Consider the following 72089-nt stretch of genomic DNA (forward strand, 5'->3'; position numbering starts at 1 on the left):
AACTCTTTAAAGACTGTCTTAAATAAATCCCACAACGTTTCTTTTCTTCATAACACTGACTTTTCTGATAACTTCTTTGTTTAGGGAAAATATACCTGCTACAATTGTGATATGTTGTTGTCTCACCTAGTTATTTTAAGATGAATGTGCTAATACAGTGTAAATCCCTCTGGATCAGAGCGTCTGCGAGATTACTAAAATGTCAATGTAAAATGTAACTGCATTGCCACTCATAACAATGACGCTGAGTTGAGATATCAGCTAATTGAATTGAACTGAACAACATCTGTTGAAGCCTCCAGTATATGGCTCAGCTGGAGAAGAGGTATTGAACTAGATTAAACTTTTGTTTGACCTCTTAACCCCAATAACAAGCCAATAAGAAAACATGAAAGGCCATGAACCTTTGAACTGACATAAAACATGTCAAAAACGATGCTGGATTGTCCATAGCTTCACTGAAATGCAACTGCATGACAAACAAAATGCAAGTGTGAATGTGTTGAGGCTGACTACAATAGTAACTAAATGACATTTAATGTTGTGAAAGCCCTTCACTAACTGCTATAGAGCATCTTGAGCACTAACACCTTTATTGACATCCTCCGAGGACTCACTAACATCTCACTAATAAACAGGGGCGAGAAGAGTACCTTTGAGGAGTCATGTTGACGTATATGTGTTCGACAATGTGGAAAACAAGCTAATTAAGAGCTATTAACAGACAAGCTGGCGTTGGTTAAAGCAACTGTTTCCTCAGCAGTGCTGTCAGTCAGTGTGTTCAGTAGAAGTTGATGTGCCAAGGTGGGTGTTAATGATGTGAAGGCCGAGACACTGTGAGAGGCTCTGTGTTAAGGCTCATTATAGACTGCTCTGGTCTGGTCTGGTCTGTCCTGGTCTGGCACACAGGAGACCTCTCAGGAGACTGGAGATAGCATGGAATCAACATGATATAGAGACATTTGAATTGCAATCAAGTCATTTTGAAACAGGTCAAGAAACCACATGGTGTTTGAATGTTATTATGCAATATGTACATATTAGGTTGGGAAAATGTGGGTCTCTTGAAAAGGGATATGCATCAAAATAACTATGTGACATGAAAAAAGATTAGCAGGTTTTACACACCTTGTCCAGAACTCTAGCTACTGACATTTCAGCTCTGTGTCACCTGAGATTTTAACCTCCAACATTCAGTAATTTATTTATTTCCCTTACACTGCCACTTAAGTTCCTTTCAAAGGGCTCAGTCCGTTTGTTTGTTTGATCATCCTGAACTCTGATCTGAAGAGAGCGTGTGGGCATCAGAGAGCACTAAACGGCTGTGTGAGATCATGACTGCTGTTGTCAAGAGTCCAACACTACCCATCCACTGTACGGAAGCCTTAGAAACCTTATCCGCTTAACTAGCTACAATTATCACATGGATGTGGTGAATGAAAACCATGGATCAAAATCAAATCAAATCAAATTTTATTTGTCACATACACATGGTTAGCAGATGATAATGCGAGTGTAATGAAATGCTTGTGCTTCTAGTTCCGACAATGCACTAATATCCAACGAGTAATCTAACCTAACAATTTCACAACAATTACCTTATAAACACAAGTGTAAAGGAATGAAAAATCATATGTACATAAAAAAATATATGAATGAGTGATGGTATAGAACGACATAGGCAAGATGCAGTGGATGGTGTAGAGTACAGTATATACATATGATATGAGTAATGTAGGGTATGTAAACATATATAAAAGTGGCATTCAAAGAGATGTGGTGTGAATGTATAAGTGAGAATAAAAAAGGTCTGTTTCTATCTCTTTGAGGGATGAGAAACATGAGAAACATCAGACCCATTATCTGGCTAGCATGTCTATGACTCCTGTTCTGACAGTTAGCACAAAGACAGGCTCTCCCTCTGCCACTTGTCAATTTACTTTAGTATTCCCACTGGATTAAAGGACAGGATCAGTAAGCCTGTTAACTAGCAATGTCTACCACAGAGAGTCTACCATCATAGTCATACCTTTTGATTGAGTATGAGGCGAATGTATTTTATTCTGATCAGTGCATTCTATTGTATCATTTAAACTATATACTCCTACCTCCATAGAGATCCAAACAAATAATTATTTATTCTTTCACTCAACAAGACAGGATAAAATGCTGCCTAGAGACAAAATCAGAGGTCAGTATGTATTTTTAATAGAATATAAAGGAAATAAACCAATTGAATCAAGACTTCAGCAGAAAATTGCAGTACATTTTCTCTGTGACACTATGACACTGTCTGGGTGTATTGGCTTGATGGACAACTACTCACTCAATATTTCCTGTCTGTCAGGCTGGTTGACTTGGTGGCTGAGTGACAATATAAGCCTGGTTGCGTTGTAGTGTCTCATTGTTTTCATCTTGTGTTTACGCCGAATTGACTGTGGTGAATTGAGACCAGAGAGGCATGAGTCGCCTGAGTGAGCTGTGCTGTGCTGCTGGTCCTGTGTGTGTGTGTGTGTGTGTGTGTGTGTGTGTGTGTGTGTGTGTGTGTGTGTGTGTGTGTGTGTGTGTGTGTGTGTGTGTGTGTGTGTGTGTGTGTGTGTGTGTGTGTGTGTGTGTGTGTGTGTGTGTGTGTGTGTGTGTGTGTGTGTGTGTGTGTGTGAGATCATTCGTTGAGCTGCAGAGTGGGATAATGTGACCACATTTGACAAGTATTCCAGCAGTCCATTCTCACATCACTGAGCTCCAGTCACAGATTGTATGAGTACTTTTGCACTTAAGGAAAAACATTTTGTTTGAATGTTAATTCATTCTCAATTCTACTGTGAGAAACAGACTATTGACATGGTTTAAAGCTCTCCCAATAGAATAGGACAGATGCTAACGCTTAAGCATGTCAGGATCAATAAAGGTTTCAAGTGTGGCCAGCTGTATTGTAAACATTTATTGAGGGGCGGCATACCATCCCAAAAACGCTTACATTAAGGTTTGTTTAAGTTTTTTTGTGGTTTTCTCTTCGCTTAATGACTATCTGGAGCTTTGCTGCTCTCTGACAAGAAATCAAATGATCAATTTGGCAGCTTTTTGGGCTTTTAAAGTCTAATAGAAAGTCAACAAATAAAACCAACTTAAACAACTGTAGTCTCCAAACGTCATGTCTATGGCCTTATGAATATTTGAGTTGTACAATAGTACATGTTAACGTCACACGGAGAACAGAGCCTTCCCTCAAAGCATCCCTATCTGCCTTCCAGAGAGCCTCTACCCCACAGGTAATAACTTTCCTCTGTCTCCACTCCGACGCCAGCAACACATTGTCTTTACGCTGCCTGCCGTTGGACTGTGCTGTAAGAGCGTTCGACAGTGAGACACCTGTCTCTGAGGCTCCCTGCGGGTGTCTCGACATCCGACGCCTTTGTGAGCTAGACCACCTGCTGTACCACCACCCTCGCCCACGCACACGGCCCCTTGATCAGGAAATGCAATCTGGTGCAATTTGTGACATCCAGCATCAGTGGTGTTCTACACAGTAATCTAAACAGTAATCAAAGCCTCATGTCATAGAGAAAATTGTGTCCAAATCGTATGTCCCTTCCATGTGTGAGAACTTTTGAAGTTGTCATTGCAGTGGCTGAGCACTTCCTCTATAAGTGAAGGTCTAGCCCTACACAGCTCAATCAGATTTCTATTGTGGATATAGACTGTGAATCGTGCCTGTAATTAACCTTGCCTGCGACCTGAAGACATCTGCAGGCGTTACTTCCCTGAGCCAATGCCTAGCCTTGTGACATTCATTTCCACAAGCTGCTTCAGGTGACAAAGTCAGGTGTTGAAGGTATTTCACAAGAAAAGCTGAACGCATTGCCAAAAAACTATATTTTTGTCTCATATCACCATAGCACCTGCTGCCAATGTCGTTTAGCAAGCTCTAGGCAATAACATTTGCTGGTTACTCTCAATAAATCCTTTTTTCTGGCAACCCTTCCAAAGAACCTATTGGCATGGAGGTGTCGTCTAATTGTAGATTAACAGACTTGGTGACCCGAAGATATGACCAAGTTCTGTAATCCTCTGTGGCCCTTGGACTTTTCTTTGCCTCCAGAACCATCTTCCTAGCTGTGTGTCGGGACAAGATACACATGCGTCCTCTACCAGACATGTTTACCACTGTTCCAGTCATTAAACTTCTTATTTTTTTCCCTAAAAATGGTAAGTGGTATATTTCATTTTTTAACTATTGTTGTGTGCCAATTGCCTGATTTACGAAGGTCAACAACTATTTGTCTCTTTTCGTTTGTGAGTTCTTTGCCTTTCTTCATGGTGATGGATGGCAAATGGATTTTACATATGTCTTATACCTCATTGGCACAGAAAGCCGTGGAAGGCCACAATAAAGTTTCTTAAACTGAGATGAACTTCAAAAAGTTGATGCAGATTTAATTTTATATGAGAATGTTTAGGGGTTCCAAAAATGTTGATATCTATATTTATGAAAAAAATGTTTTAATTTGTTCAACAAAATCTATTTATCTGAGCAATTGTGTTAGTATAAAATAACATAATTTTTCAATTTTTTGTTCCATACAATATAACTCCGTTTTTGTATTATTTATTTTATATTCTTTTTTGCTCATCTTTATCAAGGGTGCCAATAATTTTGGAGGTGACTGTATCTGTCATTCTGTCATTCTAAACTACAAACTACTCAGGTAGTATATTTCTAGGTGCTGTCTATCCTGAGAACAAAAAAATTGAAAAATTATATTTTAAAGGAGTGTTTTCAGTCTCAGATGATACTGAATGTGTTGACAACATTACTTAAAAGGGCTACAAACATCCCCTCACAGCGGGCGTTCTCATTTCATGTGACATCATCCCAACACCTCGCCTCATTTGTGGCGTTGCTGTTGTCGTTGGAGCGCTGCTAACCTGAACGCTGCACAACCTGAATGATGAAAAGAGCTGAGGTAAACACATTAGAGTTGTATAAGTAGCTAAACCAAAAACAGAGTAATAGTGAGGACTTGTTGAGTGGTGTGTAATGGCCCCCTGGCTGAGAGAAAGAGAGACAGAGAGTGAGTGGTAAGAGAAGTGCACTGTCGGTTCAGGACCGTGTACAGAGCATCAATTGTTTATTACCATATAGGTACATATGAGTGAGCGAGAACTGTCCCATCCGGAGACCATGACTTATTTCACCTCTTACTGACTGCACTATTTTATTCACAGAAGTCTGAAAGTCACACTTAATACCTCTTGACCAAAAAGGACAGTGTCAACACATTTCAGAAATCTGAAGGGAACAGAGAACAACAGGGAGTGGGATATGGAAGGGAGGCGAGGGAGGAGAGTGAGATAGAGATGTACGCCCATGTGTCATCGTGATCTCTGTGGGAATCATCAATCCGTCTGCTGGAGAGTTAATCCGAGTCTCTCTCTCTCTTTCTGTTTCCCTGAAGATCAAATGCTTTCGTGGTTAGAATGGATACATCAGAGTACCATTCAGAAATGTTCTCATAGAATAGATGTTTAGGCGGTTGTCGGTCTTTGCATGCCAGGTTTACATAATTTCTAGTTGCAGACTAGTCATTAGCATGTAAGATTTGCTCTTATTCTGCAGGGATCAATAGTCTCAAGAGTTTAACCATTTCCAGCCGTATAGCCAATGCTCCACGTTGTATGGTTAGGAATTCAATAACTATTCAATAACTATTCGCAATCACAGCATGCTGTGGGTTTGCTTAGTTTGGTACTCAAACCTGTGCCACCTCAGTTTACACCGAGGTACGCGTGGTCTGAAGAGGATTTCTTCAGGAGGAGGTTTTATTCGTAACAGTAGAAAAGGCGGTTCTATGACGCCTGATCATGTCTGTGCTTATGGGGGCAGGCCAATGACTTAGTTAAACTTTAAAACCTCTCTGGGCTAGGTGGGATGTTAGCGTCCCACTCTATTCAAAAGCCAGTGGAATCGCGTGGCGCGAAATACAAATACCTAAAAAATGCTGTAACTTCAATTTCAAACATATGACTATTTTACAACATTTGAAATATAAGACTCTTGTTAACCTGTAGGGGCTAAGGGGCAGTATTTGCACGGCCGGATAAAAAACATACCCGATTTAATCTGGTTACTACTCCTGCGCAGTAACTAGAATATGCATATAATTATTGGCTTTGGATAGAAAACACCCTAAAGTTTCTAAAACTGTTTGAATGGTGTCTGTGAGTATAACAGAACTCATTTGGCAGGCCAAAACCTGAGAAGATTCCTTACAGGAAGTGGCCTGTCTGACCATTTCTTGCCCTCCTTGATCATCTCTAACAAATACAGGGGATCTTTGGCATGACGTGACACTTCCTACGGCTCCCATGGGCTCTCAGAAGGCAGGAAAAAGCTGAACGATGTAATTCCATCCCCAGGCTGAAACACATTAGCGCGTTTGGCAAGTGCTCTATCAGAGGGCCATTAGACTGAGGCTCGTGCATGAGGGGATAGCATGCTTTTACTTTCACTCTCTTCATAATAAAAAACGATTTCCCGGTCGGAATATTATCGCTTTTTACAAGAGAAATGGCATAAAAATTGATTTTAAACAGCGGTTGACATGCTTCGAAGTACGGTAATGGAATATTTAGATTTTTTTGTCACGAAATGCGCCATGCTCGTCACCCTTATTTACCCTTTCGGATAGTGTCTTGAACGCATTCGAACAAAACGCCGCTATTTGGATATAACAATGGATTATTTGGGACCAAACCAACATTTGTTATTGAAGTAGAAGTCCTGGGAGTGCATTCTGACGAAGAACAGCAAAGGTAATAACATTTTTCTTATAGTAAATCTGACTTTGGTGAGTGCTAAACTTGCTGGGTGTCTAAATAGCTAGCCCTGTGATGCCGGGCTATCTACTTAGAATATTGCAAAATGTGCTTTCACCGAAAAGCTATTTTAGAATCGGACATATCGAGTGCATAGAGGAGTTCTGTATCTATAATTCTTAAAATAATTGTTATGTTTTTTGTGAACGTTTATCGTGAGTAATTTAGTAAATTCACCGGCAGTGTTCGGTCGGAATGCTAGTCATATGCTAGTCACATGCTAATGTAAAAATCTGGTTTTTGATATAAATATGAACTTGATTGAACAAAACATGCATGTATTGTATAACATAATGTCCTAGGGTTGTCATCTGATGAAGATCATCAAAGGTTAGTGCTGCATTTAGCTGTGGTTTGGGTTTATGTGACATTATATGCTAGCTTGAAAAATGGGTGTCTGATTATTTCTGGCTGGTTACTCTGCTGACATAATCTAATGTTGTGCTTTCGTTGTAAAGCCTTTTTGAAATCGGACAGTGTGGTTAGATTAACGAGAGTCTTGTCTTTAAAATGGTGTAAAATAGTCATATGTTTGAAAAATTGAAGTTTTTGCATTTTTGAGGTATTTGAATATCACGCCACGGGATTACACTGGCTGTTGAGTAGGTGGGACGCAAGCGTCCCACCTAGCCCAGAGAGGTTAATCCAACCACGTTGTCCGATTTCAAAAAGGCTTTACAGCGAAAGCAAAACATTAGATTATGTCAGGAGAGTACATAGCCAAAAATAATCACACAGCCATTTTCAAAGCAAGCATATATGTCACAAAAACCCAAACCACAGCTAAATGCAGCACTAACCTTTGATGATCTTTATCAGATGACACTCCTAGGACATTCATTTATACAATATATGCATGTTTTGTTCAATCAAGTTCATATTTATATCAAAAACCAGCTTTTACATTAGCATGTGATGTTCAGAACTTGCATACCCACCGAAAACTTCCGGTGAATTTACAAAATTACTCATGATCAACGTTGACAAAATACATAACAATTATTTAAAGAATTATAGATACAGAACTCCTTTACGCAAACGCTATGTCAGATTTTAAAATGTGCTTTTCGGCGAAAGCACATTTTGCAATATTCTGAGTACATAGCTCAGCCATCACGGCTAGCTAATTTGACACCCTCCAAGTTTGGGGCAACCTAAACTCAGAATTACTATTAGAAAAATTGGATTACCTTTGCTGTTCTTCGTCAGTATGCACTCCCAGGACTTCTACTTCAACAACAAATGTTGTTTTGGTTCCAAATAATCCGTAGTTATATTCAAATACCTCCGTTTTGTTCGTGCGTTCAGGTCACTATCCGAAGGGTAACGCGCGAGCGCATTTCATGACCAAAAAATTCAAAATAATCCTTTACCGTACTTAGAAGCATGTCAAACGCTGTTTAAAATCAATTTTTATGCAATTTTTCTTGTAAAATAGCGATAATATTCCAACCGGACAACGTTGTATTCATTCAAAGAGTGAACGAAAAAAATGGTGAGGTCTCGTGAACGCGCATTTCCAGTCTCACTGTCCCCAGGCAGACCACTTACAAACTCTGCTACTGTACTTTGCCCAGAGACAGGAGACGCGTCATTCCGCTTTCTGAATGCTTTAGAGAGCCAATGGAAGCCTTACAAAGTGTCACGTAACAGCACAGATGCTGTAATTTCGATAGAGATGCAACAGAAGGACTACAAATTGTCAGACAGGCCACTTCCTGCATGGAATCTTCTCAGGTTTTTGCCTGCCATATGAGTTCTGTTATACTCACAGACACCATTCAAACAGTTTTAGAAACTTTAGAGTGTTTTCTATCCAAATCAATTCTCGTTTCTGGGCAAGAGTAGTAACCAGTTTAAATCGGGTACGTTTTTTATCCGGCCATGAAAATACTGCCCCCTAGCCCAGACAGGTCAAAGGGAATAAAATTCTCTCACGTTAAAAGTTTATCATCACATTACATCATTTCACAAATAGTTTCATCTTTACTCATTCATTTTATACAATAATTAGATGCAAACCTCATAATGGAGGCACCTGTATAAACATAGTTATGGTAATGTGGCTGTATTGTTTTTCATGAGGTCACAAATATGAAACAAAATGGACCGGGTCGTAGCTGGCTTCTCCACCGACCGTTTACACATTCTCCAAAATATGGATATTGTTCCATTTTCAAATTCTGGAATGTAGTAGAATTTGGCGGGAGTTCCTTTGTTGTGCTGTGAAACTCGCTCTCTCTATACTGCATGGCCAGGGGGGAAGAGTGTCCGCCAGGAATTTATGACCTGAGATAACAGAACCTGGGAGTAGGAGAGAAAGAGCGAGAGAGAGAGGGGGAAGCCACGATCTATACCCAGAAAGGGCCATGTCATGACAACAGCTACATCAAGATAATCACTCCATGATTGTTCCACCTACAGGTTTATCAATAGAGGATCTAGAATTTATCCCCTTTCCTATTATAATCATGGAGTGGAAATCTTATAGATTTAGACTGCTGAAGACTTCTTCACAGTATGAAACATGTTTCTGCCACCTGTTTCAATCTTCTGCTCTACAAACCATCAATAGTAAGAGCGCTCACTCTCCCAAAAACATTTTCTGTGAATGAGTCACATTCCTCTTCCTCAGGCTAGGGTATTTATTGACCGACTCGAGTTTCACAGAGAAAGGAAAAGAGAGAGAAAAACGAGAGGGAGGGAGAAAAATGCAGGTTGTTGTTTGTTCTGCTCCAGCGCCCCGCCGACTTGAGAGAGTCTGTCCCAGGGGGCCGTGGGGCATTGACTGTGTGTGGTCCCTCTCAGGTCCTCATCACAGGCTTCACTGGCTACCTCATTATACACAGGCTGCTGTGGCCTTAATTTCCTTGTTTTACTGTGTCCTCTCCTTTTCTCTCTCTTGCCCTCTCTCTCTCCCCCCCCCCCCTCTCTCTCCCTCCCTCTGACTTTCACTCTCTCCCTGCCTGTTCTTCAGATGTCAGCCGACTTGGCTGCTAAGCTCTACTGTCCTGGTTTCCTTTTCTCTGCCACTGTTTAATTTGTGTTCATCCTCATCGTTGTGCTCCATAGTAACCCTGCCCTGCTTTACAGACCGACATTATCGTTGAGTAGCAGTGAGTGACACGGTAGGCTGTCGATCGGAGAGATGTGTGCGATGTGTGACGGCAGTAACAAGCATCGGGAGATCTGTTGATGCCTGCCTTTTGTGAGTTAATGAACCACCATACAGAACTCCTGTTGCACACTGTGACATTGTTAGACTGTTGGTGTTTTGATCTTGTCTCTTCTTCATCTCAAAACAGTGCCTGGGGCTAGGGGCTTTCTATTAAACACCTCTCACATCTAAACTTCCTTTAACAGTCACTTCACTGGGACAGGTACAGTAAAGGTAAAGTTTGAGTACTGTAACATAGGATCAGAGAATTCAATAAGGAAATGCTGTAGCCTATATGAAACAACTGAAGCACAAGGCTAGAGGCACTGTATATCATTAGTAAAAAACACTACATAATTAGAATAACATTCCATCTATTATGTCAAACCTGAACAGAGTCATGTTAGATAGGTATTAACCACTAAACCGAGATGGCACCATCCAAACTTGTCGAGTACGAGTGTTCCTATTCGATTTCACTTGAACAGCATTTGCCCCCATTTGAGCGTACTGAATATAACTATATAACTTAATATATAGTGTTGTTAGCATAGCAACAAGTAAGCGACAATCTCGTCTCTGGCCCACATTAAAGGGCATTTGCCATGGATAGGGTCCACTAATTCACACTAATCCCTCCCCAACACAATGACCCAAATCCCTTAAATCTGTCAATAGGGAAGCTGAAGCTCCAGATTAAAGGGTCACTGTAATGATAGTGGAAGCAGGGAGATTGTCCATCCTCCCTGCTGTTCACTAATGACAAACAAGAAACGCAAAGGGCTTCAGAGAATGCACGTCAATACAAAATATGTTTTATCTTGAAAAATGTCTTCACTACCGAGCCTTTATTACATTGTTGTACATTTGAAATAGACCCCTTTTTAAAAATAAAATGTCAACTGTGAAGTATATTCTGTGATTTTTGCCTTTATATATTAATACCAGTTAATGTAATCTCTTATTACAGATATTTTGTGGTCAGAGACACTACAGAAACCATTTTGATTCAGGGGAACTCTGAGGTAAAAGTGTATTTACCTCTCCAGCTCGTATAAGAAAGATAAACCAACTGGAGGGAAGAGAGTTTACCCACATAGCAAACATGCTGGACGTGTAGTGGGAAATCATTTTGGGGGAAAGTTATTAAAAGTGCCTTTATCAACATTTCAAATCCAACCCCCACTACAGCAGGAGGGAATGACGCATGCTGTCAAATCCACCGCTGCCAGTTTTTGATGCTCAGCGCATCAGATTATCTGGGCTAGTGTAAGCCGCGCACCTGGTTTTTATACATCTGCTGCTGAAATGTAATTTAGAGATGTGTCACCACGGTTACACATTAGAGAGGGAGAGAGTTATCGCTTGTGTACTCCGACAGCAGATAGAAAACAGCATTTCCTCAGGTGTGTGGTGGCACTATCGCAAGAAATCAAGAGGGAGATCTCTCTCGCACGCTTCCTCTCTCTCTCTCTCTCTCTCTCTCTCTCATTCACTCCTAGCAGTCAAAATGGACCTCATTCAGTGGGTGACTTCAGGTCACAGACAGCATACAGGTAGGGACCTCTGAGGCCCCCTGAAACATACTGTACTGTATGCCACACCACATAGATGGACAAACCAATATTCAGGCACTCTCTCAATTTTCAATGACATTTAAAGTAATAAAAAAAAAAATATTCAGACAATTTCAGCAATTACAATGTGTTTTGAATATAAATATAATCACATTGTTTTAAATAAAAAATGAATAATGGTAGAAGAAAATACTGATTAAATTCTGCTCCCAATGCATCCACTTTGTCCTTAGTCATTTATTGGTTAAAGTGGAACTGACAGCATTTGAACAGAAAAGTAAAATCATAACATCAAAATATAAAATTCCCAGTTTAGGCTACAAAGAGGATTTAAAAATAAGTTATCCTGTTATGGCTAGGGGGCAGTATTTTCACGGCCGGATAAAAAATGTACCCGATTTAATCTGATTATTACTCCTGCCCAGAAACTAGAATATGCATATAATTATTAGGTTTGGATAGAAAACACTCCAAAGTTTCTAAAACTGTTTGAATGGTGTCTGTGAGTATAACAGAACTCATTTGGCAGGCCAAAACCTGAGAAGATTCCATGCAGGAAGTGGCCTGTCTGACAATTTCTTGGCCTTCTTGATTATCTCTATCCATTACAGGGGATCTCTGCTGTTACATGACACTTCCTACGGCTCCCATGGGCTCTCAGAAGGCGGCAAAAAGCTGAATCGTGGCTTTGCAGGCTCTGGCTGAAAAACATTAGCACGTTTGGATAGTGGCTGGTCACAGTACTGTGAGACTCAGGCTCGTGCACGAGTTGACTCCATGTTTTATCTTTGAACGAAAACCACCACTCCCGGTCGGAATATTATCGCTTTTTTACGAGAAAAATGGCATCAAAATTTATTTTAAACAGCGGTTGACATGCTTCGAAGTACGGTAATGGAATATTTATAATTTTTTTGTCACGAAATGCGTCGTGCGCGTGACCCTTCGTCACCCTTGGATAGTGTCTTGAACGCACGAACAAAACGCCGCTATTTGGATATAACAATGGATTATTTTGAACCAAACCAACATTTGTTATTGAAGTAGCAGTCCTGGGAGTGCATTCTGACGAAGAACACCAAAGGTAATCAAACTTTTCTAATAGTAAATCGGAGTTTGGTGAAGGCTAAACTTGCTGGGTGTCTAAATAGCTAGCCCTGTGATGACATAATCTAATGTTGTGCTTTCGTTGTAAAGCCTTTTTGAAATCGGACAGTGTGGTTAGATTAACGAGAGTCTTGTCTTTAAAATGGTGTAAAATAGTCATATGTTTGAAAAATGGAAGTTTTTGTATTTTTGAGGAATTTGTAATTCGCGCCACGCATATCATTGGATATTGGAGCAGGTGTTCCGCTAGCGGAACGTCTAGATGTAAGAGGTTATATTTGACTCAACATTCCATGATTTACAGTAAGGTATTGTCGGCAGATGCAGTTCAATACATGTATTGATTAATGTAATTCACCAATGCATTTCTTGGTAGTCCAAAAAATATTGCTATCAGATGTATATCACAGCCGGCCAGGTACATTACTGGCTGCCTCCATTCGGGATGCACTTTCAGTTTTAACGATTCAATGTTTTGGACAAAAACGGACGAATGTGTCACGGGTGTTTGAAGGAGCGGACCAAAATGCAGCGTGTTCCTAGTTCCACATATTTATTAAACGTGAAACTGAATGCAATACACTTAAATACTTGAAACCACAAAACAACAACCCGTGACGCAGAGAGGACAACACACTACTCAAAAGATAATAACCCACAAACAGGAAGAGAAAACCCCCTACTTAAATATGATCTCTAATCAGAGGCAATGAGGATCAGCTGCCTCCAATTAGAGATCAATCCCAACATAGAAATAGACAAACTAGAACTTAAACATAGAAATAGAAAACATAACAACCCAAAAGACCCCCTGTCACGCCCTGACCTACTCTGCTATAGAAAATTACATCTTACTAGGGTCAGGACGTGACAGTACCCCCCCCCAAAGGTGCAGACTCCGAATGCGACAAATCAAAACAACCACAAAACATAAAGGGAGGGTAGGGAGGGTGACAAAAGTCTATGGCGGCTCAAATGCAGTCCACAAAACCTCCAGGTTCTGGGCGTACTCCCCACTCCACCCGTTGATGCATCGCTGGAGGCTCCGGACTGGGGATGCGCGCTGGAGGCTCCGGACTGGGGATGCGCGCTGGAGGTCTGATGCGTGGGACTGGCATAGGTGACACGCACCTCAGGTCAAGTGCGGGGAGAAGGCACAGGACGTACTGGGCTGTGGAAGCGCACTGGAGGGAGAGTGCGAGGAGCAGGCACAGGACGTACTGGGCTGTGGAGGCGCACCGGAGGTCTGATGCGTGGGACCGGTACAGTTGGCACTGGGCTGATGACACGCACCTCAGGTCGAGTGCGGGGAGGAGGCACAGGACGTACTGGGCTGTGGAAAAGCACTGGAGGGAGAGTGTGAGGAGCAGGCACAGGACATACCGGGCTGTTGAGACTTACTGGAGACCTGGTGTATATCGCCGGTATCACTTGTTCCGGAACTTCCACACACTTCTCAGGATGAGTACGGGGAGCTGACTCAGGTGGCATCAAACTGACGACACGTTCCTTTGGGAAAAACACGTGCGTCCTCCACCAACTTAATAACTCTCCCTTCTCCAATATTCTCTTTCTTCTCCCGGATAGTCTCTGGTTTACTCCTCGGCTCCGCCGACTGCTCCATGTGCCTCCCTGGCAGGCTTCTATATCTGTCTATTACTTGGCCCCAAGTCCAGTTTACCCTCTCTAGCCTCTCCTTCAGAGACCAGGTATCGATTTCTTCCCGAGCACGCTGCTTGATCCAGTTGTGGTGGGTTATTCTGTCATGACTGTTTGAAGGAGTGGTCCAAAATGCATCGTGTTCGTAGTTCCACATATTTATTAAACGTGAAACTGAATGCAATTCACTTAAATACTTGAAACCACAAAACAACAAACCGTGATGCAGAGAGGACAACACACTACACAAAAGATAATAACCCACAAACAGGAAGAGAAAAACCCCTACTTAAATATGATCTTTAATCAGAGGCAATGAGGATCAGCTGCCTCCAATTAGAGATCAACCCCAAACAATCCCAACATAGAAATAGACAAACTAGAACTTAAACATAGAAATAGAAAACATAGAACAACCCAAAACACCCCCTGTCATGCTCTGCCATACTCTACTATAGAAAATTACATCTTACTAGGGTCAGGACGTGACAGAATGTAACTAGCAAGTGTAACAAAGTGAAAATGTAGAGTTTCCACTAACCTCGTGCGCAATATAGATATCAAAGAACGGCGCAGTTCGGTGGTAGAGTAGTGGGTGAAAACATTCACTTAAGGAAAAGGGGTGATATAAATAAAGTTTCCTTTCATTTTGTGTTGTAGTAAGGTTGGTAATAGGAGAGGTCTTCGGATTTACCATTTTTGTATTATTTTCTTTGAAAGAACAACAAGTGGGTTTTGAGTGCTTTTCCCCTATTTGGGAAGTTGGTCTGCCTGCTCCTCAGTCTGAAAGAGATATACTGAGAGCAGGTTCTTGTCCCTTTCCTCTGTATATAAAAACTGTGTCACGAATCCCACCCAAGGTGGCTCCCCTGCCTGTTCGAGCGGCGCTCAGCGGTCGTCGTCGCTGGCCTACTAGCCACCGCTGATCCCTTTTTCCTTTTTGGTTTGTATGGTCATATTGGTTGCACCTGTTCCCTGTTGTGTTTCTTGATTTGTGTGTATTTAAGCCTGTTTAGCCTGCCCAGGTTTGTGCGGGATTATTTTCGCTGTCGTGTTATTTTGGATGTGCTGGCTGACGCCTTATTTCTCTTTCCGGACTGTTTGCCCTGTGTTTTGGGTTGGTCATTTATTTTACACGCCCGTCTGTTTTGGCGTGACCAGTTTGTGCCGGAGAAAATAAAGACGTTGTACTTCACCTCTGCTCTCTCTACACCTCTGCATCCTGATCTATTCCGCCACACGCGCCGCGCATGTATCCCTGGTGCGCAAGGTGCTTGGGCGACTGCTGGAGCATGACCTGTACGTTAAGGCTGAGAAATGTGTGTTTTCCAAACGAGCCGGGTTATCGCATTTCCACCTCGGGGTGGTGATGGAGTGTGACCGCGTTAAGGCCGTGCGTAATTGGCCGACTCCGACCACGGTAAAGGAGGTGCAGCGGTTCTTAGGGTTAACCAATTACTACCGGAGGTTTATCCGGGGCTTTGGTCAGGTGGCTGCTCCCATTACCTCACTGCTGAAGGGGGGGCCAGTGCGCTTGCGCTGGTCAGCAGAGGCAAACAGAGCTTTCAGTCGTCTGAAGGAGCTGTTTACCGATGCTCCCGTGCTGGCTCATCCGGACCCCTCTTTGCCATTCATAGTGGAGATGGACGCGTCCGAGACTGGGGTGGGGGCCGTGACGTCACCCCGCTCCTCCGCTCTCTCCACTGGCTTCCAGTTGAAGCTCGCATCCGCTACAAGACCATGGTGATTGCCTACGGAGCTGTGAAGGGAACGGCACCTCCATACCTTCAGGCTCTGATCAGGCCCTACACCCAAACAAGGGCACTGCGTTCATCCACCACTGGCCTGCTGGCCCCCTACCTCTGAGGAAGCACAGTTCCCGCTCAGCCCAGTCAAAACTGTTCGCTGCTCTGGCACCCCAATGGTGGAACAAGCTCCCTCACGACGCCAGGACAGCGGAGTCAATCACCACCTTCCGGAGACACCTGAAACCCCACCTCTTTAAGGAATACCTAGGATAGGATAAAGTAATCCTTCTAACCCCCCCCCCCCTTTAAAAGATTTAGATGCACTATTGTAAAGTGGTTGTTCCACTGGATATCATAAGGTGAATGCACCATTTTGTAAGTCGCTCTGGATAAGAGCGTCTGCTAAATGACTTAAATGTAATGTAAATATAAATGTGTTATCACAGTGCTCGGGCACGCCACCAAAACTCTGCCCTTGCGCTTTCTTTTCAAGGAAGCTCAGTCCGGAGGAGCAGAACTATGACGTGGGGGACCGGGAGTTGTTAGCTGTAGTTAAAGCTCTGAAAGTGTGGAGACACTGGCTTGAGGGGGCTAAGCACCCTTTCCTCATCTGGACTGACCACCGTAAACTCGAGTACATCCGGGCCGCTAGGAGACTGAATCCGCATCAGGCCATGTGGGCCATGTTCTTTACCCAATTTCATTTCACGATCTCCTATCGGCCAGGCTCCCTAAACACGAAGGCCGACACGCTGTCCCGCCTATATGACACCGAGGAGCGGGCCATCGATCCAACTCTCATCCTCCCAGCGTCATGCTTGGTAGCACCGGTGGTGTGGGAGGTGGACGCGGAGATCGAGCGGGCGTTACGGTTGGAACCTGCACCCTCTCAGTGTCCAGCAGGTGCTCAGTACGTGCCGCTTGGTGTCCGTGATCGATTGATTCGATGGGCCCATAATCTTCCCTCTTCGGGTCACCCTGGGATCGAGAGGACAATGCGGAGTCTTAGGGGAAATTACTGGTGGCCCACATTGGCTAAGGATGTGAGGTTTTATGTCTCCTCCTGCTCAGTGTGCACTCAGAGCAAGGCTCCTCGACACCTGCCTAGAGGGAAATTACAGCCCCTCCCCGTTCCACAGCGGCCGTGGTCACACTTGTCTGTGGACTTTCTCACCGACCTTCCCACATCTCAGGTGAACACCACGATCCTGGTCATTGTGGATCGGTTTTTCGAAGTCCTGCCATCTCATCCCATTGCCTGGTCTCCCTACGGCTCTACAGACTGCGGAGGCCCTGTTTACCCATGTCTTCCGGCACTACGGGGTGCCCGAGGACATCGTTTCTGATCGGGGTCCCCAGTTCACGTCCAGAGTTTGGAGGGTGTTCATGGAACGGTTGGGGGTCTCGGTCAGCCTGACCTCGGGTTTCCACCCTGAGAGTAATGGGCAGGTGGAGAGAGTGAACCAAGATGTGGGTAGGTTTCTGAGGTCGTATTGCCGGGACCGGCCCAGAGAATGGGCGAGGTACGTCCCATGGGCAGAGGTAGCCCAAAATTCCCTCCGTCACTCATCTACTAACATGTCACCGTTCCAGTGCGTGTTGGACTACCAGCCGGTCCTGGCTCTATGGCACCAGAGCCAGACTGAGGCTCCTGCGGTGGAGGAGTGGGTACAGCTCTCGAAGGACACTTGGAGAGCCGTCCAGGAAGCATTAACGAAAGCGAGTGGACGGCAGAAGAAGAGCGCTGACCAGCACCGCAGTGAGGCCCCTGTGTTTGCACCAGGGGACCGGGTCTGGCTCTCGGCCCTGAAACCTGGCCCTCCGCCTGCCCTGCCGGAAGCTGGAGCCGCAGTGTGTAGGGCCGTTTAAAGTCCTGAGGATGATAAACGAGGTGTGTTACCGGTTACAACTTCCTTCTTACTACCGTATTAACCCCTCGTTTCATGCGTCTCTCCTCAGGCTGGTGGTGGCTGGTCCCCTGCAGGAAGGTGAGGTGCCGGAGGTCCCTTCACTCCCTCTGGACATTGGGGGTTCCCCGGCGTATACTATACGCGCCATTCTGGACTCCAGACGCCGGCTGGGGGGCCTACAGTACCTCGTGGACTGGGAGGGGTACGGCCCGGAGGAGAGGTGCTGGGTACCGGTGAAGGACATTTTGGACCCCTCACTTCTGAGGGACTTCCACCGCCTTCATAGGGATCGACCTGCGCCTCGTCCTCCGGGTCGCCCTCAAGGCCGGTGGTGGCGTGCGGCAGGAGCCGCGCGTCAGGGGGGGTACTGTCACGAATCCCACCGAAGGTGGCTCCCCTGCCTGTTCGAGCGGCGCTCGGCGGTCGTTGTCGCCGGCCTACTAGCCACCGCTGATCTCTTTTTCCTTTTCGGTTTGTATGGTCTTATTGGTTGCACCTGTTCCCTGTTGTGTTTCTTGATTTGTGTGTATTTAAGCCTGTTTACCCCGCCCAGGTTTGTGCGGGATTATTTTCACTGTCGTGTTATTTTGGATGTGCTGGCTGACACCTTATTTCTCTTTCCAGACTGTTTGCCCTGTGTTTTGGGTTGGTCATTTATTTTACGCGCCCGTCTGTTTTGGCGTGACCGGTTTGTGCCGGAGAAAATAAAGATGTTGTACTTTACCTCTGCTCTCTGCGCCTGACTCCAACCACCACTCCTAGTACGCCGTGACAAACTGCTTAAAACTGTATAACACAATAGTGTTTTTGGAAAACTGGTTCATATATCCTAAAGTCAATAGCGAATGTGGCTATGTATATATATTTTTTGCCTTTAATGTATTGAAGACCTATTTCAGCATCTAGACGTTCCGCTAGCGGAACACCTGCTCCAATATCCAATGATGGGCGTGGCGCGAAATACAAATTCCTCTAAAATCCGAAAACTTCAATTTTTCAAACATATGACTATTTTACACCATTTTAAAGACAAGACTCTCGTTAATCTAACCACACTGTCCGATTTCAAAAAGGCTTTACAATGAAAGCAAAACATTAGATTATGTCAGCAGACTACCCAGAAATAATCAGACACCCATTTTTCAAGCTAGCATATAATGTCACAAAAAACAAAACCACAGCTAAATGCAGAACTAACCTTTGATGATCTTCATCAGATGACAACCCTAGGACATTATGTTATACAATGCATGCATGTTTTGTTCAATCAAGTTCATATTTATATCAAAAACCAGCTTTTTTACATTAGCATGTGACGTTCAGAACTAGCAAACATCCGGTGAATTTACTAAATTACTCACGATAAACGTTCACAAAAAACATAACAATTATTTTAAGAATTATAGATACAGAACTCCTCTATGCACTTCGATATGTCCGATTTTAAAATAGCTTTTCGGTGAAAGCACATTTTGCAATATTCTCAGTAGATAGCCCAGCCATCACGGCTAGCCATTTAGACACCCGACCAAGTTTAGCCCTGATCAAACTCCGATTTACTATTACAAAAGTTTCATTACCTTTGTTGTCTTCGTCAGAATGCACTCCCAGGACTGCTACTTCAATAACAAATGTTGGTTTGGTCCAAAATAATCCATCGTTATATCCAAATTGCGGCGTTTTGTTCGTATGCGTTCCAAGACACTATCCGAAATGGTAAATCAGGGTCGCGAGCATGGCGCAATTCGTGACAAAAGATTTCTAAATATTCCATTACCGTACTTCGAAGCATGTCAACCGCTGTTTAAAATCCATTTTTTATGCCATTTTTCTCGTAAAAAAGCGATAATATTCCGACCGGGAATCTCCGTTTAGCTAAACAGAGGAAAGTAAACAAAGCTTTCGGTCGACGCGGGCACGAGCCTGAGTCTCACAGTACTGTAACCAGCCACTATCCAAACGCGCTACTTTGGTTCAGCCAGAGCCTGCAAAGCCACGATTCAGCATTTTGCCGCCTTCTGAGAGTCCATGTGAGCCGTAGAAAGTGTCACGTAAGAGCAGAGATCCCCTGTAATTGATAGAGATAATCAACAAGGCCAAGAAATGGTCAGACAGGGTACTTCCTGTACAGAATCTTCTCAGGTTTTGGCCTGCCAAATGAGTTCTGTTATACTCACAGACACCATTCAAACAGTTTTAGAAACTTTGGAGTGTTTTCTATCCAAAGCTAATAATTATATGCATATTCTAGTTTCTGGGCAGGAGTACTAATCAGATTAAATCGGGTACGTTTTTTATCCGTCCGTGAAAATACTGCCCCCTAGCCATAACAGGTTAACAAAGTTTTTGCTGGCTTAGCTAGCCATGTTAATGACGAGCGAACTAGCACCGTTGGTCACTGCACTACAATGTCAGGCTAGCTATTGCCAGCAGGGGATTTATTGAAATATTAAGTGAATGTTTATTTTCTTACTACCTTAAAAGGTTTCTATAAAAGGGTTGTACTTGTGCTCTGTATTTATGGATTAATATCACTTCACATTGAGGGTATGTATCACTACTGTTGCTCCTATCTAAAAGATATATTGTATCCTACCTAACCAGTGAACGTGTGTCATGATGTGCGCAACTGGTTGAAGGTAAGTCAGGTGCAGGAGAGCAGAGATGGGTGATAACAGGCGCACTTTATTCATGCCCAAGGAAAGCAGCGATTACGCCCAAAGTACACAAACGGTACAATAAACAAAACACACAAGTCAAACACATACCCGGCACAAACCAGCCTGATGCGAACCACACATAACAAACAAACAATTCCACACACAGACATGGGGGGAACAGAGGGTAATATACATTTAGTCAGATGAGGGAATGTGAACCAGGTGTGCTGAAAACCAAGACAAAACAAGTGGAAATGAAAGGTGGAGCGGCGATGGCTAGAAGACCGGTGACATCGACCGCCGAACGCCGCCCGAACAAGGAGAGGGACCGACTTCGGTGGAAGTCGTGACAACGTGTGGCTGTGACCGTCCTGTCAATGCCTGTCATCACTGTTTGATATCTTTTACTGCAGGTATGCTTTTCTGTATTTTTGTTATTTTCTAAACACAACGCATGTATACTATACAATCACTTTGTAGATTGAGTCTGAGAGAGATATTCTGAGAGTAGTGAACGTGTGGCTGTGATCGTCCTGTCAATGCCTTTCATCACTGTTTGATATCTTTTACTGCAGATAAAAACCGAGTCAACCTGAAGTGTGGGTGTCCATGTGCCTTACTTCTGGGGGGCTATGTGAAGTTAGTTACACAAGGGCAATGATCACAATTCAGTCATAATGTGACTAATAGGCTAGTGTATCAGGGCAAGATGGCGCCCGATGGAGATGGCAGCATCAAGACTAGCTCTTGAAAAACTTTGCAGTATTTAGTTTTTTATGTACTATTTTTTACATTATTAGCTGAGGAAATGTTTTGTGTCATTACATACAGCTGGAAAGAACTATTGGATATTAAGGCGGCGGTAACTCACCAGAACTACCAGCATTACGACCAGGAATATGACATCCCTGGAGAAGATCCTTTGTTCACTCTCCCCAGAGCAATTTAACTTATTCCAGGGGCCGACCCAAAACATTGCCAGCGGAGGAAAGGCACTCGCGGTGGCTTGCTGGTTCAACTTAGGAGGCGTGCACACCACCCAGCCCTTCCGAGTATATTACTCACTAATGTTCAGTCTTTGGATAACCTCTCTAGGGTAGGTGGCACCAAATCGTCCCACCTACGTAACAGCCAGTGTAATCCCGTGGCGCGTTATTCAAATTCCTCAAAAATACAAAAACTTCCATTTTTCAAACATATGACTATTTTACAGCATTTTAAAGACAAGACTCTCCTTTATCTAACCACACTGTCCGATTTCAAAAAGGCTTTACAGCGAAAGCAAAACATTAGATTATGTCAGCAGAGTACCCAGCCAGAAATAATCAGACACCCATTTTTCAAGCTAGCATATAATGTCACAAAAAACAAAACCACAGCTAAATGCAGCACTAACCTTTGATGATCTTCATCAGATGACAACCCTAGGACATTATGTTATACAATACATGCATGTTTTGTTCAATCAAGTTCATATTTATATCAAAAAACAGCTTTTTACATTAGCATGTGACTAGCATGTGACTAGCATTCCCACCGAACACTGCCGGTGAATTTACTAAATTACTCACGATAAACGTTCACAAAAAGCATAACAATTATTTTAAGAATTATAGATACAGAACTCCTCTATGCACTCGATATGTCCGATTTTAAAATAGCTTCTCGGTGAAAGCACATTTTGCAATATTCTCAGTAGATAGCCCGGCATCACAGGGCTAGCTATTTAGACACCCAGCAAGTTTAGCACTCACCAAAGTCAGATTTACTATAAGAAAAATGTTATTACCTTTGCTGTCTTCGTCAGAATGCACTCCCAGGACTTCTACTTCAATAACAAATGTTGGTTTGGTTCAAAATAATACATAGTTATATCCAAACAGCGGCGTTTTGTTCGTGCGTTCAAGACACTATCCGAAAGGGTAAATAAGGGTGACGAGCATGGCGCAATTCGTGACAAAATAATTCTAAATATTCCATTACCGTACTTCGAAGCATGTCAACCGCTGTTTAAAATCAATTTTTATGCCATTTTTCTCATAAAAAAGCGATAATATTCCGACCGGGTATCTGCATTTAGGTAAACAGACGAAAGAAAATAAAGCATGGGGTCGACTCGGGCACGCGCCTAAGCCCATAGTACTCTGATCGGCCACTTGCCAAAAGCGATAAAGTGTTTCAGCCAGAGCCTGCCTCGATATCGTTCAGCTTTTTCCCGGGCTCTGAGAGCCTATGGGAGCCGTAGGAAGTGTCACGTTAGAGCAAAGATCCTCAGTCTTCAATAAAAAGTGCCAAGATGAAACACAACTTGTCAGACAGGCCACTTTCTGCATGGAATCTTCTCAGGTTTTGGCCTGCCATTTGAGTTCTGTTATACTCACAGACACCATTCAAACAGTTTTAGAAACTTTAGGGTGTTTTCTATCCAAAGCCAATAATTATATGCATATTCTAGTTACTGGGCAGGAGTAGTAACCAGATTAAATCGGGTACGTTTTTTATCCGGCCGTGTTAATACTGCCCCCTAGCCCTAACAGGATAACAAAGTTGATGAGCTTCGAGCAAAGGATTTCTTTCCAGAGAGACATCGGGGCCTGTAACATACTTTGTTTCACGGAACATGGCTCTCTTGGGATACTCTGTCAGAGTCAGTAAAGCCAGCAGGATTCTCAGTACATCGCGCAGAGAGAAATAAATATCTCTCCGAGAAGCAGAAGGGCAGAGGGGTGTGTTTCATGATTAACGACTCATTGTGTAATTCTAGGAACATACAGTAACTCAAGTCATTTTGTACACCCAACCTAGAATACCTCACAATTAAATGCTGACCATATTATCTCCCAAGAGAATTCTCCTCCGGCAGTTTACATCCCACCTCAAGCAGAGACCTCGACGGCCCTCAAAGAACTTCACTGGACTTTATGCAAACTGGAAACAACATATCCTGAGGGTGCATTTATTGTAGCTGGGGGTTTTAACAAAGAAAATCTCTTTTGGCAAATCTGACCAACTCCATCTTGCTCCTCCCGTCCTATAGGCAGAAACTCAAACAGGAAGTGCCTGTACTATTCAACGCTGGTCTGACCAATCAGAATCCACGCTTCAGGATTGTTTTTATCACGTGGACTGGGATATGTACCGGGTAGCTTTTTGAAAATAATCTAGACGCATACGAGGATACGGTGTGTGAGTTCATAAGGAAGTGTATAGGAGATGTAGTACCCACTGTGACTATTAAAATCTACCCTAACCAGAAACCATGGATAGATGGTAGCATTCGCGCAAAACTGAAAGCGCGAACCATCGCATTTAAATAACCATGGCAAGGCGACTGGTAATATGGCAGAATATAAACAGTGGAGTTATTCACTCCACAAGGCAATCAAACAAGATAAACATCAGTATAGAGATAAAGTGGAGTTGCAATTCAACAGCTCAGACACGAGACATATGTGGCAGGGACTACAGACAATCACGGACTACAAAAGCAAAACCAGCCATGTCGCCGAGACCAACGTTTTGCTTCTGGACAGGCTAAACACATTCTTCGCATGTTTTGAGGATAACACAGTGACCCCGATGCAGCCTGCTACCTGCTCCTTCTCCGTAGTTGACGTGAGCAAAACATTTAAATGTGTTAACCTTCGCAAGGCTGCCGGCCCAGACAGCATCCCTAGCCGCGTCCTCAGAGCATGCGCAGACCAGCTGGCTGGTGTGTTTACGGGCATATACAATCTCTCCCTATCCCAGTCTGCTGTCCCCACATGCTTCAAGATGGCCACCATTGTTCCTGTACCCAAGAAGGCAAAGATAACTGAACTTAATGACTATCACCCCGTAGCACTCACCTCTGTCATCATGAAGTGCTTTGAGAGACGAATAAAGGATCATATCACCTCTACCTTACCTGCCACCCTAGACTCACTTCAATTTTCTTACTGTCCCAATAGATCCACAGACGATGCAATCACCATCACTATGCACACTTCCCTATCCGGGACAAGAGGAACACCTATGTAAGAAGGCTGTTTATTGACTATAGCTCAGCATTCAACACCATAGTACCCTCCAAGCTCATCATTAAGCTTCAGGCCCTGGTTTTGAACTTTGCCCTGTGCAACTGGGTCCTGGACTTTCTGACAGGCCGCCCCCAGGTGGTGAAGGTAGGAAACAACACGTCCACTCCGCTGATCCTCAACACTGGGTGCTTGCTCAACTCCCTCCTGTACTCCCTGTTCACCCATGACTGCGTGGCCAAGCACGCATCCATCTCAATCATCACGTTTGCAGATGACACAACAGTAGTAGGCTTGATTACCAACGATGATGAGACAGCCTACAGGGAGGAGGTGAGGGATCTGGGAGTGTGACGCCAGGAAAACAACCTCTCACTCAATTTCAACGAAACAAAGAAGATGATCGTGGACTTCAGGAAACAGCAGAGGGTGTAGCCCCCATCTACATCGACGGAGCCGCAGTGGAGAAGGTGGAAAGCTTCAAGTTCCTTGGCGTACACATCACTGACAAACTGAAATGGACCACCCACACAGACAGCGTGGTGAAGAAGGCGAACAGAGCCTCTTCAACCTCAGGAGGCTAAAGAAATGTGGCTTGTCACCTAAAACCCTCACAAATTTTTACAGATGCACAATTGAAAGCATATTGTTGGGCTGGTATGGCAACTGTACCACCTGCATCCGCAAGGTTCTCCAGAGGGTGGTGTGGTCTGCCCAACCCATTACCGGGGGCAAACTACCCGCCCTCCAGGCCACCTACAGCACCCGATGGCACAGGAAGGCCTGTTCCTTTTTATGAACAGATTTTAAATAAGATTTGATTTTGCTAAAATGCTTTCAGTTCCACTATAAATCTCATAGGAATTTAACATCCCTTTTCAACCTAAAAAAGGCAACAGTATTGCACAGACAGAGCACCATTTGTCTTCATTTACACATGATAAAATGAATTATCTCTTTTAAAATGTATTACTCTGTGCTGAGGACAAGATTAGACCTTTTTTACAAATGGAAAAACTCTTTCTCCCAAGGGAAGTCTTGTAGCAGAGGTAACTTAATTGTTTGTTTGATGCAAATATTAAATTCAAACTCTGAACTGTATTTGTATAACACATACAATTTGAATAAATATCCACTGAAAAGGGGGGTATGCATAAAATAACTTTACAATAATATATTTTATAAATATTGCATTTTCTCTGACAAATTGAACAAACTCTAAAGCTATTCTGTTGAGGAGTCATAGAAATATACAAAGCCTGGAAAGTGTATAACCACATACAAATATATCATGATGCATTTTCCCATACAAATGTTCAAAAGTGACATGAAATGAAACAGTAATTAAATGCATTTAAACAGTTAGAAATGTGTAAACAATAATCTGTAGAAATATACAGTACATTATTTGCAGTTATAAGCATACAACACTTTTCACCATCCCGTATTAATGAGGTCTGGTCATTAATTTGGTAATTTGGTCATGTGTGTGACTTAATGGAAAGGAAGAGACCTTACACCTATTAATATGTGTATACTCCATGTGTACTAGAAAGTGTATCCTCACTAAGTTGTACACATTTAAACACTTAAACAGGTTCAGAACACACACACACACACACACACACACACACACACACACACACACACACACACACACACACACAGAACCCATGTGGAGTATCACTGTGGTTGGCCCAGGGGTGTGACTACAGGCCATAGCATGTCAGGTAGTGGCCCCTTAGGCTCCCCAGCTCCCCCAGCCTGACTGGCCCAGTTAAAGTCCACTCCGTTCCTCTTCAGGGCAGCCAAGTGCTTAATGTCCAGTGTGGTGAAGGTGGTGAACTGGACCTGATTCCTCTTGCTGGTGGGGGAGTGGAGTGGATCCCTGCGGGTTGGCTTGGCTAGGAGGGTGGCTGAACCCTGAGCCATGGGGTCCAGGGTGGGAACCTGCTGGGAGCTGCTCCTCCTACCCAAGGTGGCAGTCCTCTCTGGGATAGCACTCATACTCAGGCTGCTCTCCAGAGCCCGGTGGCTATCTGTGGAGCATTGTCTCTGCAGGCTGCAGTGGGACTCAATAGAGCCGTGGTTCTCCCGTTTGATGGTGGAGACCTGGGGTGGGTTGTGCGGCGCTGGCCCTGTGCTGGTCCCCAGCCACACCCAGTCGTGCCTATGCTCCTTGGGGCCGTTGGGGTCTGGGTTGCCCTGGGCAGGGGTCTTGTTGACCCGGAAGCAGAGATTATAGGAGGCGCAGTTGAGTAGGAAGGCCAGGATGGCCAGGACAGAGACTCCCACCAGCGCAAAGATGCCAATCTCCAGGTCTGACATGGCTTTGAACGTCTTCACCAGGTCACTCTCCACCACCTGGGGTGGCTTGGGCTGCTCTTTCTGGGGTGGTGCCTCTGCTTTGGGCATCTCTTTCTTCTGGTTGGGGTTTTCCACCAGGTTCCCCCAGTCTCTCCTCAGCCCCTGTCCTCTGCCCAGGCTTCTGTCTCTGCCAGGTCTGCCAGACACCTGAGGTTTGTCCATGCCAGGTTTTCCCCTGATGGTGGTACTACTATCAGTGTTGGTGGTGGTGCTGCTGATGCCCTCTCTGATGGTAGAGATGCCACCTCCAGCCACTTTCTGATCCCTGGCTGTTGACGTGGTGACATCAGTTACAGTGCTGTCCTGGCAGTCTGGCACGGTGCTCCTGAACGAGCGTCTGTCTCCGTCTCCCTCGGTCAGAGCCCGTGGTGAGGTCACAACTGGCGTGAGTTCCCGTGGTGATGTCATGACTGGCTCAGGCTCTACCTCTGACTCTGAACCTTCACTGCCATAGCCAGTAGCACCACCACCAGTGACCCCTCCGTCCATCCTGCTGCCTTTCTGGAAAGTGACCCTAAGAAGCCCATTGCCCACCACCAGCTTGCTCTTCCTCTTAGACTTCTGGCACTCCTCACAGATCCTCAGCTCAGCTTTCACCAGCACCCCCTGACCCTCACCCTCCGCCACCACAAATGCTGACTGGGGGGTCCGGCGCACGGTCCCCACACTCTTGTCCCCGGAGGTCACAGTCAGGGAGTAGACGCTGCGGTCAAAGAGGTCCAGAGGGGTCACTGAGCCGTCGCTGAACTGGATCCAGCAGCTGACCAGTGCCTCCTTAACATGGAAATAACACAGAGACAGGATAAGGAGAGGGCTTGGAATTATCTAAAATAGGTCAAAATACAATCAGGAAATCAATATTCTCCCCATGTGCAGAGTGTCAGACATACAGAACATCAATTCATTTCCAAATATTCACTCTCATAAATAGATGTGTCAATGCATAAGAGTAGGTGGTAAAGCAGGAGCTGATTTTGCATCTTTCCACAGAATTCTCATGCAACCCAGTGATTCACAATTGCACAGTTATTTCAATTCCTGCATTAGCGTTTTGTCCGTTGGGTTGACATGATAGCTAATCCCTAATTTTGTCGGTATCTAAGAATTGTCTCTGTTAATCTCACTATAATTAGATTGGGGGCTATTGTATCACAGACCACAGTCCTATCACATCATGGCATGAAACTCAATTTAACCACAGGGGATCAATATCAGTATAGATGGAGAATACAAACCATTAGCACTAGCCACCAGAGGGCGCAATGTAAATGAATTACTCCCACCACAGTCAGTTCAATAGAACCATAGAGCTGTTAGCTGATAATGAACGATTGGAGCCAGAGGCATGGCCTATATTCTGAGGTGAAATACATTTGCATAGATTGGAATTGTACTTTACATGGCCCATCATAGAAACAAATGAGCATGTGCACTAACTCCGTTCTAATAGGTTGAGTATTGACTGAGTCAAGTTAGCGATTGGCCAGGCCCCTGGCAGCACAGGGCTGTCATAGTGCTGGCCTAATGGTATCCCCACTCACAGTTTGGGAAGTGTTTTTGAATGGGCATGCTGCCATGGCTAATGTGTGAGCTGTTAAACTGCGTCCATGCACTCTGTCTGGCTCACAGCGTGGCCACAGTACTACAATCCTGAGCTGTGGACACTATTAACTCACACACACAGGAATCACAGGGACAAACCACATGCTGCTAGGCTAGCAGGTTACTGTTATTCACTGTGAAATGTATTATTTTCTTGCTGAATATCTGTGAAGAGCTTTGAGGGTACAGGTTTTCCACTATTGCTAATCGTCCCCCCCCTCAGCTTCAGAATGGCACAATGTGAAGTTGGGGCTTGTTCTTTGGATGTACTTTATTTTGTATAATAGTTTTGAATGAGGTTTGATATAACATAATTTGTTTATTTACCTGTTTGGGTCTCTGCATGACTTCCTGTATTGTAGCCGTGGCAAAGATGGCCATGTTTCTCCCTGGGCTGAGCTGGAGGGACAGAGAGAGGCCAGAGACCAGTTGCACTCCCAGCTCTGTCACACTCACTTTGTCTTCCAGAACCCTGACCATCCGCTCAGCCAGGATCGAGTCAGACAGAGGAGACATCACCTGCAACATTATACACACACATTAGTATACACACACACACACACACACACATGCACACACACAAACATACACACATTACCTGTAGAGTGGTGGTCCCTGCAGCGCGTCCCTGCAGTACAGTCCCAGCCTGTAGTCTGGCTATAGATTGGTCTCCTACCCTGAGAGAGTAGCGCACCAGCCTGGTGACATCCACCTGCCAGTCTGGCCCCAGGAAAGTCTCCAGAGACCCTCCCAATCCCCCTACCATGGGGTCTGGAGATGGGTCCGACGGCTCGGCCACAAAGGGTGTGAGCACCCTGACCACAGTGTGTTGGTACTGTAGCATGCAGCCTCTGCTCTTCCTCATCTCCTCCTCTTCCTCACTGTCCCAGCTGGTCCTGAGAAAACAACACTTAATTGTAATCTCTTACGAGAAAACTGTCAGATGGAAGAGGTTCAAGAAAAATCTGAGAGTTGAATGGGTTTGGGTAGCTAGCTCTGACACCAACCATAACCATGTAAACATAGAGTGTAGCTCCAGAGAAAACAACAACACCCTACACAATCCATCCATCCACCTCAGTGTATTGAGTAAGAACCAGGCAGCGGTAAGACATTCAGTATTGAGTGAGACCCTACTGACCTGTTTTCTGAGAGCAAGTCTATGGCCCTTCTACGGGGAATAACACACTAATGTAACTAACAGTGATGTGATGATAGATTATTATTATAGAGTACAGCAATATGCATTAGTCAAGGCTGATAAGCTGGAAGATTTCTATTCCCTACCCTCTCTCTCATAGTACTTACTGTATTATTGGAATCATCTATCTGTTTGAACAGCACAGCTCTTGTCTATGAGACTTCTAAACAAACAGGCTTTAGGACTCCTACTTAGATTTGTCAAATAATGGTATTGGATTTCTTCCTTTGTCACTATGCAGTGGGTCACTACTAGTGGCTCTTGTGATGATTTGTTATTAAGTTTTGTGCAAACAAACTGTCAATCAAATCCTTCTTTGAATCCTTCACGAATGCCAAACTCCAGCCTTGCTGCAGCAGGTCTTGGCATCAGCTCTCTCATCAGCTCTCTCTGTGGATTTCTAAATAGTATTGACAAAGTCTTACATTGATATGTGGCCAACATTGGTATCTGGAGAGTTGTTATTAAAAGCAAAACCATACCTCTTGTTGCCAGCGGCCACGGGGACTCTCCAGCCCTTGATCTGGCTGAGTTCGGGGTTGGCTATGTCGATAAGCAGGGGGAGGCGGGGCATCCACACACTCATCTCCAGTTGGGCACTCAGGTAGCTGTAGGTGAAGTTGAGCACCATCCTCATCCTCCCCCTTGTCTCCTTCCCATTAACAAACACATAGTCACAACGATCCGACACCTGGGGGGACACAGGGGGATGCTGAGCTATTAAAGAACACAACCTCTTCATGAGGAGTTATGTGACATGGATAGCAAGCTGAAGTCTATTTGCCCATAATGTACTAGCCCATTAATTTCTATGTCATTTGAGGTTCCTGTGCCCATTGTCACATAGGCTTTGGTTAGATTCAATCTGGGCCACCGAGTATCCACATTATAGCGCGATTAAAATGTTTCCACTGCATATGTCTGTTCAATCGGAAATTACTGTAAAATGTTCAATTGTGTTATAACGCAGATCTTATGCAGTCCGGATTTGATCTAGCCCTTAGCCATCTAAGGTTTATAAATCTAAGTGCTGACAGAGACAGAAGAAAGAAAGAGCATGCTGTGGAACCATCATATTATATCTGTGTCAGGGGCGGAAATCCCGGGGGGAACGGGGGGGACACGACCCCCCCTTCCTGGGAAAAATAGGAGTTGTCCCCCCCAATATATCACTAAAACATAACTATGTAATTTAAATAATATTAATAATACGCAATGAAAGCAATTGTGCTGATTATAGACACTTAATAGCGGGTTTTTAAGTTTCAAAAGATTGCGACCCCCCCGCCCTTTGCCTCACAATGGTTTGATCCACTGCCTGTTCCTTAGCTTGCTACGTAACTACCGTGAGGTTCATCCAGTCAATCGCGCACACACACACTAGCTGAATATGCAGAGCTAGCGCACAAATATTAACTATTAAGCTAGCTAGTACCTATTCCATTTATGTGGCGTCGTCAAAGATGGAATCAGCATGCAGATGATGTAAGTCAGTGCTTCAAAGTCCCTGTGATAAGGTTAGCGATAAACTGAAGTCCAAACATCTACCATTGTCTTAAGTATATTTAATGGTCTCGTTGCAAAAGCTAAATTGTCGCAAGGGAACTTTTATTTATTTATTTTATTTCACCTTTATTTAACCCGGGTAGCAAAGATTATAGCAAACACCACTGAAACTGAATTGGTGCTCGCTAGCTTTGCAAATTCAGCTATTGTTGGAAGCCAGCCAATATGAAACAAACTATTAAAATTACAAAAGGTTGCAGCATATGTTGTGTAAATGGTGAACTCATACAGCTGTCAACTCTTGTCATTTTAATCCGTTTCACATTTGCTAGCTACCTTTTAGATCGAAGCCCATATAGAATGATTGAAGATGATAGAAGCCCATCTCCTACTGTAAATAACCTACACACTGTGTGTGTAGCCAGCCAGGTAGAAAAATGGCAGAAAAATAAAAGACGGACATCAGAGTATTTTTCAATACACCAAAACGCATAGTAAGAACCCTAGTAGCCTAATATCTCAAAGACTAGTTGATAAAATGTTCATAAGAAAGAAATCAAATTCTAATGGAAATGTTTCACAATGATGTCATTAGGTAGAGCAGGGAACAGATAGCACACAGACAGCAGAGTTGGGGACAGATATGCAGGGACAGACTGGCAGAGACAGGGAGTCTCAGGTAAGTTTGTTGAGTCTTTGTTTGGCAACATTATGAAAGGTTCTCAATTTTTTTGACTTGTAAAATCGGAACATAATTGGAAAATGCCATGGATACCCCCACTCTCAACTTAAACTGGTGACTGAACTAAGATTTGTTAAAGGCAATGGTATTGCTGTTGTGATTAGTTGTGTAGTTTTGGGTACCGGTAGTTAGGAGTACGGCAAACACCTTATTTCTTTGGTTCCTCAATATACATTTACCATATTACAATGTAGGCTATGTGTTACAGCACTACTTTTGGTGTCCCCCTCAGGAATTGCTCTTGAGAAAATTTCATGTAATTGTCCCCTCCAAAGTGGATATCAGATTTTCGCCCCTGATCTGTGTGTATGTGTATAGAAATATATCCATGCTCGGGAGACCGGATGATCCTTTACCCTAACCCAGTGAGGCCCTTTGCTCTAAGAGGGGTCACTGACTGGGAAGAGAGAGTGATATAATAACTGGAAACATTTCTACAGTCTTCATAAGTGATAATACAGAAATACAAACCCACCCTTACCTTGAAAAGATTAGCTCAAGTGAGTAACCTCTTAATGGAAAATGCTAGGCTATAATATAATTTCCTCACTTGCACTCCTGCTCTTTATCTAGCTTTTTCAAAATTTGCTGGGTGAATGTTCTCTCTCTCTCTCTGTTTCCCTCTGTCTCTCTCTCTGTCACCCTCTCTCTGTCTGTCTCTGTCTGTCTCGCCCCCTCGCTGTCTCTTTTCATCTCTCCGTCTCTCTCTCTCTTAATTGAGTAAAGTCCCTATGCCATTGGCTCCACGAGATCTGCTCGAATAACATGCATTTCACATGCAAGTATGATTTTTATTATGGTCTCTGAATGATTCTGAATATGATTGTCATAAGGACGTTTGTCTTGTTCTCTTACAACATACAGATACGTAGATATAGAATCTCAATTTGAGCCAGTTTGCTGCAGCAGGAAAATAATCCTGCAGCAACAGGACATGTTAATTATCATGTGGATTATAATTCATGGACATTTTTGTAGGGGTTGATACATTTTTCATAAGGGAAAATCAAGTCTGAAATTTCAAAGTGGAAATTATAAACTTCAGCAGCCTTTTTAAACCTCAAATACACTACAAGTTTTAAATGTCCTGCATTGCAGCAAAGTTCTCCTGCAACAAGGTGATCAAATTAAGATCCTACACCTGTAGAGAAAAAGTGAATATTGAAACAGGGCTTCCAAAGCTGTACCTTCAGCACGTTCTCGTCAGTGGACCTGCAGTTGGTATAGTTGGTGACATCGGTGACAGTGCCGTCAGCCTCCACAGCCAGAGTCCTGACTGGGGCAGACACTTTCTTACCAGTCAGAACAGCTGTGTTCAGCACATCACTGTCCTACAGGGGACAGACGGGACAGAGTGACCGTGTGAGGCAGGCATATAACCACACACTCACATTCAAAAATGGGCCTTCACATGTAAGCATGCATGCACACAAGAACACACACACACATACACACCCACACACATTTACACAAAGATTGGCATGCACATGTACACACACTCGCATGAACGCACACACAAATGCACAATAATACAATTACATGAACACGCACTCACGCACTTCCTTATACAGTTAAGTCTGTGCATATGTTTAACTGCTTACCTCCTAAACATAAATAGACAAATCAAGGTTGGTCTACAGCTGATAAGATCTCTCTTATAGCTCTATAACCCCTCGTTGAACATGGGTTTTAAAGTGTTTTCTGGCCATGATACTCTCTAATAATATTTGTTCTAATCTAGAAGGCGAGGGGGCTGATACAGTGGCTGATGACTGTATGGCCCAGCTGATGTAGATTTAATCGCAGCTCTCGACAGATGTTGCAGGGCAGCCTGTAAGTCATTCTGAACTCAGCAGCACAGCACAACAGCTGCTGACCGCAATTCAGAAAGTCACCCAAACTGACTACCAGTACAATAAAGTTGTATTGTATTGTACAGACCTACTGTACTGAAGCAATCCCTATGGGATTTGTAGTACCAACACCGCTTTGAAAAAGGGATTAATTCCTGTCACAAGTACACAGGTGGTAATACCATCTTCTGACAAACCAGATCTATACCTTGTACTTGTACATTTGGAAAAATTGTATAAAGCATTGTGGCTTCGTTATGAAGATGTTTCATTCCTCCCTATCGGGGGCTGTTTGATCCTCAATGAACGTCAACTGCTTTAACATTGAAGGAGAGTGTGACCTGGGCCAGAACAGCCCTGATGTTATCAAAGCTAGAGGCCAATACAGCTGGCACTCAGCTGTACAACAATGACCACATCGACACCCCCCTGACATCCCCCTCTCCAGGGCTCTCTCAATCGTGTACACACACATTTTATTGTTATTTTATAGCCAACATCTCCTCCATAAAACATCAAACCAGATGAGAGTGCAATAGACATACATTTACGGTAGACCCACACAGTACTTAATTGCACATCCAGCATGACTGTAATTCAACTTACTGTCACGCTGCAGGGAGAATAAAGTGGTGGTGTTACTGTTAATGCAACTACTGCTGTGCCATACAAACCCAGGTGCATCTGCACACAGGTGCATGCACGCATACAAATAAAATGCCACACGTGCACACAGATAAAAGGCACGCACACATGCTCCTCACCATGACCAGTGGTGTCAGGCCTACGTAGTCTCTCTGGGTGGTATAGATCCTCATGACGCCAACATCCTTGATGTGTCCTGTTTCCAAACGCCATGTGATCATCTGGCTCTCTAATTGTTGCTCAGTCAACTCCTTGGTCTCAAAGTCAAGCTGCAAGACCTCCAACAGACCCCTGTCAATCCAGAAATACAGTTACATTCACATTCTGCATCCTACTGATATTCACTGTAGCATTCAATACAATGTGTCACAGCTCATGAATGGACATGAATACTGCAATCATCAAGATGTATGCTGCAATCAAGAACAACAAGACCCTCTTATTTCTAACATGCACATTCAAACCCCCAGTGTTATTATAAAATGATCATATTCTAACCTAAACCTTGCTTATAGTGTATGTAATACAGAGATGGGCAACTGGTGGCGAGGGAGGGGTGGGTGTTCAGAGCACTCTGTTTGGTCAAGCAGTTGCTAGACAACAGATGTGTGGATGTCCTTAGTGGTTGTCCTTGGTGCTGTCAGTAGGATACTGTGTTGGTTTACTGTGTTGTATTACTCACTGTCTCCCTCCCTCCTGCTCTCTTCATCTTCTCTCCTCAATATCTCCCTCCTTCGTCATCTGTCCATTTGTCTCCTCCATCTCTTCTCCATCTCTCTTTCATTCTCAGATCAGGCCCGCAGATCAATCCCCCTCCCCCAACTTTTACAGCCTCTTCAGCTTAGACCTCGAGATAGCTTTGCTCTACATATACTTATTCATCAATAAAAGAGATTGGACAGGATTCTATGGGGAACATTTTCACCATGATTCCACTCTTTTCCTGGAAACCCTCTCTGGGGGCTTTGGGGGTCGTAGCTTGTAAATCTGTGGTCTTATCATCAGTTTCAGAGTGCTAGGGTGGGTAGGGGGGTAACTTCTGTCCACCCCTCTGGGCGTTCACTGGTCTGTTCACTGGTTAATACCGCAACCAGGACTTGAAATATCTGGGCTCCTTATCTTGCCCGGAATGTGCCAGCCAGTGGTTAAGCCCGGATAACGCACTGAGGATTACTGATGATTACAGATAAGTGGGCCGGACAGGCGGCGCGCTGAGCCGGGTTGGAGTGTGTGTGTGTGTGTGTTTGTCTGAGGGGGATGGTATGTTCTAGGAGGTTGCTGGGCAGAGGTGTGTTTTTCCATCTGGATCAGGAAGTGTTATGATAGCACCACATAATTGTTCATGTTGACATAATTGACGCTGTGCTGACTAGTGGTGGCTATTCAGCAGCCTGATGGTCTGGGGGTAGAAGCTTTTGGCCAGTCTTACAGTTTTTGCCATGATGTTCCCATACTGCCCACGTCTGAGTGATGGAAACGGGAAGAACAGGGCATGGCTCGGGTGGCTGGGGTACCTGATGATCTTCTTGGCCTTCCTGCAACATGAGGTGTTGTAGGTGTCGTGGAGGGCAGGCAGTGTGCATCCAATGGTGCATTCGGCTGAGCGTACCACCCTCTTTAGCGCCTTTTGGTCACTGGCGGTAGAGTTGCCGTACAAGGCTGTGATGCAGCCCGACACTATGCTCTCGATGGTCCTCCTGTAGAACACTGTTATGGCCCTCGAGGACAGGCCAGATTTCTTCAGCATCTTGAGGTGCTGTGTGGTTTGGCCATTTCACCTCCTCGGAGATGTGTACACCGAGGAACTTTAAGTTTTTGATCGTCTCCGCGGCGGCCCCGTTGATAAGGATGGGGCGTGCTCCTTTGTTTTGCTGATGTTGAGGGAGAGGTTGTTAACCTGTCACCATCCCGTCAGTGACATCATGGAGAAATATTTTAAACTGTTCATATCAACACAGTTGATCCCTCCCCCACTGCGATAGACAGGAGGATTACTAATGTTATTACTGATATCATGATAATCTCAAAGAGCCTTACAAACAACTGATTGACATTGTCATCTACTGTATGTTATTCCTTGTAGTTACAGAGCAGGTTTCCCAGACACAGATTAGTGCTACAGTCTATTTCTCCATTGTGGAATGCTTTTTAGTCCAGGACTAGGCTTGATCTCTGTCCTGGAAACTGGCCCATATTCCGTGAGATTATAACTAGGGCCCAGAGTTTTTCCTGATCACATGACCTGACCAGGGAAAACTCTGGGCCCAATTTACGTATAACATATCTTATAGAAACCAGGGAAATAAGTGCCTTAAGCAAATATCAGTGCAGCTGTGCCACATCTATCAGTTCAAAAAGTACTGAATAGTCACTTCAGTCTATTTACAAGGAGAGTGATTAACCACAATGTAACAGAGATCTGCTCCACACAATAAACGGCTGTCTGCACAGCTGCCGGGACCACACCAACAAGGCAACTGATTAAATTAATTAGTTTTTTTTCCCTCGATCAAGTCCTAGAATTGCAATCTGTTCTTCTTCCTGACATTTTAACGAAGATAATTCTAAGAATCTGGAAAGCTATAAGAAACAACCTGTTTGTTTCTTCTACCTTTCTCTTCGGACAAATGCTGTACATCAATAATCTCACACTTCTCATACCAGTAAGAACATGACAAAGGAAGGCCATTATTAAGATTTAAGAGAGCCTACAAAACTCAAGATGTTTGAGGAAAATGAAGGGCTATACACCTTTTCCCCGGGATTGGTGGTCTTCCTCTGACACACAACAGAGATGGTGTTTGCGCCCCTTCTGCCAGGCTCCAGGGCGATGTCCCATAAGGCTGAGTCACTGGGCCTCGCTGTACTGAACGACATGCCCTTCCTCACTGTGGCTCTGGAACACATAGACACAGACAGGTCAGTTAACACACACATACACAAACACAGGTCAGTTAACACACACATACACACACACAGGTCAGTTAACACACACATACACACACACAGATCAGTTAATAATCAAATCAAAGTTTATTTGTCACGTGCGCCGAATACAACAGGTGTAGACCTTACAGTGAAATGCTTACTTACAGGCTCTAACCAATAGTGCGAAAAAAAAGGTATGTGTGTGTGTGTGTGTGTGTAGGTAAGTAAATAAATAAAACAACAGTAAAAAGACATTTGAAAATAAGAGTAGCAAGGCTATATACAGACACCGGTTAGTCAGCCTTATTGAGGTAGTATGTACATGTGGGTATGGTTAAAGTGACTATGCATATATGATGAACAGAGAGTAGCAGTAGCGTAAAAAGAGGGGTTGGCGGTTGGTGGGACACAACACAGATAGCCCGGTTAGCCAATGTGCGGGAGCACTGGTTGGTCGGGACAATTGAGGTAGTATGTACATGAATCTATAGTTAAAGTCTCAGAACCCGGGAAAAAGCTGAATGATGTAATTCCAGCCCCTGGCTGAAAAACATTGGCGCCTTTAGTAAGTGGTCTATCAGAGGACAATGAGACTGAGGCGCGTGCACGAGGCGACCACATGTTTTTATTTTCTCTCTCTTTGTACTAAAACACAGATTCCCGGTCGGAATATTATCGCTTTTTTACGAGAAAAATGGCATAAAAATTGATTTTAAACAGCGGTTGACATGCTTCGAAGTACGGTAATGGAATATTTAGAATTTTTTTGTCACGAAACGCGTCGGGCGCGTCACCCTTCTTTACCCTTTCGGATAGTGTCTTGAACGCACGAACAAAACGCCGCTATTTGGATATAACTATGGATTATTTTGAACCAAACCAACATTTGTTATTGAAGTAGAAGTCCTGGGAGTGCATTCTGACGAAGAACTGCAAAGGTAATAACATTTTTCTTATAGTAAATCTGACTTTGGTGAGGGCTAAACTTGGTGGGTGTCTAAATAGCTAGCCCTGTGATGCCGGGCTATCTACTTAGAATATTGCAAAATGTGCTTTCACCGAAAAGCTATTTTAAAATCGGACATAGCGAGTGCATAGAGGAGTTCTGTATCTATAATTCTTAAAATAATTGTTATGTTTTTTGTGAACGTTTATCGTGAGTAATTTAGTAAATTCACCGGAAGTTTGCGGGGGTATGCTAGTTCTGAACGTCACATGCTAATGTAAAAAGCTGTTTTTTGATATAAATATGAACTTGATTGAACAAAACATGCATGTATTGTATAACATAATGTCCTAAGATTGTCATCTGATGAAGATCATCAAAGGTTAGTGCTGCATTTAGCTGTGGTTTGGGTTTATGTGACATTATATGCTAGCTTGAAAAATGGGTGTCTGATTATTTCTGGCTGGGTACTCTGCTGACATAATCTAATGTTTTGCTTTCGTTGTAAAGCCTTTTTGAAATCGGACAGTGTGGTTAGATTAACGAGAGTCTTGTCTTTAAAATGGTGCAAAATAGTAATATGTTTGAGAAATTGAAGTAATAGCATTTCTAAGGTATTTGAATAACGCGCCACGGGATTCCACTGGCTGTTACGTAGGTGGGACGAAATCGTCCCACTGGCCCTAGAGAAGTTAACGAGAGTCTTGTCTTTAAAATGGTGTAAAATAGTCATATGTTTGAGAAATTGAAGTAATAGCATTTCTAAGGTATTTGAATAACGCGCCACGGGATTCCACTGGCTATTACGTAGGTGGCATGAAATCGTCCCACTGGCCCTAGAGAAGTTAATACACACACACAGGTCAGTTAACACACACACACACACACACACACACACACACACACACACACACACACACACACACACACACACACACACACACACACACACACACACACACACACACACACACACACACACACAGGTCAGTTAACACACACATAAATTCACAGGCTACTTAAGGGGAACACTTGAGGTGATCTCAACAGCATAATATTTTTGAGTGTTATTGAACCATGATTGACTGCTGCAGGTGAGGTGAAGCTATCTAAGGATCACCTGAGAGCCTCAGATAATGATAGCAGCCTGACATAGTCAGCACAAGGCTCAGATTCTAAAGCTGCCTTCAGGCAAACTCTCACATAACACACATTCACATCAAAACATGCAGTGGTTGGTCAAAAATCAACCTAGAGGAAGCTCTACATGTTCCTTCTACCAGTATGCCTGTACAATCTTAGAAAAAAAGGTGCTATCTAGAACCTTAAAGGGTTCTTCGGCTGTCCCCATAGAACCCTTCGAAGAACCCTTTTAGGTTCCTGGTAGAACCCGTTTCGTTCCAGGTAGAACCCTTTTGGATTCCATGTAGAACCCTTTTCACAGAGTGTCAGACCAGCGTTGAATAGACCTTGTCACGGGTACATCCTGTGACAAGGTTATAACATCTACCGAAAAGACAGAAATGCCAACGGAGGCGGTGTTGCGGTCTATATTCAGAACCAGATTCCTGTAAAGCTTAGAGATGATCTAATGTTAAATACTGTTGATGTAATATGGCTACAGGTTAATCTGCCTCACCTGAAGCCCATACTTGTGGGAAGCTGCTATAGACCACCAAGTGCTAACAGTCTGTATCTGTATCTAATATGTGTGAAATGCCTGATAATGTATGTGATATCAACAGAGAAGTACATTTTCTGGGTGATTTAAATATTGACTAGCTGTCATCAAGCTGCCTACTCAGGAAAAAACTTCAAACTGTAACCAGTACCTGCAACTTGGATCAGGTTGTCAGTCAACCTACCAGGGTAGTTACAAACAGCACAGGAATTAAATCCTCAACATGTATTGATCACATTTTTACTAACGTTGCAGATATTTGCTTTACAGCAGTATCCAAATCCATAGGATGTAGTGATCACAATATAATAGCCATATCTAAGAAAACCAAAGTTCCAAAGGCTGGGACTAATGTAGTTTATAAGAGGTCATCCAATAAGTTTTGTAGTGATTCATATGTTGATGATGTAAAGAATATTTGCTGGTCTGTGGTGTGTAATGAGGAGCAACCAGATGCTGCACTTGATGCATTTATGAAACTACTTATTCCAGTTACTAATAAGCACGCACCGATTAAGAAAATCACTGTAAAAACTGTTAAATCCCCTTGAGGAATTGAAAAATTGTCTGGTTGAGAGGGATGAGGTAAAAGGTATGGCAATTAAGTCTGGCATGCCCAACTGTCTGGCAGCCCAACTGGCAAACATATTGCAAATTAAGAAATAATGTGACTAAATTAAATAAAAGAAAAATAAACTACACTAGGAAACAAAGATAAATTATATAAAGAATGATAGTAAAAAGCTTTGGGGCAACTTAAATGAAATTTTGGAAAAAAACTCCAACTAGGCTCCTTCATTTGTTGAATCAGATGGCTCATTCATCAAAAAGCCCACTGATATTGCAAACTACTTTAATGACTTTTTCATTGGCAAGATAAGCAAACTTAGGGATGACATGCCAGCAACAAACGCTGACACTACACATCCAAGTATATCGGATCAAATTTTGAAAGACAAGAATTGTACTTTTGAATTCCGTAAAGTCAGTGTGGAAGAGGTGAAAAAATTATTGTTGTTTGTCAACAATGACAAGTCATCAGGGTCTGACAATCTAGATGGAAAATTACTGAGGATAATAGCAGACGATTTTGCCACTCCTATTTGCCACATCTTCAATTTAAGCCTCCAAGAGAGCGTGAGCCCTCAGGCCTGGAGGAAAGCTAAAGTCATTCCGCTACCCAAGAATAGTAAAACCCCCTTTACTGGCTCAAATAGCTGACCAATCAGCCTGTTACCAACCCTTAGTAAACTTCTGAAAAATTGTGTTTGACCAGATACAATGCCATTTTACAGTAAACAAACTGACAACAGAATTTCACCATGATTACAGGGAAGGACATTCAACAAGCACAGTACTTACACAAATAACTGATGATTGGCTGAGAGAAATTGATGATAAAATGATTGTGGGGTCTGTCTTAGACTTCTGTGCAGCTTTTGACATCATTGAACATAGTCTGCTGCTGGACAAATGTATGTGTTATGGCTTTACACTCCCTGCTATAATGTGGATAAAGAGTTACTTGTCTAACAGAACACAGAGGGTGTTCTTTAACTTTTTAAGGCTAGGGGGCAGTATTCGGAAGTTTGGATGACTGAGGTGCCCAAAGTAAACTGCCTGTTACTCAGGCCCAGAAGCTAGGATATGCATATGCATGGTAGTATTGGATAGGAAACACTCAAAAGTTTCTAAAACTGTTAAAATAATGTCTGTGAGTATAACAGAACTGATTTGGCAAGCGAAACCCCGAGGACAATCCATCCAGGAAGCCAGAGTCACCCTCTAGTCCGGAGCTGCCAGAGTCGCCCTCCAGTCCAGAGCTGCCAGAGTCGCCCTCCAGTCCGGAGCTGCCAGAGTCGCCCTCCAGTCCGGAGCTGCCAGAGTCGCCCTCCAGTCCGGAGCTGCCAGAGTCGCCCTTCAGTCCAGAGCTGCCAGAGTCGCCCTGCGATCCAGAGCCTACAGCAGTGGTATGCAACCCAGAGTCTTCTGCGGGGTGGGCAGGTTAGATTGGGAACTAAGCCCGGAGCCAGAGCCACCTCCGTAGGGGGGAGTATTGGGAAGGGGGGGGGTGTAGCACAAGAACCGTCGGTGACGGTGGCCACCCTCCCTTCCCTCCCTTTATGTTTGGGTTTCTTTTTGTGGGTTGTTGTTTTTGAGGTGCATTCGGGGTCTGCACCTTTGGGGGGGTACTGTCATGTCCTGACCAGTAAAGAGGTTATTTTGTTATTATAGTATGGTCAGGGAGTGGCAGGGGGGTGTTTGTTTTGTGTGTTTTGGGATGTTGGGTTTGATCTATGTTATCTATTTCTAAGTTTTCCTTTCTAGTTCTTCTATTTCTGTTGTGTATGTTTGGGTTGATCTCTAATTGGAGGCAGCTAATCCTCGTTGCCTCTGATTAGAGATCATATTTAAGTAGGGGTTTTTCTTCATGGGTTTTGTGGGTAGTTGTTCCTTGTATAGTCTGAGCACCTTACGGGACTGTTTTTCGTCATTTGTTTTGTTGTTTTTTCCTTCTAAATAAAAAGAAGATGAGCACCTTAACCGCTGCATATTGGTCCGATGATTTCTCCTCCTCAGACGACGAACTTTATGACAATGACACAAGTAATTTTTCCCAACAACTGTTAACAGACAGATTATTTCACTTATAATTCACTGTATCACAACTCCAGTGGGTCAGATGTCTACATACACTAAGTTGACTTGCCTTTAAACAGCTTGGAAAATTCTAGAAAATGATGTCATGTCTTGATAAGATTCTGATAGGCTAATTGACATCATTTGAGGCAATTGGAGGTGTACCTGTGGATGTATTTCAAGATCTATCTTCAAACTCAGTGTCTCTTTGCTTGAAATCATGGGAAAATCAAAATAAATCAGCCAAGTCCTCAGAAAAAGAATTGTAGACCTCCACAAGTCTGGTTCATTCTTGGGAGCAATTTCCAAAAGCCTGAATGTACCACATTCATCTGTACAAATAATAATACGCAAGTATAAACACCATGGGACCACGCAGCCATCATATCGCTCAGGAAGGAGACACGTTCTGTCTCCTAGAGATGAACGTACTTTGGTGCAAAAAGTGCAAATCAATCCCAGAACAACAGCAAAGGACCTTGTGAAGATGCTGGTTGAAACAGGTACAAAAGTATCTATATCCAGAGTAAAACGAGTCCTATATTGACATAACCTGAAAGGCTGCTCAGCAAGGAAGAAGCCACTGCTCCAAAACCACCATAAAAAGCAAACTGCAAACTACGGTTTGCAACTGCACATGGGGACAAAGATCGTACTTTTTGGAGAAATGTCCTCTGGTCTGATGAAACAGAAATAGAACTGTTTGGCCATAATGACCATCTTTATGTTTGGAGGAAAAGGGGGAGGCTTGCAAGCCAAAGAACACCATCCCAACCGTGAAGCACGGGTGTGGCAGCATCATGTTGTGGGAGTGCTTTGCTGCAGGAGGACCTGGTGCACTTCACAAAATAGATGGCATCATGAGGAGGGGAAATTTTGTGGATATATTGAAGGAACTTCTCAAGACATCAGTCAGGAAGTTAAAGCTTGGTCACAAATGGGTCTTCCAACTGGACAATGACCCCAAGCATACTTCCAAAGTTGTGGCAAAATGTCTTAAGGACAACAAAGTCAAGGTATTGGAGAGGCCATCACAAAGCCCTGACCTTAATCCTATAGAACATTTGTGGACAGAACTGAAAAAGTGTGTGGGAGCAAGGAGGCCTACATACCTGGCTCAGTTACACCAGCTCTGTCAGGAGGAATGGGCCAAAATTCACCCAACTTATTGTGGGAAGCTTGTGGAAGGCTACCTGAAACGTTTGACCCAAGTTAAACAATTTAAAGGCAATGCTATCAAATACTAATTGAGTGTATGTAAACTTCTGACCCACTGGGAATGTGATGTGTTTGCGGCATATTTCAGAGATAACCAACATTAGGCTGGGTATCAGTCAAGCAAGACCTGATGAGAAGTTTGATGATATGTGCCCTAGCCTACCACGCAAAGGCATTATGTACTTGTTTTACCTGGTTGACACAGACATGCTCAGGAAAGTGATATCACAACTTAAGCCTTCTACCTGCCTTCTTGATCCTATCCCCACCACCTTCTTCAAAACAGTTTTAAATGAATATCTGAAAAAGTGCAAGCTGTTAATCATTCCCTGTTCCCAGGCAATTTCTCACTGCACTAAAAACTGCTGTGGTGAAACCCCTTCTGAATAAAAGTAATCTAGATTCTTCAGCTCTTCACAATTTCTGGGAAATCTCCAACCTTCCATTCTTAAGCAAAATTCTGGAGAAATTGGTGTTCAAACAGCTAAATGATTTTTTAAGTGCCAACTCTATTTTTGAAAAAATCCAATCTAGTTTTCGTGCCCACCACAGCACAGAGACAGCCTTAGTTAAACTTGTAAATTATTTTCGAACCAACACAGATGCCAAACAGTTCTCTGTCTTTGTACTCTTGGATTTAAGTGCTGCATTCAACACTGTTGACCATGATGTCCTTCTGGACAGAGTAGAGAGGTGGGTTGGCCTCTCCGGTCCAGTTCTAAATTGGCTTAGGACCTATTTAACCGGTAAAGATTTTTTTGTCACCCTTGGTGAACATAACTCAGAGAAAATACATATCACATGTGGCATTCCACAAGGTTCGATTTTGGGTCTGGTACTGTTCAGTTTACAGTATATACTGTGTGTTACGCCTTGGCAGCATTGTCAGAAAGCGCAGCATTAATTTTCACTGCTACGCAAATGATATACAACTTTACATTTCAGTGTCACTAGATGATTTTAGGTCCATGGATATATTATTAAACCGTAATAGTTATTTAAATACTTGGATGGCTCACAACTTTCTCCAGCAAAATCAAGACAAGACTGAGGTACATATTGTTGAAGCCAAAGCACAGAGAGAGAATCTAGCCGCACATTTGAATTCACTGGCATTAAAGATAAAACACCAGGTAAAAAACCTAGGTGTTGTTTCAGATTCTGAACTAAATTCCTAAATTCCTCATAAGGAAGTGACTGAAATAGCTTTTTACCACCTGAGGAACATTGCCAAGGTGCGTCCGTTTATCTCAGGTTGATACAGAGAGACTCATCCATGCTTTTATTACAAGCAGACTTGACTACTGTAAAGCTCTCCTGTCTGGTCTACTCAAGAAAGACTTTTCAACTGCAAAACATACAGAATGCTGCAGCATGGGTACTGACCAAGACCAGACGGAGAGCACACATTACACCGGTTTTAAGGTCTATGCACTGGCTGCCTGTGAGTTTTAGAATTCATTTTCAGATGATTGGTTTTTAAATCAATCCACAATTGTGCACCCCAATACATGTCAGACATGCTTTTAAGTTATGTACCCAGTAGGTCCCTCAAGTTATCTGGTCTTTTAACTATCCCAAAACCTAGGACCAAGAGGCATGGAGGGGCAGCCTTTAGTTATTATGCCCCGAGTCTCTGGAATAGCCTGCCAGAGAACCTGAGGGGGACCGAAACTGTGTACATATTTAAAAGATATCTTAAAACACATATTTTTTGCTTAGCTTTTCCTTAGGGTGCTTTTTAGTCGTTCGGTTTGTGTAATTCTTTAGTTTTTTTATCTTATGTTTGTAGTGCAGTAAATATTTCAGCTTTTATTTTCATTGTTTTTATTTGTTATTTTCCTGTAAAGCACATTGCGTTGCATTCCATGTTTGAAATGTGCTGTATAAATAAAGCTTGGTTTGATTTGATTTAAAGGTCAGCCATTTTGGTCAGGGAGTTGGTCAACCATGGTTTGCCAGTGATGTGATAAGATATTGTGTAAAATAATGAATTTGAAGAATTTATCTGCACTGTGTGTTTGTTAGCTACTGTAGCTAGCCAGCCAGTTTTAGAGGAATTATTCCATAATTGTTTCAAATGAACTGCCAATATGCCAACATTCCATTCAATCAATGCAGCCAATCCAATCAGTTGATGATAGGACTTAGACAAGTTGCAAATGCAACAAGTACTGATATTGAATTATATAATAACACTCTCAGCTTTCCAAGAAAATACATTTGAGACATTTATGGTCTGTGTTTACATATATTGTAGAGACGTTATACAGAAAATTGGTATGAAACCCCATATAAACTGTTTTTATGATTATATGACAATATTTTAGGTTGACAATAATTCTATTACACATTTTCTGATATATCACAAGTCTTTTTTCCCCTGCATAAGTAAAATCAGGATTATGCCTCTACGGCTATTCATTCCAATTTGACTGGTTTGGATTTCTCCCTCACCATAATGTCTGCCAATTTCACCCCATTCTGTAACTTTGAGGGTTTATGACAGCCTCTCTATTAATTTAATAGGATCTCTATGATTGCTCAAATAATTTGAGTCCGGATTCTTGGCTGTCTTTAGGACCATGCAGAGCATCGCTCGGAGAGCAGCTGCCAGCCTGCACCCTTTTCTCTCACTTTTAGAAAGCAGAGACAGTACCAGTTTGCTTTGCAAGTCAGCCGTTTAGGCAGTGTGCCGATTGCTTTGAATTTAATATCGGCATTTTAACTCAGCCTTGTAAACCTTGTTGTAATCTGATAGCCAGGGGTTCATTGAATTGGGAATTGGGAGGTGAGGTAGCCCTCCTTTTTGGTGATCATTTAAACCCAAAACCTATTTTATTGCTTTTAAAATATAGGTTGTGATAGCTGTAGGCCTAATAGATAATATTATTAATTTACCCAGTAGGCTAGCGCAATTTTGGTTTCATGTTTTGGTATGAAAATAAACACAACTGAACAACATGCTATTTAGAGCATTTCCCCAAAATACATGTCATGTTTTTTGCTTCAAAGACAATACCAATTGTTGGCTAAAACAAATGTACATTGTAATGCAGTGACAGAATGATAATTGAGATAATGCAAATAATTTATGATTACCTAACTTCTTAACTTCTTGCTTTAGGCCTACTTCATCATCATCATCTTCTACATCCCTAATCCCTACCTGAAGCCTACCTGCCTCTGGTATAATGCATTTCCACCTCTCACTCTATCAGTTTGTGTGTTCATCTTCCTCAATTAAAATGAGATATTCAACACATCAATCTTGCTGGAAAAGCATCATTAAATAATGCTAAGTTATTTAGCTATAGTGTGGATGTAGGGATGTTTCAAAAATATATATAATTATCACCAAGATAGTGTAACTACTGCACAGGCAACACAATAGCATCAGACAGCAACAAGTTGGCCCGGGCAAATATAAACATTTGTGGGAAGCGCAGGCAACAATGTTGGTGGGAAGTGCAGGAGACAATGACACTGTCATAGGTGGCTTCATATAGTCTATAGCAGGGGTCGGCAAACTTTTTCATGCGGAGTGTCAATTTACAATTGAGCCTACTATTTCTAAAGATCTGCGTGCCAGTTATGCCAGTTTTCATGGTTACCTAACTGTGCCCAAAAAATCCAATAAAATCCAATAAAATTGTATTTGTCATATGCGCCGAATACAACAGGTGTAGACCTTACAGTGAAATGCTTACTTACAAGCCCTTAACCAACAATGCAGTTTTAAGAAAATACCTAAAAAAGTAAGAAATAATTAAAGAGCAGCAGTAAAATAACAATAGCGAGGCTATATACATGGGGTACCGGTACAGAGTCAATGTGCGGGGCTCAAGGTTAATTGAGGTAAAATGTACATGTAGGTAGAGTTATTAAAGCGACTATGCATAGACAATAACAGAGGGAGCAGCAGCAAATGTCTAACTAATTAATAATTATATAGCTGTCTGCTAGAGGTCTTATTAATGTCACTTGTTAAGACGAAGGGGAGGAGACAGGCTAAATAAGGATTTTTAAGCCTTGACACAAAATATTTAAGTGCCTTTAAACGGGGTATGGTAGAAGGTGTCAGGTGCACTGGTGTGTCAATAACTGAAACGCTGCTGGGTTTTTCACGCTCAACAGTTTCCCGTGTATCAAGAATGTCCACCACCCAAAGGATATCCAGGCAACTTGACATAACTGTGGGAAGCATTGGAGTCAACATGGGCCAGCATCCCTGTGGAATGCTTTCAACGTCTTGTAGAGTCCATGCCCAGACGAATTGAGGCTGTTCTGAGGGAAAAAGGGGGTGCAACTCAATATTACGAAGGAGTTCCGAATGGTTTGTATACTCAGTGTATTTGCTCTCATAGGTACTGTAGGTCTTTGAATTGGAATATTAATTGCTTAGCAGGGCATTGTCTTATAACATACAAACGTCTCATTACTATTTCATCTTAGCTGACTACCTGTTTGAAACATCACAAACAGGATCAAAGAAAGAAATCCTCCTCCATGAGGTCTGTTACAGCTTCAGAGATTGCTTTTGGAGGGAACAACATTCAGATGATGATGATGGTGTGACAACATTCAGATGATGATGATGGGGGGACAACATTCAGATGATGATGATGATGGGGGACAACATTCAGATGATGATGATGATGGGGGACAACATTCAGATGATGATGATGAGGGACAATATTCAGATGATAATGATGGGACAACATTCAGATGATGATGATGGGGGACAATATTCAGATGATGATGATGGGGGACAATATTCAGATGATGATGATGGGGGACAATATTCAGATGATGATGATGATGGGGGACAATATTCAGATGATGATGATGGGGACAACATTCAGATGATGATGATGAGGGACAATATTCAGATGATAATGATGGGACAACATTCAGATGATGATGATGGGACAACATTCAGATGATGATGGGGGGACAATATTCAGATGATGATGATGGGGACAACATTCAGATGATGATGATGTGGGGACAATATTCAGATGATGATGCAGAGGGGGACAACATTCAGATGATGATGAAGGGGGACAACAATCAGATGATGATGATGATGGGGGACAACATTCAGATGATGATGATGGGGGGACAACATACAGATGATGATTATGATGGGACAACATTCAGATGATGATGATGGGGGACAATATTCAGATGATGATGATGGGGGACAATATTCAGATGATGATGATGGGGGACAATATTCAGATGATGATGATGATGGGGGACAATATTCAGATGATGATGATGGGGACAACATTCAGATGATGATGATGAGGGACAATATTCAGATGATAATGATGGGACAACATTCAGATGATGATGATGGGGACAACATTCAGATGATGATGGGGGACAATATTCAGATGATGATGATGGGGACAACATTCAGATGATGATGATGGGGGGACAATATACAGATGATGATGCAGAGGGGGGCAACATTCAGATGATGATGAAGGGGGACAACATTCAGATGATGATGATGGGGGACAACATTCAGATGATGATGATGGGGGACAACATACAGATGATGATTATGTGGGGACAATATTCAGATGATGATGATGATGGGACAACATTCAGATGATGATGATGGGGACAATATTCAGATGATGATGATGATGATGGGGGACAACATTGAGATGATGATTATGGGGGACAACATTCAAATGATGATGATGATGGGGGACAATATTCAGATGATGATGATGATGATGGGGACAACATTCAGATGATGATGATGGGGGACAACATTCAGATGATGATGATGGGGGAACATTCAGATGATGATGATGGGGACAAAATTCAGATGATGATAATAGAGGGACAAACATTCAGATGATGATGACGGGGGACAACAATCAGATGATGATGCTGAAGGGGGACATCAATTCAGATGATGATTATGATGGGGGACAACATTCAGATGATGATTATGATGGGGACAATATTCAGATGATGATTATGATGGGGGACAACATTCAGATGATGATGATGGGGGACAACATTCAGATGATGATTATGATGGGGACAATATTCAGATGATGATGATGGGGACAACATTCAGATGATGATGATGGGGGACAATATTCAGATGATGATGATGGGGGACAACATTCAGATGATGATGATGAGGGACAATATTCAGATGATAATGATGGGACAACATTCAGATGATGATGATGGGGGACAATATTCAGATGATGATGATGGGGGACAATATTCAGATGATGATGATGGGGGACAATATTCAGATGATGATGATGATGGGGGACAATATTCAGATGATGATGATGGGGACAACATTCAGATGATGATGATGAGGGACAATATTCAGATGATAATGATGGGACAACATTCAGATGATGATGATGGGACAACATTCAGATGATGATGGGGGGACAATATTCAGATGATGATGATGGGGACAACATTCAGATGATGATGATGGGGGGACAATATACAGATGATGATGCAGAGGGGGGCAAACATTCAGATGATGATGAAGGGGACAACAATCAGATGATGATGATGGGGGACAACATACAGATGATGATTATGGGGGGACAACATACAGATGATGATTATGGGGGACAACATTCAGATGATGATGATGGGGGACAGTATTCAGATGATGATGATGATGATGGGGACAACATTCAGATGATGATGATGGGGGACAACATTCAGATGATGATGATGGGGGAACATTCAGATGATGATGATGGGGACAAAATTCAGATGATGATAATAGAGGGACAACATTCAGATGATGATGACGGGGGGACAACAATCAGATGATGATGCTGAAGGGGGGACATCATTCAGATGATGATGATGGGGGACAACATTCAGATGATGATGATGGTGTGACAACATTCAGATGATGATTATGATGGGGGACAACATTCAGATGATGATGATGGGGACAACATTCAGATGATGATGATGGGGGACAATATTCAGATGATGATGATGGGGACAACATTCAGATGATGATGATGGGGACAACATTCAGATGATGATGATGGGGGACAATATTCAGATGATGATGATGGGGGACAATATTCAGATGATGATGATGGGGACAACATTCAGATGATGATGATGGGGGACAATATTCAGATGATGATGATGGGGGACAATATTCAGATGATGATGATGGGGGACAACATTCAGATGATGATGATGTGGGGACAACATTCAAATGATGATGATGATGGGGGACAACATTCAGATGATGATGATGAGGGACAACATTCAGATGATGATGATGGGGACAACATTCAGATGATGATGATGGGCATTCAGATGGGGGACAACATTCAGATGATGATGATGATAGGGGACAACATTCAGATGATGATGATGTGGGGACAACATTCAGATGATGATGAGATGGGGGCAACATTCAGATGATGATGAAGGGGGACAACATTCAGATGATGATGATGGGGGACAAAATTCAGATGATGATAATGGGGGGGACAACATTCAGATGATGATGATGGGGGGACAACATTCAGATGATGATGATGGGGGACAGCATTCAGATGATGATGATGGGGGACAACATTCAGATGATGATGATGGGGGACAACATTCAGATGATGATGATGGGGGACACATTCAGATGATGATGATGGGGACAAAATTCAGATGATGATAATGGAGGGACAACATTCAGATGATGATGACGGGGGACAACAATCAGATGATGATGCTGAAGGGGGACATCATTCAGATGATGATGATGGGGGACAACATTCAGATGATGATGATGGTGTGACAACATTCAGATGATGATGATGATGGGGGACAACATTCAGATGATGATGATGGGGACAACATTCAGATGATGATGATGGGGGACAATATTCAGATGATGATGATGGGGACAATATTCAGATGATGATGATGGGGACAACATTCAGATGATGATGATGGGGGACAATATTCAGATGATGATGATGGGGGACAATATTCAGATGATGATGATGGGGACAACATTCAGATGATGATGATGGGGGACAATATTCAGATGATGATAATGGGGGACAATATTCAGATGATGATGATGGGGGACAACATTCAGATGATGATTATGGGGGACAACATTCAAATGATGATGATGGGGGGACAACATTCAGATGATGATGTGGGACAACATTCAGATGATGATGAGAGGGACAACATTCAGATGATGATGATGGGGGGACAAACATTCAGATGATGATGTGATGGGGGACATCATTCAGATGATGATGATGGGGGACAACATTCAGATGATGATGGTGTGGACAACATTCAGATGATGATGATGATGGGGGACAACATTCAGATGATGATGATGTGGGGACAACATTCAGATGATGATGATGGGGGACAACATTCAGATGATGATGATGGGGGACAACATTCAGATGATGATAATGGAGGGACAACATTCAGTTGATGATGACGGGGGACAACAATCAGATGATGATGCTGATGGGGGACATCATTCAGATGATGATGATGGGGGACAACATTCAGATGATGATGGTGTGACAACATTCAGATGATGATGATGGGGGGACAACATTAAGATGATGATGATGATGGTGGACAACATTCAGATGATGATGATGGGGGACAATATTCAGATGATGATGATGGGGGACAACATTCAGATGATGATGATGGGGGACAATATTCAGATGATGATGATGGGGACAATATTCAGATGATGATGATTGGACAACATTCAGATGATGATGGGGGACAACATTCAGATGATGATGATGGGGACAACATTCAGATGATGATGATGGGGGACAACATTCAGATGATGATGATGGGGCAAACATTCAGATGATGATGAAGGGGGACAACATTCAGATGATGATGATGGGGACAACATTCAGATGATGATGATGGGGGACAACATTCAGATGATGATGATGGGGGACAACATTCAGATGATGATGATGGGGGACAACATTCAGATGATGATGATGGGGGACAACATACAGATGATGATGATGATGGGGGACAACATTCAGATGATGATTATGGGGGACAACAATCAGATGATGATGAAGGGGGACAACATTCAGATGATGATGATGGGGGACAGCATTCAGATGATGATGATGATGGGGGACAACATTCAAATGATGATGATGACGGGGACAACATTCAGATGATGATGATGATGGGGGACAACATTCAGATGATGATGATGATGGGGGACAACATTCAGTTGACGATGATGATGGGGGACAACATTCAGATGATGATGATGATGATGGGGACAACATTCAGATGATGATGATGGGGGACAACATTCAGATGATGATGATGATGGGGGACAACATTGAGATGATGATGACGGGGGACAACATTCAGATGATGATGATGACTGGGGACAACATTCAGATGATGATGATGATGATGGGGGACAACATTCAGATGATGATGATGATGATGATGATGGGGACAACATTCAGATGATGGGGGACACAATTCAGATGATGATAATGGAGAGACAACATTCAGATGATGATGACGGGGGACAACAATCAGATGATGATGCTGATGGGGGACAACATTCAGATGATGATGATTAGGGACAACTTTCAGATGTTGATGATGCGGGGACAACATCCAGTTGGTGATGATAGGGGCCAACATTCAGATTATAATGATGGGGGACAACATTGAGATGATGATTATGATGGGGGAAACAACATTCAGATGTTGATGAAGAAGATGGGGGGACATTCAGATGATGATGATGGGGGAAATTCAGATGATAATGATGGGGGACAACATTCAGATGATGTTGATTGGGGACAACATTCAGATTATGATAATGGGGGACAACATTCAGATGATGATTATGGCGGGAAAACATTCAGATGATTATGACATGGGGGAAAACATTCAGACAATGATGATGATGGTGGGACAACATTCAGATGATGATGATGATGATGATGATGATGATGATGATGATGATGTGAGGACGACATTCAGATGATGATGATGATGATGATGATGTGAGGACGACATTCAGATGATGATGATGGGGACAAAATTCAGATGATGATTATAGGGGACAACATTCGAATGATGATGGGGCAACATTCAGATGATGATGATGATGATGGGGATAACATTCAGATGATGATGATGATGGGGACAACATTCAGATGATACTGATGATGGGGGGACAACATTCAGATGATGCTGTTGATGATGGGGGACAACATTCAGATGATGATGACTGGGGGACAACAATCAGATGTTGATGATGTGGAACAACTTTCATATAATGTTTATGGGGACAACATTCAGATGATGATGATGATGGGGGACAACATTCAGATGATACTGATGATGGGGGACAATGTTGAAATGATGATGACTGGGGGACAACAATCAGATGTTGATGATGTGGAACAACATTCATATAATGTTAATGGGGGGACAACATTCAGATGATGATGATGGAGGACGACATTCAGATGATGATGATGATGATGGATGGACAACATTCAGATGATGATGACGGGGGGACAACATTTAGTTGACGATGATGATGTGGGACAACATTCAGATGATGATAACGGGGGACAACATTCAGGTGATGATGAGGGGGACAGCATTCAGATGATGATGATGAGGGGGACAGCATTCAGATGATGATGATGAGGGGAGGACAACATTCAAATGATAATGATGGGGGACAACATTCAGATGATAATGGCGGGACAACATTCAGATGATGATGATGAGGGACGACATTCAGATGATGATGATGATGATGGGGGACAACATTCATATAATGTTAATGGGGGGACAACATTCAGATGATGATGATGGAGGACGACATTCAGATGATGATGATGGTGGGGACAACATTCAGATGATGATGACAGGGGGACAACATTCAGATGATGATGATGATGAGGGGGACAGCATTCAGATGATGATGATGAGGGGGACAGCATTCAGATGATGATGATGAGGGGACAGCATTCAGATGATGATGATGAGGGGAACAACATTCAGATGATGATGATGAGGGGGACAGCATTCAGATGATGATGATGAGGGGAGGACAACATTCAAATGATAATGATGGGGGACAACATTCAGATGATAATGGCGGGACAACATTCAGATGATGATGATGGGGGGACAACATCAGAATAATGAGAGTCGCTATAAAGTGATAACCCAGTGTCTTAAAGTCCCACCACACTTCCATACAGACAACTCTTAATCTCCACACACACACACACACACACACACCGACAAGGAATCTTTATAAATATAATAACAGAGATTTCAGTGCAGTGGATTAGATACACACACACACAAACACACACACACGTGTTTGCACGCAGGTGTTACGGACGTCACACTGATTGTTTAGCGATTACTGCTTCCTCCTGATTCAGCTCACACAAGGCAAGAAAAACAGGACCTCTTCCTTGCTAGCACACGTGACCGCTCTCCTTGACAACGTACCAACTGTTTGAGCTATCGAATTTCGGCGACATTTCAAGCTAGCTGTGGTGTGAACTTAAATCCGTTACAGAGGCACACACACACACACACACACACACACACACACACACACACACACACACACACACACACACACACACACACACACACACACACACACACACACACACACACACACACACACACACACACACACACACACACACACAAACACACACACACTCTCCCCTTGTCCTGTCTAACTGCTGGGGCGTGTGATTCAGTCATACACACAGAGACTGGTGCTCAGTGACAGCTGACAGTCTGATCAATATTAACCCAGGCAGATCTGGATCGAGTTCTGGGTCAGGAGCCAGACTAAATCACTCTCAGCTAGGTTCACTGAGGCAAGGCCAGCATTAGAGCCAAGCAATCCACCAACCAAACATATCGTTACTCCTGCTAAGATAAATGAGGACCTTTTTTTTATCTCAATTTAATGGGCCAGTATCAGGAACGAGAAGTAATTCAGACCAGCAGTGATTAATTTGCCTGAGGAGGAGAATAGCGATGAGGAGCAAAGCCCGATGACAACAGTCTATTTTCAGCCTGGTTGGATTAGTAAACAGTCCAAGTATGAGATCAGGAAGGGGAAAGGAAAATAAAAGTCAAAGAGGAGGTTGATTAAATAAATCCTTGCCTGAGATCACGTTGAAAAGGGGGAATATGAAGAGAGACTTGTCTGTGTGACTTCCTCAAAGTCAACTCATCATCATTTCATTCGTAATCCTTTACAGCTCCCCTCTTCATCTACTACCTTCACATCTCACACCTTTACAATATATTTAGTGGGGAACAGCCAACAGGCTATCAGCTAAATAGACTGCCTGCCGGAGACCTCCTGATCCTCCTCTCAAGCACAGCACAAACTCATCATCAAAATACCACTTTTGAAAATACAGAAAGTTATCATCCCCTGGCCTGAATTTGACAAAGTATTAATTTGTTTGGATCAACCAATCATATTTGTTCAGGCAAAAGACAGGGCTGCCTGAAATGTCCTTAAATTACCCGCAATACTGTGGGGCAAATTAAATGACTTGCGTAAAATGAACAGCCATGCAACAGTCCCACTTTTTTTTCCACAAGTCATTTTAAATTTAATATTATATGCTGATATATGCTGTATATGCTGATATTGTACAGTGGGATTTTTCATAGAAGGAAAGACTGACAGGGACGGCCCCTTTGGACAGACTGGAAATGGATGGTCTCTGAGCACTGGCTCTGAGGTAGAGGAGCAAAGATGCTTACTGTAAGTGGGAGCCTTGTTCCAATGACTGTGGGACTGGGACCACCGTCAAACACACATGCACACACTCACTCACGTATGGCCGCACGCACACACGCACACACGCACACACACAAACTCACATAAAAGTCCAGGAGGCAGTAATGGAGCCATGGTCAGATCATCTCTCAACCAAAGGGTTAACCTCTCGAGTCATTTTCAATCAGGACAGGGATTATCTGTCATAAACCTGGGGGTTTGTACTCAATATTGGGCCTGGAGGAGTGAAGTAGAGCAGGGCTTTTCCCCCAGGAAGATTCACTCATCTCTGAGCCAAACCAAGCCAGGCCAGGCCGGGCCAGCCTCCACATGGCCTTAAACACTGGGCTCAGTCCCTTCAGTCCTCTCCCCTTTCTAAATCTCAGTATGGGGCTATGATTTACAATGGGGCTCAAGCACAGAGGCCTAAAAGCATCTGTAGTGGGTCAATGGATTTGGGAAGTTCAGGTGGCATAGAGATGAATCTCTCAAATAAATATAATATCAAGGCCATGAGAGTTTAAGAGTCTTTCACCAAAGTCTCCTCAATGCTAATCCAGGTCTGTTTTATATATTTTTTTATTTTTTTTATTAGGGGTCCCCATTAGCTACTCCCAAGGCAGCAGTTACTCTTCCTGGGGTCCAAACACATTAAGGCACATACATCACACGCAAAACAACAGTACATCATATAACATTATTACACCACTATATATCTACAATACAAAAATGTATTATACCACCATACAACAATATTACAATGTGTGTGTGTAAGAGTGCATGTGCTAGTGTGTGTGTGCGTATGTGTGTGTCTGTACCTGAGTGTGTCTCTTCACAGTCCCCGCTGTTCCACAAGGCAAGGTGTATTTACAGTGCATTCGGAAAGTATTCAGACCCCTCAACTTTTTCCACATTTTAATATGTTACAGCCTTATTCAAAAATGTATTAAATTAATGTTTTTCCTCATCAATCTACACACAATACCCCATAACGACAAAGAGAAAACAGGTTTTTATAGTTTTTGCAAATGTATAAAATTTTTAAAACAGAAATACCTTATTTACATAACTATTCAAACCCTTTGCTATGAGACTTGAAATTGAGCTCAGGTGCATCCTGTTTCAATTGATCATTCTTGAGATGTTTCTACAACTTGATTGGAGTCCATCTGTTGTAAATTCAATTGATTGGACATGATTTGGAAAGGCACACCCCTGTCTGTATAAGGTCCCACAGTTGACAGTGCATGTCAGAGTAAAAACAAAGCCATGAGGTCGAAGGAATTGTCCGTAGAGCTCCGAGACAGGATTGTGTTAAGGCACAGATCTGTGGAAGTGTACTAAAACATTTCTTCAGCTTTAAAGGTCTGCCCGCCAAACTGAGCAATCGGGGGAGAAGGGCCTTGGTCAGGGAGGTGACCAAGAACCCATGGTCACTCTGACAGAGCTCCAGAGTTCCGCTGTGGAGATGGGAGAACCATCCAGAAGGACAACCATCTCTGCAGCACTGCACCAATCAGGCCTTTACGGTAGAGTGGCCAGACGGAAGCCACTCCTCTGTAAAAGGCACATGACAGCCAGCTTGGAGTTTGCCAAAAGGCACCTAAAGACTTTCAGACCATGAGATACAAGATTCTCTGTTCTGATGAAACCAGGAATGCCAAGTGTCACGTTTGGAGGAAGCCTGGCACCATCCCTACGGTGAAGTACGGTGGTGGCAGCATCATGCTGTGGGGATGTTTTTCAGCGTCAGACACTGGGAGACTAGTCAGGATCGAGGGCAAGATGAATGGAGCAATGTACAGAGAGATCCTTGATGAAAACCTGCTCCAGAGCGCTCAGGACCTCAGACTGGGGTGAAGGTTCTCCTTCCAACAGGACAACGAGACTAAGCAATGTCGTGTCTTTGGCTATGCCGGATTAAGTGATATGACATGCTATTCTATAAAATCCTTTCTCTGTAATTAGTATTACCTGATTGAGCTAATCATGTAAATGTAATAAACTAGAAAGTCGGGGCACCACGATAGAGTGTTTATTGAGCTGTTATCTTCCGAATAAACTCTGAAAGACCTAGTAATATTTTACATCAATAGCAGTCAATATTAATCGTCACCTTATTTCAGTCTCATCTGAAAGTTGTAAATTCTTGGTTATCTTCACGAACCCTGGCTAACAAGTTGAATCAGCAATACAAAATTGGGTTTAATTACTTATTTCCTAAATACCTAACTAATCACACAGAATTACATATACACAGAATGCAAATTATGTCATACAGAAAACGTCCCTGGTGGACAGAACCTGTATGATGGCTTGTTACACAAAGAGAGGGGTTGGGCTTGAATGAAAGAGCGGGAAGACTAAGGAACAAAGGGAGAAGCTGTGCTATCGTAAATACAGTATCTTATGCATTCTAAATTACCACCCATTTGGAAAAGGAAAATGCAATAAATATTTACTCTGAGCTGCGCTTCGGTAGGTTGGTTGTAGATGCTGGCCGTGTTGGCCAACAGAGATCTTCCTGTTCTCGGAAGAATGTCTCTGGTGGTAAATTGGATATGTTGTAGTATCTTCGTTGTGTGTTAGACTGGATACGTCGTCCGTCCTTTCCAAGCCCAACGTTTACAGCTGCTGTTGCTAACTCAATGGCTAGGAGGTCTCACTTCTTTAGTGAATAAGAGATCAAAGTTCATACCATTCACAACCAAAGCTCACGCTGAGGTTGGCTCAGTTCTATAGTTGACATGTTAGTCCTTTTTAACGTATGGACCGTCGTCCTATCGTCCTCGGAACAGGAGGTTACATTTTCGTCAAGGGCTTATATAGTGGTGGGAGAGAAGGGTGTGTTTCATAGTTTATAAGTCATGTCTCTTCACAGGGGCGGGCCACTGATTGAGCAGGGCTCTAACCTTATGAAAACCCAATTCTCTCATTTGGAAGCTAAAATTAAATTTAATGTTATCACAAATAGTGTCATATTCAAACATTTAATTTGCACAACAATTCCATGTGAATCTGATAACTAGAATGTGTAGACTTTCCCAGATACAGTTTATGTCATAATGTCTCAGATGACAACCGAACTGACATCATTAAGTACCAACACATATTTTCAACTGGTTCTATTACCGAAATGTAGTTCCTTTCCCCCCACTTGTTTGATGTTCCCAGACTCTCTATGTTTAACAAAGGCTATTCAAGAGTTCTTCAGTAGAGTCAGAGAGAGAGGGAAGGGAAAACGGTATTTATGGGGGGTCATCAACCTTACCCACAGGCCAACGTCATGACAGCACACAGCCAAGACAACACAGAAGTGGCTTCGGGACAAGTCTCTGAATATCCTTGAGTGGCCCAGCCAGAGCCAGGACTTGAACCCAATCGAACATCTCTGGAGAGACCTGAAAATAGCTGTGCAGCGATGCTCCCCATCCAACCTGACAGAGCCTGAGAAGATCTGCAGAGAAGAATGGGAGAAACTCCCCAAATACAGGTGTGCCAAGCTTGTAGCGTCATACCCAAGAAGACTCAAGGCTGTAATCGCTGCCAAAGGTGCTTCAATAAAGTACTGAGTAAAGGTTCTGAATACTTATGTAAATGTGATCTTTAAATTTCTTTGCTTTGTCATTATGGGGTATTGTGTGTAGATTGATGAGGGGGGGAACTATTTAATCCATTTAAGAATAAGGCTGTAACTTAACAAATTGTTGATAAAGTCAAGAGGTCTGAATACTTTCCGAATGCACTGTATATATGTTTTTCAAAATCTGATTCTATTGCTTGCATCAGTTACCTGATATGGAATAGAGTTCCATGTAGTCAAGGCTCTATGTAGTACTGTGCGCCTCCCATAGTCTATTCTGAACTTGGGGATTGAGAAGAGACCTCTGGTGGCATGTCTTGAGGGTTATGCATAAGTGTCTGAGCTGTGTGCTAGTAGATTAAACAGACAGCTCAGTGCATTCAGCTTGTCAACACTTCTTACAAAAACAAGTAGTGATGAAGTCAGTCTCTCCTCCACTTTGAGACATGAGAGACAGACATGGATATTATTAATGTTAGCTTTCTGTGTACATTTAAGGGCCAGCCATGATGCCCTGTTCTGAGCAAATTGTACATTTCCTAAGTTCTTCTTTGTGGCACCTGACCACACAATTCACGGAAGATGGTGCTGACAGACATAGCAGCTCTGCTTCTAGCTCTTAAGCAACTTTGCAGTGTTTTTTTGTGTGTGTTATTTCTGACATTATTAGCCTAGAGCGTTTTTTGTGTTAGTACATTCAGCCGGAAATAACTTTTGGATATCAGAGCGGCGGTAGCTCACCAGCATTACGACCAGAAATACGACTTTCCCGAATTGGATCCTTTGTTTGTACCCCCAGGGAAATTGGAGTGAACTTCTAGTCCGACTCAGGAGGCGTGCACACCATCCACCAGTGCCGTGTGTATTACTCGCTAATGTTCAGTCCCTGGACAATAAAGTAGATGAGCTCAGGGTGAGGATCTCCTTCCAGAGAGACATCAGGGACTGTAACATACTCTGTTTCACGGAATCATGGCTCTCTCCGGATATACTGTCCGCGACCAAACCGCCAGCTGGGTTCTCAGTACATCGCACAGACAGGAATAAAGAACTCTCAGTGAAGAAAAAAGGCGGTAGTGTATGTTTCATGATTATCTACTCATGGTGTGATTGTGATAATGTACAAGAACTCAAGTCCTTTTGTTCACCCGACCTAGAATGCCTAACTATCAAATGCCGACCGTATTACTTCCCGAGAGAATAATCTTCGGTCAGAGTCACAGTCGTGTATATTCCCCCCCAAGCCGATACCACGATGGCCCTCAAGGAACGACACTGGACTTTGTGCAAACTGGAAACCACATATCCTGAGGCAGCATTTATAGTAGCTGGCTAGGCATCTGCTAACTTCCGGTGAAACTGGAGGGTGCGCAATTCAAATAAATAATCATAACAATTATGTATATTTGTCACGTCCTGACCAGCAGAGGGAGTAATTGTATTAGTTTTGGTCAGGACGTGGCAGAGGGTTTGTGTTTTGTATGTATTTCTACGTTCTGTCTAGTTTAGTTTTTCTATGTTTAGGTTTGGGTGTTGGACTCTCAATTGGAGGCAGGTGTTTCTAGTTGCCTCTGATTGAGTGTCCTATATATAGGTGTGTGTTTGGTTTGGGTTTTTGTGGGTAGTTGTATTTGCACTGCTGTTTGTCTAGCCTGCAAATCTGTTAGCTGTCATTCTATTTCTTGTTTTTCCCGTTACTCACTTTAAATAATAAATTCAAGTATGAGTATTCCGGTCTTATATCGGTTAAAAGCTTAAATTCATGTTAATCTAACTGCACTGTCCGATTTACTATAGGCTTTACAGCAAAAGCATGCCATGCGATTGTTTGAGGATGGCGCCCCACTATTTTTCCACCAGCACAGGTTTCATAAATTCACAAATAGCGATTAAATATTCACTTATTTTTGAAAATCTTCCTCTGATTTGTCATCCATAGGGTCCCAGCTACAACATGTAGTGTCGTTTTGTTAGATAAAATCCTTCTTTATATCCCAAAAGTGTGTTTAGTTGGCACCATCGATTTGAGTAATCCACTCGCTCATCATGCAGAGAAAGGAATCCAAAAAGCTCAGATACCCTAAAATGTAATTAAACTATAATATTTCATACGGAAATAAGTATGTTCAATAGGAAACCAATATTAGCAGGTGTTTATCCTCTTCCTCACACATGCATACACTAATTTCCAAGTCTGTATCCCAGTTCTGAAACTCATTATTCTTCCTCGTTTTGGAGGAAACAAGCCTGAAACCTTGAACAAAGACTGTTGACATCTAGTGGAAGCCATTGGAATTGCAATCTGCGAGCTGGATTTGGATATGCCCCTATACTTTCCATTGTAAAAGTATGGGCTCTCCCACAAAAAGATTATGGTTGGTTTTTCTTTGGATTTTCTACTACCATATCTATTGTGTTATAGTCTCATACATTATTTTAACATTTCTGCAAACTTCAAAGTCTTTCTATCCAATGGTACCAATCATATGCATATCCTGGCTTCAGGGCCTGAGTAACAGGCAGTTTACTTTGGGCACGTCAGTCAGGCAGAAATTGTGAAAACAATTACCCTAGCCTGAAGAATTAACAAAGCAAATTTGAGAAAAAACGCTACAAAAGTTCTATCAACACATTGCCTGTAGTACTTGTACTTCAAAAACTCTCTACCATTATTACTCCCACTCCGGGATGGCTACAAAGCTCTCCACCGCCCTCCCTTTGGCAAATCAGAACACGACTACATTCTGCTCCTCCATTCCTATAGGCAGAAACTCAAACAGGAAGTACCCGTGCTAAGTTCTGTTTAACGCTGGTCTTACCAATCGGAATCCATGCTTCAAGATTGTTATGGTCACGCGGACTAGGAAATGTTCTGGATTGCCTCTGAGAATATCATTGAGGTATACACCGTCACAAAGTGTATAGGGGATGTTGTTCCCACTGTGACTATTAAAACCTACCCAAACCAAAAAACGTGAATAGATGGCAGCATTTGCACCAGCCCAGTCGCGAACACAGACGTCTTGCTCCCAGACAAGCTAAACACTTTTTTTGCCCGCTTTGAGGGTAACACATTGCCACGGACTCGGCCCGCTTCCAAGGACTGTGGGCTCTCATTCTCTGTGGCCAACGTGAGTCAGACATTTAAGCATGTTAACCCTCGCAGGGCTGCTGGCACAGATGGGATTCCTAGCCACATCCACAAGGGTGTGTATTCCCTGTTCACCCATGACTGTGTGGCCACGCACGCCTTCAACTCAATCATCAAGTTTGCAGACGACACAACAGTATTACGCCTGATTACCAACAATGACGAGACAGTTTACAGAAGGAGGTGGGGGCCCTGGCGGGGCGGTGCCAGGAAAATATCCTCTCCCTCAATGTTAACAAAATGAATGAGCGGATCGTGGAATTCAGGAGACAGCAGAGGGAGCACGCCCCTATCCACACCGACGGGACCGCAGTGGAGAAGGTGAAAAGCTTCAAGTTCCTCATCACTGACAATCTGAAATGGTCCACCCACACAGACATTGTGGTGAAGAAGGCGCAACAGCTCCTCTTCAACCTCAGCAGGCTGAAGAAATTTGGCCTGGTCCCTAAGACCCTCACAAACTTTTACCGATGCACAATTGAGAGCATCCTGTCGGGCTATATCACCGCCTGGTATGGCAACTGCACCGCCCACAACCGCTGGGCTCACCAGAGGGTTGTGCTGTCTGCCCAACGCATCACTGGGGGCACACTGCCTGATGTCACAGGAAGGCCAAAAAGATCATCAAGGACATCAACCACCTGAGCCACGGCCTGTTCACCCAGTGCAACAAAGTTGTTACCGAGAGACTGAAAAACAGCTTCTATCTCAAGGCCATCAGACTGTTAACCTGTTATGGCTAGGGGGCAGTATTTTCACAGCCGGATAAAAAATGTACCCGATTTAATCTGATTATTACTCCTGCCCAGAAACTAGAATATGCATATAATTATTAGCTTTGGATAGAAAACACTCCAAAGTTTCTAAAACTGTTTGAATGGTGTCTGTGAGTATAACAGAACTCATTTGGCAGGCCAAAACCTGAGAAGATTCCATGCAGGAAGTGGCCTGTCTGACAATTTCTTGCCCTTCTTGATTATCTCTATCCATTACAGAGGATCTCTGCTGTTACATGACACTTCCTACGGCTCCCATGGGCTCTCAGAAGGCGGCAAAAAGCTGAATCGTGGCTTTGCAGGCTCTGGTTGAAAAAAAAGTAGCGCGTTTGGGTAGTGGCTGGTTACAGTACTGTGAGACTCAGGCTCGTGCCCGCATCGTCTGCTTACCTAAACGCAGATTCCCGGTCGGAATATTATCGCTTTTTACGAGAAAAATGGCATAAAAATTGATTTTAAACAGCGGTTGACATGCTTCGAAGTACGGTAATGGAATATTTAGAAATCTTTTGTCACGAATTGCGCCATGCTCGTGACCCTTATTTACACTTCGGATAGTGTCTTGAACGCGCGAACAAAACGCCGCTATTTGGATATAACGATGGATTATTTTGGACCAAACCAACATTTGTTATTGAAGTAGCAGTCCTGGAAGTGCATTCTGACGAAGACAACAAAGGTAATCAAACTTTTGTAATAGTAAATCGGAGTTTGGTCAGGGCTAAACTTGGTCGGTGTCTAAATGGCTAGCCGTGATGGCTGGGCTATCTACTGAGAATATTGCAAAATGTGCTTTCACCGAAAAGCTATTTTAAAATCGGACATATCGAGTGCATAGAGGAGTTCTGTATCTATAATTCTTAAAATAATTGTTATATTTTTTGTGAACGTTTATCGTGAGTAATTTAGTAAATTCACCGGATGTTTGCGGGGGTATGCTAGTTCTGAACGTCACATGCTAATGTAAAAAAGCTGGTTTTTGATATAAATATGAACTTGATTATTTCTAGCTGGGTACTCTGCTGACATAATCTAATGTTTTGCTTTCGCTGTAAAGCCTTTTTGACAGTGTGGTTAGATTAACGAGAGTCTTGTCTTTAAAATGCTGTAAAATAGTCATATGTTTGAAAAATGGAAGTTTTCGGATTTTAGAGGAGTTTGTATTTCGCGCCACGCCCATCATTGGATATTGGAGCAGGTGTTCCGCTAGCGGAACGTCTTGATGTAAGAGGTTTTAACCTGTTAGGGCTAGGGGGCAGTATTGACACGGCCGGATAAAAAACGTACCCGATTTAATCTGGTTACTACTCCTGCCCAGTAACTAGAATATGCATATAATTATTGGCTTTGGATAGAAAACACCCTAAAGTTTCTAAAACTGTTTGAATGGTGTCTGTGAGTATAACAGAACTCATATGGCAGGCCCAAACCTGAGAAGATTCCATGCAGGAAGTGGCCTGTCTGACAAGTTGTGTTTCATCTTGGCTCTTTTTATTGAAGACTGAGGATCTTTGCTATAACGTGACACTTCCTACGGCTCCCATAGGCTCTCAGAGCCCGGGAAAAAGCTGAACGATATCGAGGCAGCCTCTGGCTGAAACACATTATCGCTTTTGGCAAGTGGCCGATCAGAGTACTATGGGCTTAGGCGCATGCCCGAGTCGACCCCATGCTTTATTTTCTTTCGTCTGTTTACCTAAATGCAGATTCCCGGTCGGAATATTATCGCTTTTTTATGAGAAAAATGGCATAAAAATTGATTTTAAACAGCGGTTGACATGCTTCGAAGTACGGTAATGGAATATTTAGAATTTTTTTGTCACGAATTGCGCCATGCTCGTCACCCTTCTTTACCCTTTCGGATAGTGTCTTGAACGCACGAACAAAACGCCGCTATTTGGATATAACAATGGATTATTTGGGACCAAACCAACAGTTGTTATTGAAGTAGAAGTCCTGGGAGTGCATTCTGACGAAGACAGCAAAGGTAATAACATTTTACTTATAGTAAATCTGACTTTGGTGAGTGCTAAACTTGGTGGGTGTCTAAATAGCCAGCCCTGTGATGCCGGGCTATCTACTGAGAATATTGCAAAATGTGCTTTCACCGAAAAGCTATTTTAAAATCAGACATATCGAGTGCATAGAGGAGTTCTGTATCTATAATTCTTAAAATAATTGTTATGCTTTTTGTGAACGTTTATCGTGAGTAATTTAGTAAATTCACCGGCAGTGTTCGGTGGGAATGCTAGTCACATGCTAGTCACATGCTAATGTAAAAAGCGGGTTTTTGATATAAATATGAACTTGATTGAACAAAACATGCATGTATTGTATAACATAATGTCCTAGGGTTGTCATCTGATGAAGATCATCAAAGGTTAGTGCTACATTTAGCTGTGGTTTGGGTTTATGTGACATTATATGCTAGCTTGAAAAATGGGTGTCTGATTATTTCTAGCTGGGTACTCTGCTGACATAATCTAATGTTTTGCTTTCGCTGTAAAGACTTTTTGAAATCGGACAGTGTGGTTAGATTAACGAGAGTCTTGTCTTTAAAATGGTGTAAAATAGTCATATGTTTGAAAAATTGAAGTTTTTGCATTTTTGAGGTATTTGAATAACGCGCCACGGGATTACACTGGCTGTTGAGTAGGTGGGACGCAAGCGTCCCACCTAGCCCATAGAGGTTAAAAAGGCAGAGCAGCACTTTATTATTGTCAATACTCCCTAGGAGAGGTGGGGTGAAGTCAGGTGCAGGAGACGAAATAACAGAGAAGGCATTTATTCCAGAGTCCTTCAAAAATGAACAGGCACAGGACCAGAATAAGCAGTCCACAAAATTATCTGGAACACAGTCCAGAAAATACACCTGTCTAATAGAGCCAAACAATAAACCACCACCCAAACCTACGACAGGAAAAACAAAACAATCCCGCACGAACCCAAACTGGTAAGGCGAGATTAAGGACCCCCACTAATGAACCTCAACTCGAAACAGGTGACACACAAGACAGACAAAACCAAACGAAAAGAAAAAGGGATCGGTGGCAGCTAGTAGACCGGCAACGACATCCGCCGAGCGCCGCCCGAACAGGGAGAGGAGCCACCTTCGGTAAAAGTCGTGACAGTACCCCCCCTGACGTGCGACTCCCGCAGCGCGCCGACTACAGCCTCGAGGACGACCCGGAGGGCAAGGCACAGGGCGATCCGGATGGAGGCTGTGGAACTCACCCAGCAGGGATGGGTCCAAGATGTCCCCCACCGGTACCCAGCACCTCTCCTCCGGACCGTACCCCTCCCAATCCACGAGGTACTGCAGGCCCCCCACCCGATGCCTAGAGTCCAAGATGGGACGGACTGTGTACACCGGGGCCCCCTCGATGTCCAGTGGGAGCGGAGGGACCTCCCGCACCTCAACGTCCTGCAGTGGACCAGCTACCACCGGCCTGAGGAGAGACACTTGAAATGAGGGGTTAACACGATAGTAAGGGGGAAGCTGTAACCTATAACACACCTCGTTTATTCTCCTAGGGACTTTAAATGGCCCCACAAACCGTGGGCCCAGCTTCTGGCAAGGCAGGCGGAGGGACAGGTTTCGGGTCGAGAGCCAGACCCGGTCCCCGGCGTGAACACGGGGCCTCACTGCGGTGGCGGTCAGCGCTTTCCTGCTGCCGCCCACCGGCCCGTTTCAGGGATTCCTGGACGGCTCTCCAGGTCTCCTTTGAGCGTTGCACCCATTCCTCCACCGCAGGAGCCTCGATCTGGCTCTGATGCCATGGTACCAGGACCGGCTGGTAACCCAACACGCACTGAAATGGCGACAGGTTCGTGGAGGAGTGGCGGAGTGAATTTTGAGCCATCTTGGCCCATGGGACAAACCTCGGCCACTCTCCTGGCCGGTGCTGGCAATATGACCACAGAAACCTGCCCACATCCTGATTCACTCTCTCCACCTGCCCATTACTCTCGGGGTGAAAACCTGAGGTCAGGCTGATCGAGACCCCCAGACGCTCCATAAACACCCTCCAAACCCAGGACCCCGATCAGAAACTATGTCCTCAGGCAACCGTAGTGCCGGAAGACGTGTGTAAACAGGGCCTCCGCGGTCTGTAGGGCCTTAGGAAGACTGGGCAAAGGGAGGAGATGGCAGGACTTAGAAAACCGATCCACAATGACCAGGATCGTAGTGTTCCCCCTGTGACGGCGGAAGATCGGTGAGGAAGTCCACCGACAGATGGGACCAAGGCCGCTGTGGAACGGGGAGGGGCTGTAACTTCCCTCTAGGCAGGTGTCTAGGAGCCGTACACTGGGCACACACCGAACAGGAGGAGACATAAACCCTCACATCCCTTGCCAACGTGGGCCACCAGTATTTCCCTCTAAGACCCCGCACCGTCCACTCAATACCCGGATGACCAGAGGAGGGTAGCGTGTGAGCCCACCTGATAAATCTATCGCGAACACCAAGTGGGACGTACCTCCGACCAGCTGGACACTGTGGTGGAGTAGGTTCTAACCATGACGCCTGCTCGATGTCCGCGTCTACCTCCCATACCACCGGTGCCACCAGACAAGAGACCGGAAGTATGGTGGTGGGATCGATGGACCGCTCCTCGGTATCATAGAGACGGGACAGTGCATCGGCCTTGGCGTTACGGGAACCTGGTCTATATGAGATGGTGAAACGGAATCTGGTGAAAAACATCGCCCACCTTGCCTGACGAGGATTCAGTCTCCTCGCCGCCCGGATGAATTCCAGATTACGGTGGTCAGTCCAGATAATAAAAGAGTGTTGCGCCCCCTCAAGCCAATGTCTCCACACCTTCAGAGCTTTTACCACAGCCAGCAAATCCCTGTCCCCCACATCACAGTTTCGCTCCGCCGGACTGAGCTTCCTTGAATAAAAAGCGCAGGGGCGAAGCTTCAGGGGCGTGCCCGAGCGCTGTGATAGCACGGCTCCAACACCAGCCTCGGACACGTCCACCTCCACTATGAATGGCAAAGAGGGGTCCGGATGCGCCAGCACGGGAGCATCGGTAAACAGAGCCTTCAGACGACCAAAAGTTCTGTCCACCTCCGCTGACCACCGCAAACGCACCGCCCCCCCTTCAGCAGTGAGGTAATGGGAGCAGGCACCTGCCCAAAACCCTGGATAAGCCTCCGGTAGTAATTGGCAAACCCTAAAAACCGCTGCACCGCTTTTACCGTGGTCGGAGTCGGCTAATTACGCACGGCCGCCATGCGGTCAAACTCCATCACCACCCCAGATGTGGAAATGCGATACCCCAGGAAAGAGACGGCTTGTTTGGAGAACACACATTTCTCGGCCTTGACGTACAGGTCATGCTCCAACAGTCGCCCAAGTACCCTGGGCACCAGAGACACATGCGCGGCGCGTGTGGCGGATTAGATCAGAATGTCATCAATGTACACCACCACACCCTGCCCATGCAGGTCCTTGAGAATCTCGTCTACAAAGGATAGGAAAACGGCTGGAGCATTCTTCAACCCATACGGCATGACGAGGTACTCATAAAGTGACTTCCGGTTTGGAGCGAGCAGTCGCACCACGCTTCGCTCCACAGGTAATATTCCACTTCGCTACATTACAACGGCTTGATTTGTTTGATCTGAGCAATTCTTCTTAGCTAGCTACATAGCCGTCTTTGTATCAAAGATAATTGTGTAGTTTAGAGTAACTGAGTAATTATCGAGGCTAGCTATCTTCGTCCTCCTAACGTAGTCAACACTGCTAGCTGCTAGCTAGCTAGTCATCACTGTTAGCTAGCCAACTTCTACCGACTAACAGCACCGCAAACTATTACATTACAACGCAACGACTTGATTAGTGTGGTGTTAGTGTTAGTTAGCCAGCTACATAGTTGTCTGTGCTGTCTCTGTATCTAAGATAATTGTGTAGTTTGAGTTTGAGTATTATCGAGGTGTGCTAGCCAGCCGCGACGCGGCGCCAGACTTACTCAACACACCTAGTCATCATTAACCCACTGCCAGATAGCCATCCGTTACCGACTAGCAGCGCTGTAGTTACTAATACTTCACAACGGAACGATTTGACTAGTGCAGTGTTACCTAGCGAGCTACCTAGTTGTCTTTGTCATAGCTTGATAATTGTTAATTGATAATTGTTAGCTAGCCAGCCATCGAGGTTAGCTAGCCAGCTATTTCCGTCCCCCGCGACGCCATTTTTCCTAACCTAGCCAACTATTACCGACGAGCAGCATTGTTGAAACTAAATACACTACAAGGAACGTCTTGATTAGTGTTATGTTAGCTAGCTAGCTACAAAGTTGCTTTGTATCATGACAAGGTGTAGTACTGAAACTACCGAGGTTACCTAGCCAGCTACACGTTCAAAGTCAACAACGCAGCCACTGCTAGCTAGCCTACTCCACCAGCCAGCAGTACTGTATCATTTTAGTCAATAACATTTTTGCAACGTAAGCTTAACTTCCTGAACATTCGAGACGTGTAGTCCACTTGTCACTCCAATCTCATTTGCATTAGCGTAGCCTCTTCTGTAGCTTGTCTACTATGTGTCCGCCTATCCCTGTTCTCTCTCCTCTGCACAGGCCATACAAACGCTCCACACCGCGTGGCCGCTGCCGCTCTAACCTGGTGGTCCCAGCGCGCACGACCCACGTGGAGTTCCAGGTCTCCGGCAGCCTCTGGAACTGCCGGTCTGCGGCCAACAAGGCTGAGTTCATCTCAGCCTATGCTACCCTCCAGTCCCTAGACTTCCTGGCGCTGACGGAAACATGGATCACCACAGATAACACTGCTACTCCTACTGCTCTCTCCTCGTCTGACTACGTGTTCTCGCATACCCCTAGAGCATCGAGCCAGCGGGGTGGTGGCACTGGAATCCTCATCTCTCCCAAGTGGACATTCTCTCTTTCTCCCCTGACCCATCTGTCTATCTCCTCATTTGAATTCCATGCTGTCACAGTTACCAGCCCTTTCAAGCTTAACATCCTTATCATTTATCGCCCTCCAGGTTCCCTTGGAGAGTTCATCAATGAGCTTGACGCCTTGATAAGTTCCTTTCCTGAGGATGGCTCACCTCTCACAGTTCTGGGTGACTTTAACCTCCCCACGTCTACCTTCGACTCATTCCTCTCTGCCTCCTTCTTTCCACTCCTCTCCTCTTTCGACCTCACCCTCTCACCTTCCCCCCCTACTCACAAGGCAGGCAATACGCTTGACCTCATCTTTACTAGATGCTGTTCTTCCACTAATCTCATTGCAACTCCCCTCCAAGTCTCCGACCACTACCTTGTATCCTTTTCCCTCTCGCTCTCATCCAACACTTCTCACTCTCCCCCTACTCGGATGGTATTGCGCCGTCCCAACCTTCGCTCTCTCTCTCCCGCTACTCTCTCCTCTTCCATCCTATCATCTCTTCCCTCTGCTCAAACCTTCTCCAACCTATCTCCTGATTCTGCCTCCTCAACCCTCCTCTCCTCCCTCTCTGCATCCTTTGATTTCCTCTGTCCCCTATCCTCCAGGCCGGCTCGGTCCTCCCCTCCTGCTCCGTGGCTCGACGACTCACTGCGAGCTCACAGAACAGGGCTCCGGGCAGCCGAGCGGAAATGGAGGAAAACTCGCCTCCCCTGCGGACCTGGCATCCTTTCACTCCCTCCTCTCTACA

The 72089-nt window shown here is 43.7% G+C and overlaps 1 protein-coding gene across 1 annotated transcript; it reads right to left on the reverse strand.

The window, feature by feature from the left end:
• Window positions 1-25787: 25787 nt before the first annotated feature.
• Window positions 25788-34987, reverse strand: LOC123744812 (transmembrane protein 132C-like). The gene is made up of 6 exons (XM_045725006.1): window positions 34746-34987; window positions 33316-33459; window positions 30363-30571; window positions 29278-29575; window positions 29007-29198; window positions 25788-27851 (listed from the first exon to the last, which is right to left on the reverse strand). Exons 1-6 carry the CDS (start codon window positions 34845-34847, stop codon window positions 26394-26396), a joined length of 2403 nt encoding a protein of 800 aa, XP_045580962.1. The 5' UTR covers window positions 34848-34987; the 3' UTR covers window positions 25788-26393.
• Window positions 34988-72089: the final 37102 nt, after the last annotated feature.

Source organism: Salmo salar, chromosome ssa09 (genome assembly GCF_905237065.1).
Source record: "Salmo salar chromosome ssa09, Ssal_v3.1, whole genome shotgun sequence".
In the NCBI taxonomy this organism is placed as follows: Eukaryota; Metazoa; Chordata; class Actinopteri; order Salmoniformes; family Salmonidae; genus Salmo; species Salmo salar.

Bases quoted from the DNA above. Each gene is read 5' to 3' on its own strand.
- LOC123744812 (XM_045725006.1), bottom strand. From the start codon at position 34,847: ATGATCACATGGCGTTTGGAAACAGGACACATCAAGGATGTTGGCGTC. The intron at 30,572-33,315 runs GTACAGCTTTGG...GTGTCCCCCCAG, and splicing joins CTGACGAGAACGTGCTGAAG to GTGTCGGATCGTTGTGACTA. The intron at 29,199-29,277 runs GTAATGTGTGTA...ATAATGTTGCAG, and splicing joins CAGGGACCACCACTCTACAG to GTGATGTCTCCTCTGTCTGA.